The sequence below is a fragment of the Megascapheus bottae genome, chromosome Y (genome assembly GCF_031878675.1).
Source record: "Megascapheus bottae isolate mThoBot1 chromosome Y, mThoBot2.hap1, whole genome shotgun sequence".
In the NCBI taxonomy this organism is placed as follows: domain Eukaryota; kingdom Metazoa; phylum Chordata; class Mammalia; order Rodentia; family Geomyidae; genus Megascapheus; species Megascapheus bottae.
Window position 1 is genome coordinate 10,969,235 of NC_143548.1, and position 72,089 is coordinate 11,041,323.

The window sequence follows — 72,089 nt, forward strand, 5'->3', positions numbered from 1 at the left end:
AGAAGCCTCTGATCTCCTTATCACAAGCTGGGGCATCCTTGGTGAGTTCTGGGAGGGGCTTGGCAGACAAGTTAGCAAATCAATAAGAACAGAGATTGCTCCAGGGCTCACAGATTTGTAGGACTTCAGAGGCATAATTGTTTGGTGCTATTATCCCCATTTTTTTTAAAGGAAGTCAATCATCTCATCTAAGTTATCAAATAATAATTGTCCGAACAACTACTGCTTTTGTTTCCCTCCCTACCTCCCCCACCCTCTTTTGGGTTTTGGGGCCTGCACCCAGGGTCTGAACACTGTCACCGAGCTTCTTTTGCTCAAGGCTAGCACATTCTACCACTTGAGCCACAGCTCCACTTCTGGCTGGCTTCAGATCACCATCCTTAGATCTCAGTTACTTGGGTAGCTGAAATCACAGGCTCATTCCCTTCTTTAAAGAAACATTATTTGTAGTACTGGGGATGGAACTGAAAGCCTGCCACACGCAAAGACTCAGCCACTGAGCCACACCTGTTTTTCATCTTTGGAGTACATTTAGGAATGTCATCTCTGCCTTTTCATTCTGCATGGCCTCATTCCTGAGACCCTCCTCCCTTGTGAGTTCCAGTTCAGAAGAGGTTTGGGTATTTTTGTTTTAGAGTGTTGGGTATTGAGCTAAAGGTCTGTTACTTGCTAGGCAAACTCAACCACACCCCTATGCCTCCCCTCACGGTAAAATCTATGAGGATCCTTGCAAGCAGCTCTGTAAGTGGAAGAAGACTTTCTTTTAAAAAAAAATCTGTGGACTTGGATACTTTTTATTTGTGCAGAATCAGTGGTTGCTAATTCTGCAAAGACATTGTTAGCAGAAGCACTTGTTTATGCAAGCAGCCTGGCGTTGGATGCCCTGCTCCCCACAGCCCTCCAGGGGGCGCAGGAGTTAAACCTTCTGCAGAATCAGTCGGGAGGGGGTGGGGGCGGGGAGTGGGATGGGCGCTGCCTCTCTGAGGGCTCAGGGTGCCTCAGTGGTGAGAGACAGAGATCACCAGAGGCCCCGTGGAATCCAAGCCCGCCGGGGAACCCCACCTCCACTTCCTCTTGGGTATTTGGGTGGGGTGAGTCCTGCATGCCTGTGGGATCCCCACAATTGTCCAGGCCTCCTTTGTCACTGCTGCTTGGTCCCCTGTGTCCCCCCAGGCCCACCCAGCCAGCCCTTGCCCAAACTTGAGCAAAAAATAAAATAAAATAAAAAGTAGGAGGAACGCCATCAGGTGGCTAGAACACCTTGACTCAATAGCTGCCTCTTGTGGCAAGGTGAGTTGGCCGCCGCAGCCGAGCGCCGGGCAACCACGGCTCTGTGGATTTCACCCGGGGGGCTGGTCAGCCCTGCTGAGGACATACTCTTGTGTAGACATTTCGTCCCCAGGGGAGGCAGGAGCTAGAAGAGTGGAAGGTTTCATCAGACTGTGGTGTGCAGAGAGAGCATGGGGGTCGCTTGGGATGTGATGAGCGCCAGGGGGGGGGGGGTCGCCTCATTACTGAATCGAGGTGGCTTTCTAAGGAAAGGGCGACAGATCGGAAGACACATGCCTTCCCTCCCCGCCATGAACCCCCTAACCCCGACCGCAATGTGCACTTCTGAGCATCCAGAACCGTGAGCTAAATAAACCTACTTTCCTTCCAAAGGGCCCAAGCCACCGGCATGTCATTTTATTAACGTAAAAGGAAATGGCAGCATCCAGTGGGGAGTCATGGTGCCTCCTCTACCCTCCTAAGCTCCGGAGCTTTTGGTATGAAGGTCTAGCTGCATTTCGCTGCTAGCTTCAGTGTGAAAAATGGTTTGCTGCTGCTGGGACCGATCTCTACCTTTGAAAAAAAATTAATATATGTATATACATATGCATACGCCACCAAAATGGAGGCTAGTATTTGACTCTCAGGGATCCAAGACTAAAGACAGACTCAAGTTCTGCTCACGTGGCCTCTCTGATCAGCTCTGAGCCCTGTGGGCCAGCCAAGCAATTTCTCGGGGGACAATGATCTAGTTTCTACTTGTGGATCCAATCAGCCCCTTTTGCTCTGGCCAGTCTCCTGGCCATTACGGACAGTGACAGTGCCCCAGAGTGGGAGGCACCTGCCATGCTGGTCCTGGGTGTCTTGGTACTGCAAGGGTGTTTTGGGGGGCCCGGCCATAGTTTGCAGCGAGCTTTCAGCCTGGCACCGATGTAAAGCCAGTTGGTGTGTGTTTGGCTCTTTCTAGAGTTCATGGTGGGTGCCACCACTCATCATTTCTTTTTGTGGCCAGGGAAAGACTAAAGGGCTGGAGCCACCACATGGGTGAACCTTCACCTTACAGTGCTTGTCAACCACAAGCCAGACACAGAAAGCCAGCGTGTGTATGCCTTTCTTGATGAAATATCTAGAAAAAGCCACCCAGGTGAGAGGGAACTGGAGGGCTCCAGGTGGGAGGGGGAGAGACAAATAGTACAGTAGGGCCTAGAGTCTGGGGTCAGGGTGATGAAACTTCCTGCAACCAGACAGCAATCATCAACGAGTATAGTTTTATGGATAATCACCCCATGTCATTTTTAAGCCAATTAGATTGCACATAACACCCCCCCCCCATTTTGAGTTTGTTTTTGGTGGTTCTAGGGTTTGAACACAGGACCTTGTGCTTATCAGGTGCACTTACTGCTGAGCCAGACCTACAGCTTGTTTTCGTTTTTGTTTTACACTGGTTATTTTTGAGATAGAGTCTTCCTTGCTTATATTCCTGAATACACCTCTGGATTGTGGCTGGTCTCTTTGATGGCTTTCTACTGTAGCCAAGATGATAGGCGTGAACCAGCACATCCAGCCATGGGTTTGAGAAGGGAGTCGGGGAGGAGGGATGGGTCTCGTGGACTTTTCCGCCCAGGCTGGCCTCAAATCTTGATCCTCCTGCTCTTGACTTCCCAAGCAGCTATGATTACAAGTGTAATCCTCTCGAAATGTAAATTATAAAACTAACCAACAAATGTGGCCCAACATTTCTATAGAATGGGTCTCTAAATACAAAGTACCGACAAACAGCACTTGTGATATTAAAATCAACTTGACATTGGAATCCCCTCGGAGGGATGATTCTGGAGACTTAATCCTTCTATTTCCTTGCTCTTTTTGGGGGTGGGTGGTGGTAGTACTGGGGGGGGGTTGTATTTTGCGAGGTTGGTGTGATACTGTTGTGCCATGCCGCCAGCCCTGTTTTTCACTGGTTATTTATAGGATAGGAGCTTGCTTCCCACCTGCTTGGGGGCCTACCTGAGCCCACCTCCCATCCTTGCCAGGCTCACAGATGCACATCTCCCCCAGCCAGCCTCCCTTCCATGGAGATGGGGGTCTTTCAGACTTTTCTTCCAGGGCCGGCCTGGCATTGCTACCATCCTCCTGATTAACCTCCCTTGTATTCTGGGATGACAGGTGTGTGTCACTGTGCCCAGCTATGGGTTGAGAAGGTTGAGTGGGGGGAGTTATATTTTCTGCCCGGGCTGGAATTGAGCCAGCATCTGCCTGGTCTCAGCCTCTCAAGTAGCTGGGATTACAGGCGTGCACCACTGTCTCTACTCTCTCATCTTGCTGCAGGCAACATGTTTCCTTCACTGAGGGTCAATCCATGTGCAACCTTCACACATCTATGGTCCTTCCTTCCTTCCTTCCTTCCACCCTCCCTCTTTCCCTCCCTCCCTCCCCTGGTACTGGGGCTTGAACACAGGACTCTAGGCACTGTCCCTTAGTTTTTTTGCTCAAGGCTGGTCCTCTACTACTTGAGACATAGCTCCACTTCTAGCTCTTTGGTGGTTAATTGGAATAAGGAGACTCAAAGTCTTTTCTACTCAGGCTGGCTTTGAACTGTGATCCTTAGATCTCAGCCTACTGAACAGATAATAACAGGCATGAGCTGCTAGGGCTCAGCTCCCCCCGCTTTTTTTTTTGCATATTCTTGTAGTAAAGTCTGAGGAATGGATGGAGGAAGGGGGGTGGGGGCGGAGAGACAAACTCTCAACAGCTTTCTAACTCAAAGCAGTCATCTTTTATTTTCAGGTCAAGCCTCTCCTAATCACTAGTGCACTTGGGGGAGCCTCTGGGGTGCAAGAAGGACTCCAAGTGTTTCAGATATCCAAAAGCCTGGGCTTTGGAGCATGGTTCAGATGGGAGAGCGTCCCCTAACAAGTGCCCTGGGTTCAAGCCCTAGTACAAAGGAGGTGAGCATTGCCACTGAGACCAATTGTAAACGGGACAGTTGCTTGATTTAAATGAGGTAATGCAGTCTACAGGCAAAGGACAAATCGGGACTCCTCTCTCACACCCAGTACTGAAGTGCACCTCCAAACATCAAAGCAGTTCCCAGGGGACAGGGAGGTAGCTAGCCAGGCTGCCCACTGCCTTTCTGTTGCTCCAGGGGGCAGGTGGTCTCTGAAAAGCTGGAACTGCAGGCGGGAACTCCTGTGCCCACCCTGCATCACTAGAACCACCCATGTCTGCCTTCCAGAGCCTGCGGGGAGCTGCAGCTGCTGCTTTGTTTTTTGTTTTTGTTTTCAGGTAGAAAAGAGTTTACTGGGGTCCTCCCACAAGATGGAGGCGTGCGGAAACAGAGGGGAAGGAAAAAGAGAATAAGAGCCTGTAGTTGCCCTTGTACAACATTTCCATCCTGATCTCACCCTTCCTGCCCATGAGTCTGAGCAGCCTAATGCTGGCCTCTGAGATGGGCACATGGTGCTGTCCGAGGTGCTGAATGCCCCGAGAGCCCGTTGCCTTCAAGGGGCTTGGGGACGCTCTGTGTAAATGCTCCCCTTCACCCACGCCAGGGCTTTGAAGACATTTGGTGGCTGGTGGCCACTGCCACAGGTTCAAGCCTTGGGGTCAACCCTACACTGGTCTCAGGCTGCTGGGTACTTGTGTAGAATGGGCCAGCTTTCCCTGCCTGGCGGCGATGAGCTGTGGTCATGTTCTGGATGGAAAGTGGCTTTGAGGATGCAGCCCTAGATGGACCAATACACCCTCACCCCAGCCTGCGGACGTGATGTCTGCATGCTCCTTTCCTTGTACCGTCACACAGGAGTCTTCAGCTCCCTAGAGTCCACAGGGCCAAGACCAGGCCCTGCCCTGGACTGAGGTCCAGGGATGGGAAAGTAGGAGAGTCTTCCTGAACACAAAGGCTTCTATGTTCCATGATGCAAAGATATCACTAGAGCTGGTAGTGTTACATTTTGAGATAAAGACAGCATCAAGCCTAGAGGAAAAAACGACTCCAATAAGCTTCACCTACAGTTATTTGGTGGCAGTGGTGGTTTCCAGAGAGGAAACTCGGAAGGTGACAAGTCAGGTGTGGCTGGAGCTTCAGATTTTCTTTTCTTTTCTTTCTGTATTGGGGGCTTGAACTTAGGAGAAGCCTCAGCATCGCTCCTTTTCTGCTCAAGACTGGCACTCTACCACCTTGTGCCACACGCTCCAATTCTAGCTTTCTGCTGGTTAATTGGGGTATCATGGACTATCCTGTCCCGTGCTGGTCTCCAACTGTGATCCTCGGGTCTCATCATCCTGAGTAATTAGGCCAAAAGGCATGAGCCAAAGCCCCTGGCAGAGCTTGATTTTTCCACATGGGACTGGTTCGCAGACTTTCTGGCTCAGGGCACAGGAGCTGAGGAGTTCCAGCAATCTCTGTCTAGAGTCTATAGACAGAGGCGATCGAATGCAAGGCAGGGCACAGAATTAGTTCTCTGGGATAAGGAAAACTGGAGCCCCTGAGCCTGAACTCCCAAACCAGAGTCCTCACTCCTTCTCCCGAACCTTCCTGTGCCATGATGGTGATAGGAAAATGATGCATGGGAAGAGATGTCTGGCCCCAATCCGGACTTAACACTTGATTTTGTTGCAATCTGTAATACAAAAGGTGATGAGGGGTCCTTGCCTCACGTCCAGTCCCGTCGACTAATCTCAGCTCCACAGCACTGACCACCCCCTTTCACCATGTGGTCAGGTGACCACCACCAACGACCAGTGGGCAGCTTAACTGCCAACCTGCTGAGCCTCCGGACATTCTAAACCAACTGCCCGAGTGACAGTTGCATAGCTAATGAGCTGGGTTTGGCTTGGGCTGCAGGGAGGAGGAGCAGATAGAAGATGAGGGAGCAGGGAAAAGGGGTCGGCGGGGCTGGGGCTCCCGGCCTGGGTCAGATTTACTGACTGAGCAGCTGAGAAGCGCCTGGCAGAGAACAGACCGAGGCTGCGTGGCTCTAAGTGTGTACCTACCAGCCCGTGTCCTTCCTCCCCCAGATGCGGCTCAGCTGTGCCAGCTGCAGTCATCCTGGGGCTGGGCATGGATGGGGGGCCGGGGGGTCCTCTGCTCAGAGCCTGTGGTGAAGTTATTGAAGGCAGCTTCTTTCAGCTGTCTCTGGGGTGTCTGGCCCAGACGCACCATTTCGATGTCTCAGAGTTTGAGCTGGACACAGGCCCTGGGCTGCCTTCACCCCAGGTTTCCTGCTGGTGGACCTAGCTTGTCATGTTTGAGGGGCTTGCTTATGAAACAAGGACAACTGTTGAGTCATGGGTGGCTGAGGTCCAGACTCCATTTCTGCTCTCTAATTCCCTGGCTGCCTTGGGGGCTGTGGGATCACTGGGCTTAGGAAGTGGGGGTGTCTTTGGCATTGTGGTGCAAACTCAAAGCCTTCAAGAAGCTGCCTGGAGGGGCACACGGCCCCTCCTGGGGGAGGTGGCAGTGCAGTGGCTGAGCCCAGGGTGGCACCTGGTGGCTTGGCTGGGTGGCACTCAGATGGCACAGGGCCCTGGGGAAGGGGCTGCATCCTGGGCCCTCATTCTCTCTCACTGCGATACAGAACTGTTCCTAGGGTCTTAGGTTGGGAAGCTTAATATAGTAAGGCAGGTAGAGTCTGGGGACAAGGACTGGGCCTTGCTAAGGGCACACCAGGACCCAGGCCTGCAGAAGTGAGCCAGGCTGGGCGGTGGGTGGGGAGGAGGAACCTGGGTGGTTACAAGTCATGGAAGAGGAAAGGTGACTCTTCCAGGCTTCACAGTTCTGTAAGAGGAGTAGCTGCATGGTCTCCCCCTGTAGTTCCTGGCTTTTGTGCCAGGACATTGCCCAGTGACCCAGCATGGCATGGAGGCAGGTGACCCAGAGTCACACTGCTAAAGGGACAGTGGGGTCTGCTTTTGTTGTTAGTGCCACGTTTCCCTCAGTGTGTTTGCTGTGAGGTGAAAGACATTCAGGACATCCAATGTTCAGGTCTCCAGACCTGTGACTAGACGCTTGCTCTCAGCCTCAACTACTCAGGAAACTCCAGTTGTCTGAGCCCTGCAACCTGAGGCCACAGTCGCCCCATCCCCACAGCTGTCTCTCCGGCAGCTGCTTTTTATAATCCATGCAGTTCTGCCTCTGTTTATGGGTTTTTCTCATGATATATCTTAACCCCTTACCCCAAAGAAAAGGTTTTCACAGTTATCCACAGCGAGTGAGTGCTATTTAATATAAGATATGTAAGAACATATGGACATACTCATAACCTTACCTATAGAACAAACCTGTACAAAACAAACTCAGTGGACGCAACTGGAGGCTGGAAGTCTTTTACAAGGCCTGGGGCGCAAACATCAGGTAGCTCTGAGCTCAAGAACCACAGAGCTCACCGTCCCCACAGGTGACCATACAGGAATCTGCAGCACAAGACACAGGCGTGGGGCAGTGGGGAAGACACAGGGATTGAGGAGGACGCGGGGCTGGCTGATGAGGCTCTGGAAGGTGACCTTGGGCCCTGACCTTCACTTGAGCTCTGGCTTGGGGGTGTCCGAGGCCTGCTTGTGCCCTCTGCTGTCAGTGGACAGAATGCCACAGTGTCCCCCGGGGGGGGGGGAGTGGGGAGATGAAAGGGGGCCGGGGAGGGGGGATTTCAGAGACCCCTGCAGCAGGAGGCTGATGATGGGGGTATGGATCTGTGCCCCGTCCCCCCTGCCCCCCACTTTCTAGGAGCATCCCACCCGAGTGCACGGGTTAAGTGTGGCCACGCCTGGAGGCCATGTTTCTGTCCCTGAGGGATTCTCCTTCCACCCTTCCCACTCCACCGGCCTGGCTTTTCAACTAGACGGCAGTGGGAGGATTTGTGCAGCGTCCTTCATGCTGTGCCCCCCACGACCCCCGTGCCCTCTGCGGGGGGGGGGTCGTGGCTGCCAGCGCTCCTTCCTGCCCGTGGGCTGGTTTCGGAGGAGGGCAGGGGTGGGGAGCACACAGCCTCCCGCCCCACCCCAGCCCATTTCCTCCTCTTGTTCTTCTTCATCTCTTCTTACTTCATCGATCCCTGCTCCTGGGTTGAGGACGAGTTTTGAGAAATAGAAGTTTCTTGGGACTGTGCTCACAAGTGCCAGGCAGAGAGCAATTGTGCATAAGCAGAGAGTAAGCATGCACGTCCAGAGGATCCCCCCACCCCAGTTCCCAAGAGCCCTTGAGTGTGGGGGGCCCCCCGCAGTAGGGCAGGGCCCAGCAGTTGGGATTCCCAGCCCAGCTCCCTGCCTGGTACAGCAAGGGATTTGAGCAGGGTTCAGCTGGGTAAGCTGGGGTTAGAGAGCGGGAGAGGCTGAAAAAGCAGGGGATGGGGGAGTGGGGAGACATGTGGATAGGCGTGCCACCAATGGCCTCTGCTACCTGGATAAGTGGGCTGGCAGCCAGAAATGTGGGAAGCGGGGATGGGGAATTGGTGCAAGCCAGCTTAGAAATATGAACCAAGGACTAAGAGCAAATGGCAGGGGGGTAACATAGAAGATTGCTGCTTTGTCTCTGAGGGGAGCCCTTCAGTGCCCAGGAGCCTTCATGACGATGGGGTGCCTGTGGGAAAGGCAGGGCAGAGTCAGGGTGGATGGGGGAGAGCTTGGGCTCTGGCTTCTCCTGACCTCAGGACTCTAACGTGTCCTCACCTCCTCCCCTGGGGCCACTGTCTCTTCACCTCTACAGCCAGGGAGGTGTGCGGAGGGGGGGTGTCTCTGAACCCTGCCTTTTCCCCAGTGCCCCAGCTTCACAACTGTGGCCTGGAAGGGGGTGCCCTTGACTTCTGGCTTACTCCCAGAGGCCATCACTGTCTCCATGGCGACATATACACACACCACCGCCCCACCCTCCCATCTTCAGTGTTCAGGAATTCCAGGGCAGAGATCCCTCTCCCCCAGATCCCTGACTGCTATACTTGTCTCAGCAAGCTTATCAGACATCTCCCTGGTTGGACCTGGAGAGCCCTGGGTTCAAACGGGATCCAGTGGGCCTCCATCTCAGGGAGTCAGGGCACGGTGGGTCTTCCCTGGTGGCTGCTGGGGGGGGGGAGGGAGGGTGGGCTGGCCTGAGTGAGGACAGGCACTGTACAGGGGACAGGGCCAACTGTCCTGGGGCAAAAGGGACCTCAGAACAGAGCCAGAGGCCAGAGGTCCGCACTCAAGACAGTGAGGACTTGAGTCCCACTTCCCTTGTTTATGTTAACATTTAATTTAGGAAGTCAAATCGCAGTCTTCCATGCAAATACACACACCTCATTTCAAGTGGGCGCCAATGGCTTCCTCTCTTCCCCTCATCGGCGACTGGCAGAAAGATGAGGCCACACCCTTCTGGTTCCAGGGTAACTATTTTTTATTTTCGTCTTGGATTAGCATAAATCAGTTGTACAAAGGGGTGGAGCCCCATCTGCTGGGGCTGGGAACGTCCTGGGTGTGTGTGTGGGGGGGGGGGGTTCTCCTTTTGAAAATTCTCTTTTGTTGGTTTCTTCTCTCCCACTTTCCATTTCCTCATGGTAATTAGTACGACCTGAGGAGAGGTGGAGCTGCTGCCCGCTGGCTCTGATCCAATGCTGTACACTCAAAAAATCTTCATGGACAGGCGCACAGCGCTGGAATGCCACAACAACTCCCTGAGGCCAGTCCTCGGGCCTCCTTGGAGACACCTGGGGTGTGTGTGGGGGTCCCTAGCATGAGTCTGTCAAGTTGGCGGAGATATTTGATTCAATCTGAGTCGGACAGGAACTTGTCCCCTCACTCCCTCCCCCAATGTACCCCAGTGCCTTTTCAGTGAGGTGTCACAAGACACCTGGAAGTCTAGGAGACTTTGCAAAGGGCTCTGATGGCTTCTTAAGCTTCTGGTGGCTGCGCAGGATGGTGCCAGGATCTGCCTGGCCCTGGGCAGGCCTTCTGACAACATCCCAACCACGCAAACTTTCTCCCCTCTAGAGTTGCTTCCAGAGGCAAGGTGGTGTGCAGGAGGGGAGAGGGGGGAGTCTGAAAGAAGTGGGGAGCATGGAGCCAACCCAAACTCCTGAGCCATGGGCTCTGCCATTTTCCCGAGAAGGGACTCTGCACTGAAGGCCCAGGAGAATCCATCCCTCTGCCCCCTCCATCAGCACCTTTCCATTTTGAATGTTCTAGGTGTGATTTTCCTGACTCCAGGGATTTCCCAGCCTCCCCAAGGGGCCAGTGGTACAGTGGCTTGGAAGGCATACCTTTTCCAGAACAAGCACACACACAACACTGCTATAATAAATCTGCGTGAGTCCAATGAGGAAACTCTAGATGAACCATTAGGGCCGGTTAATGGGGAGTCGTGGCCTCCTGGTGTGCCAACACCACAGCACGTGCAGCTCTGTGCTGACTCCCAATCTGAGTGGCCACCTGGGCAGGTAGAGGAAGCCCTGCGATGCGATAGGCAGAACGTGCTGCCCCTCCCTGCTGGCCTCCTCCCTGGGCCTCACTCAGTCCCTGGACCCTGCAGGGCCAGGGGGAAGGGGAAGGGTCTCATGACTCTTTGAGGACCATCCAGGATCTGCTGTCTGTCTCCAAACACCGGCTCCATGGACTGTTTTGGGCGACTGTAACAGACTACCTGAATCTTGACACTCCACACACCGGGGTGGATTTAGCCAGCGCTCACTCTTGAGCCTCAGTGTGGTGGCCATAGCATCTACTTGGATTTGGCTGCACCACCACCTGGGTAGCCTGGGGGTATCACCTCGGATAGGGCTCCCCACAAGGGAAAGATCACAGGGAAGATTCGGGGCCCAGGCTTGCTAAAGCAGTCCTCTCTCAGGGGAACTTAACTGGGGGCTCTCAGAAAACCACATTTACCCACTGGGAAAACCCAGCAAACCCAGTAACCTAACTGCTTTCCACCTCTTAAAGGGACCACTACCTCTCCCGATCCACACTGGAGACCAAGTTTCCAATGGACGTGTAGTTGATACCTTGTACCCTACACAAATAGGAAGAAGCTATGTGCACCTTGGCTCTTTATAAAACACATCTAGGGGAATGCCCAACTCAAGACAGGTGTGTGAGGGTCTCTAGGGAGATGGAGACCAAAGAGGAGGAGCAGGCTGGGGAGAGGGTGCAGAGCCAGAAGGACCCTCCTCCCGGGGAAGGCTTGGCCTTTTCTGCAGAGGAGGGTGACATCTGTGGGCAGAGAGTGGGTGTGTAAGTCTCCTCCAGGAATGAACTCCCCTGGACCCCCACACTGGGCCAGCCTTTGGAGGGAGCAGGGAGGGTAGAGGACTACAGGAACATGGATGCAAAAGCCCCAGCCCCTCAGCCTGGCCCCATCCTGAGGGGTGGGAAGAGGTGTGGATGGGTCTGGAGCCCCGTCCCTTGCCCCACCCCAGCCCCAGCTCCCTTTCCACATCCCACTGGAGCAGGGGAAGTTAAAAAGAAGGCTCTCAGGGGCGCTTCACATTTTCTTCTGCAATGAATGACTCATCCTCTCTATCCTGACAAAATCTGGCTTGGCTTATGCCTTTTCGACAAAGAATAAAAAGCATTCATCTGGGGCAAAAGCTAAAACTCTGTGCGGCTTACTAGACTCCAGTTGTGACTATACAGAAAAGAATGCAGCTAAATGACAGGGTGGCCAATGAAGTTTCGTTCATTGGTTTGCCAACACCGGAAATAACACAGATAAGGCCTGCGAGCCAACCCCTTGGCACGAGCGGGGGTGGCCGCTGTGTCCCGCTCTCTTGGTGTGCTCTCTCAGATTTTTTACATAGAGGAAAGTGTTTTAGATAACAGTGCCAAGAAGCCAGCCAGGTCCCCTCAGGGCTCAACCCAGAGAAATCTCGGTCATTCTCAGATGGTGCCCCGTCCACTGTGCCCTCTGCCTGCCAAGGGGGGCCTGCCCTCCCACACACTTACCAGAACTGACCCCCCAGAAGGTGATCAAGGCCCCCCCCACCTTGTCCATCACACTCAGGGCCAAATCTCCTGTGCAGTTCAAAATGTCCTAGTGTCCCACACAGCATCTCTGCCACACCTGAGGTCGCGCACACAGTGGTCCCATGAGCCCACGGCCCCGTCTGCCAAGTGAGGCTTTAGAGCTCCTAGGAATGGAGTCTGTCCCAGACTGTGTCCTCGGGGTACACTTCCCTGTGTGGAGATCACCTCCCTGTCACCTTCTCATCCGCACTGTGCTCACAGACACCCCAGTTTTGCTGAGTTTGGGGATACACCAAGAAGAAAGAGAAGCAGTGGAGAGAATGTGCAGCCACTGTGAGCCCCTTCCTCCCCTACCCTCCTCACTTTTCCTCCCACCCCTCCTATCTGTGAAAGCCTCTGCCCTGGACTCTAGGAGGAGAGTTTGGAATGTGTTCAGTGCCCCCCCACCATTTCTAGGGACACCTTGCCCAGAGAGAAGCTATACGTTTCTGGGGCTCAGCACAGTGGAACCCAGCTCAGCTTCCTGCCTGGCCCAACCCCATTCTGGACTTCAGCCTTGGTCCGAAGCCAGGGTAGGCCCATAAAGGAGGAAGATGGGGAGGGAGAGTTTTACAGAACATGAAGGTCCAGGGATTGTCAGGGGTCCACAGGAGTCAAGACACTTCAGGATGACAATCAGAAATTTGGGGAAAAGGGAAGGGGGGGTGGGGAAGAAGAGCTACCCATGGGAACAAATATCTAAACTGGATTGCATATCTTAATATAAAGATAGACAGAGCAAGTGAAGATGTTCTACATCCTCTTACATGCAGATTGTTGCTTTCTCTCTGAGTCTGCGCTGTAGGCTGTAATCTTTTGGTGTTTCAGAGCAGTGACTGAGGGCTCTGGCCCTGGGAAAGGAAGGGCAGAGTTAAGAGTTAGAGGTGAACTGGGTGTGTATGTGTGTGCGCGCGCATGCGCGCATGTGCACAAACCTTCCAAATTCATTGTGACGCAGAAGGAATTCCTATGACTTCCTGTCTCCCCACCCACACACTCCAAGGCTGTTCTGTGTGTGTGGCACTGACTTCCTTCCTTTCACCGCTTGTCTCTTTTCCCAGAAACCACAGCCATGTCTCCCTTGTCAGCCTCTCCCCACAGCCTCCTCTCACCACAGTGCTCTCCAATAGAGGGACACAGGCCGAGACACACTACACATGCTGATGGCTCTAAGCGATGGTTGGGTCCCTTCTGATGCCAGGGGCCCTTGTCCTGGGCCCAGGGTTGGGCTAGGTCTGGTAGAAGGGACCGAGTTAAGTACTGACGCTTCAAATGTCCCTGGGTACTTAGTAAATATTGCATCCACATCCCAACCCCACACTTTTCCTGAACCATTACAGATGTTTAGAGGTGACATGATGTGTCCATGATGCCCTCTATCAGAACTTTGATCCACATAATTAAATGTGACTGGCCAGGGGCCACTCAGAGCCCTTGATAGGCTGGGAGCAGGGGCAGTGTGTAGCATGTTCAGAATACCTGGTCGTTCTGAAGACAGGGGTCAGAGGATGTGGAGGTACAATGTGGGGGCACTGGACAGCTTGTCTGTGGTGGTCTGTCCTGTGGCTTGGTGAGGGGGCAGTGTGAACCCCACCCCGCATGCTCTGGGATTCCTGCCAGGGAGACAAGTGGACACAGGTGTCCCCAGTAGAAGCAGGCTCACCTGTAAGACCTGGGCACACCCACGGTAACCCGCCTGGGCACAGCCCTGTACTCAGGAACTTTGCAGGATGGAAGATGAGGTGCCTAGGGCAAATCCTGGAGGTTGATGGGGAGGTGCAAGGAGCGAGAGGCACAGAGAGGGGATTGGCAAGAGGCGCTGCAGGCTAGAATAATGTCTTCTGGCTCAAGGTTGTGTCAGGCAGATTCTTTGCATTGTGAGTCAATGCCCCACACCCAAGTCCAAATTCTCTCACATTCCCTTTAACATTCCCTGTGACAAAGGACTAGATCTTAGGCAAGCTCCTCTCTAAATACCAGAGCAAAAGAAACGCAGCCAGACTTAGACTCAGAGCCCAGGACCCAGAAGACCTTACAAGGAGGTCATTGACACGTGATAAGAGCAAAGTAGGCCACTGCACACATTTCTGTTCCCTTCCCATTCCACACCTCTCCTCTTCATCTCCACAGCAACAGGGATCCCCCCCCACCCCAAGCCATTACTGCTAGAATCAATCACACCTCTTCTCAACAATTCAACCTTGGGGGCTGCAAATCTGACGTCAGGGGAACCGAGATTGACTTGAGACAGTGGCTCCTGCTCTGGCTGAGGTCCTGGTGAATTTTGCACAGCCCTCCAGTCTTTCCCGTGCGTGCTCAGAGCCTCCCCACCTTGGTGCAGGCTGAGGTCTTCAACTCAACATAAGCTCATCTTTGATCTTAAACGTTCCCAGTGGAACTGGAGGTGATAGATTTAGCTGGGTGCATAAGGAAAACATAAATGAACACACACACACACACGGCAGTTTACCATCCCTTGGTTATCACATCTCTACTAGGTAAAATACAAATTATAAGTGGCAGAAGGAGGTTCTGATCTTGATGCCACCACAAGCTCAGACTTTGGTCCATCTAAGCAATCACCACTAGCATTTAAGTTGTCCCCCAAAGGAGAGGCAAATGCCTGTCCGGGATCTGAGGATGCAGCCTTGCAAGAAGCAGTCCCTGGGACAACTGAGGATGTCTGGTCAGGGACACTGGCCTTGGGTCTGAAGAGGTGGCGAGTGGGCAGAGCTGCCTAGCTAGTTGAGGCTTACCGCCCCGTGGGGGTGCGGGCCTAACCCAAGCAGCTTTCCAACGATGGTCTGAAAAGGCTTACTTGGATTATCCTTTCTCAGTTTCTCATTATTACTCTTCAATGAGACTAAGAAAAAAAATAATTAAAAAAAGCAAACATGTTAAGAAGAAAGCATGGGGAGGAAGAGCCTAGGGCCCCATCCCCAGAGAACACACATCTTCATGACTTTTAAGGAATAGGAATGGGGGGTCAATGACAGTTTGGGCTGAAAAACTGATCTCAGTAGGGCCAGGAGGGCCCCAATAGATCTGCCATGTAGCACCCCCCAAAAAATACACACTTCACATGGCCCCAGATAAATCTGTCTGCTCATTTCTCCCTAAGGTTGGCAGAATTTTTAAAGCCAAAAGGGAAATACTATGTAGTAAGAAACTCAAGCTGGAATCCCTTTGTGGTGAGGTGCTGGCCTGGAGGCATGGGGGACCCCAGTCACACAGAATAGCAAAATAAAAATAACACAGGGCCAGCGTGTGTCCTGGCCCCCCTTATATTTGTGTCAGTAAGTAGAATGGCCCAGGAGCCAGAGACATGTCTCAGATGCCCTGACCAGGGAACCCCACAGGTTTGTAGAAGCCACTGCAGTTGGTGAGGGCCTGGAAAAAGGGGGTGCAAGGTCAGGTGACCAAACCAAGCGAAGGCAGAAATGTGAGGTAGATGTGATGAAGATGGAACATTTGGGGGGAAAAAAGATGGGCTGTGAGCAGGATTTAGGTGAAGTGGATATATGGCTTCCCTCTAGAGATGTCACAGGGTAGGGTTTCGTCTTTAATGGGAGAATGCAGCCCTGTCCACCAGCCCACAGAGCCTGGGCTAATGGAGAATTTTGGGGGTGATATCTGTCTGGTTACCCCATAGGTGACATGGCAGGCTCTGATTGGCTCAACAAAGAGCTGCTGGCGGCCTAGTGACTCCCCCCTTCTTGTTAACCTGGAAAACCATTTTCTTTCATCGCATCCCTAGTCCTCAGTCCAATGAGAAATAGCATCAGGGTGTCTCTCTGTCCTGAAGCTAGCAAAGAGGGTGTAGACTCTCTTATCAAGCTGTCTTTTGTCCACAGCTGGGGCCCATCCAGCACGGATGGTTTCTTGTTCTTCGAGCCCCTGCCATTACAGCAAACACCGGGTGCCATGGCATAGGCTGTGCACAGGACCCCGGGGTTGGGTTCTCTTGTTGGCTTTATAAAACAAGAGGAGTAAGTGGGGATGAGTGGGGGAGCCAGGGGAGGCTAAAAGCCGTGGAGCCGCCCCTCCGCCAGGCAGGAGGCTTGCTGGTGTGCAGCCGCAGGCTTCACAGTCCGCAGGGGAAAGGTCTCCGCGGAGCTCTCCCGCAGGGGCGGCCGGAATCGGCCTCAGTGGAGCGCCCACGACACCAGCTGCCCACGCTGCCCACGATCAAGATTTCACCAAGAAGCGAGCGCTCCTCCGCAGGCACTCCGCGCAGAAGGAAGGCCTCTCCGGTGGGTCGTGGCCGTGGGGAGCCCCGGGGTGGAGCGTTTCTGGGGCTCCAGTGGCCAGGCTGTCCGCCCCATGGCCTCTGCCCTCAGTGTTGATCAGCTTGGGGTCAGTCAGCTGAGGAATCAGCTCAGCGGGGACAGGCGAGCAGGGGGAGCAGAGGGGCAGGGGGCAGGGCAGGGGGCACTGTCCTGCGCCCTGGGGCTGCAGGGGTCTGTGAGCCCCTCAGGCCCCCCCTCACCCCCCCTGTTTCTTTGGGCCTGGCTAAGATGGGAAGGATGGAAAGCACCTGTTCGGGTGAGGCCTGGAGCACCCAGCCCTTCTCCATGGCTGACGTCTGCGCTGGGTGCGATGGAGTCCCTTACCTTCTAGCCGAACAGAAGTGTCCCCACATCCCAGTGACCCCCGGCCGCCCGGGGACACGAATCAGAAACGCAGGCAAGTGTCGCCAGCTCGCACAGCTGTCACTGGTGGTGGAGGCACACCCTTATTTCCAGGCCTGTCTCCTGGGGGGGAAGCAGGGAAAGCAGCAGCTCAGCTGGAGCTCCTGTTCCTGAGCTTGGATGCCAGCTTCCACTGCAGCAGAGGAGGGCAGATGTCATTTCTGCAAAAGATCATGGGGCCAGAACAGGTGCCATACAACTCCATGCAACTAAGCATGTGCCAGCAACACAGGCCCATGGGTTGCAAGCTTTGCTGGACATATGTTGCATCTGCTTGCTTCTAGAAAGGGTTCAGCCATATGCACTGGGGCCAAAGTGTCCAGGGGCAGGAATTGCACACACACACACACACACACACACACACACACACACACACACACACACAGTTCTGCCACCCAGGGAAGGTCAAGGATAGGAAGAAGCCTGACAGGACAGGAGGTCCTGGGCACGGGGCTGGAACGCCTTTGAGGCTTACTTTTGCAGTTTGTGAGAACCCACGGATTCCTTCTGTCCAGGCGTGGCTGACATTTCAGGTGAAATAAAGAAAGAAGAAGAAAACATGTTTGAAACCCGCTGTGTAAAGCTCAGCCCCGGAGCTTGGCTGCAGACAAGGGCAGCGGATGGCTTCTCAAACCTCACACCTCACAATGAAAGCCACGTGCGGCTGTGACCTTGCCACATCGGAGTGGTGACCTTCACAGCACCAAATTCCCCCAGATCGCCACAGAAGAGGCCTAACAGGCTCAGCTCCCACCACCCTCAGGACCCCCAGGAACCCCCACCCCCAGGTCATGAAGGGAAGAAGTCCTGGGAAAGTTTTTAAAATCCACACTGCTCTTTATTTCTTTGTGAACGCTTCTCATCTATCTACCAGACTTGGAGCGTCAGTTATTTCATCCACAGGCGCTGAGCGTATTGAATGCATCCTGCACTTTTGGGGGACCCTCTATGTACAGAAAGTGAGGAGTAAACAGTGGGTGAGGAACTGGCTCTGGTCGCCCACCCCACCCTCCATTTCCACTTTTCCTAAACGAGAAGATGTGGGGCTGATGTAAAATACATGCTGGTGGGCCAGTCTTGATTGGGCACGCTTACAAATTCCAGCACTCAGGAGAAGGAGGCTGGAGGACAATGAGTTCAAGGCCAGTCTGGGCTACATAGCGAGACCCTGTCTCAAAAACAAACAAACAAACAAATAATACTGATAAGTATGACTACGTATATTAGGCGCTATGAGTTACTTAATTTTGTGTAATGTCCAAAGCAACTCACTGCTTGATTTTTGTCTTCATCAAATAGAAGATGCACGCTTTCACAAAATGTGTGTATTTGCAATTTCACCCTACTTTATGAAACCACAGAAAGAAGTGTACATTCCAGAGTTCGAGGAAGATGGAGCCACTGGCTTTCCAAAGCCTTGAAAATTTTGCTGTGTCCCTGGTTTAAATGTGCTTTCCAAGTGCTCATAGTTGTCTGCATCATTGAGGCTTTAACTCATTTAATGATCTTCACATAAAATTTTACTGACTGCATAATGGGAAACATGGTGTGAGGGTGGTGTATTAACCCAGATGTGGAATTAGAACGAGCAGAGAGGTCAAGGGTAGGTGAGGCCCTGGTGTCCAATCTCCAGTGCCACAAAGAAGAAAGAACCCAGCCTACATGAAGACCAGTGGACTCAACTAAACGAGTCAGAGCAGAGGAAGAAGGGAAGACTGGGCCCGGAGCCTGCCACATCGACTCCACTCAGGGAAGAAGGGGTTGAAGGAATGAGGCCCAGAAGCCTTCTCCACTTGACTTGGGGGGAGAGGGAGGCCTGCCTGCAGGAACCACAGCTTTTCTTCTGACTAGAGGGACAGGAAACCTCAGCTTTGGGGGGATGAGAGAAACATGGAAGGCAAATACAGCTGCATCCACTCACAGATGGGGCTCCCCCGCCAGCCCGGGGAGAGCAGGAGAGGCTAATGTCAGCTGACCGAGGAAGACCTAGGAAGATAGATCTGCACAGCCCCCCTTAAGCAAATTCTATTCACAGCCGCCACATGTCAGTCAGCTTTCTATTGCTGTGACAAAGTGCCTGAGGAAACAGACTTAACAGATGGCCCGGAGAGAGGGCAAGGAGGGAGGGAAAGAAGGAAGTGTGGGGCACGGAAGAAGGGGGAGAGGGCTCCAATATCTCCATCAAGGGCACATGTCCCCATTCACTTTCCTCTAAGTCATGCAAAATGCTGGACCAGGCCTTTCAGCATTTGAGTTTCTGAGGACATTTCAGATTAAAACTACAGCCAGATAAAGCTTGCCCACTCTGGGAGAGACCCAGAGGTAATTAAGGACAGGGAGGGGAGAATGCTCTGAGCTGATAATTGGAGGCAGCAAACATTGGCACACGAGCCAGGGAGTGGGCACTGTTGGCTTCTTGATGGGAAGCCCACCCTGAGAGGGACGGCGGGAAGGCCCAGCAAGGCCAGCCTTTCCCGGCTGGTGTGGAGTGAGGCACCACGCTGGGTATTCTCCACTTCAAGTTAATTTAATGTGCATTTTGATGGATTCAACAGGGAGTTTTAAGAACAAACATGGGACAAACCCTAGCAGACATTCCTGAACGCTGGTTCAGACAAACATTCAATACCTCACAGGTTGTTCCAAAGAACAGGATTCCGATTCTCAATCCAACACAGCAGGCTGTGTGACCTCAGACAAACCCCTTCCCCACTCTGGGCCTCCTCTTGCAAGTGCCTCACCTGGGGATAGATCATAAGAGCACAGACCAGTGGGTTGTCATGGGCGGTGGGGAGCAGTCCCCAGTAGTTCAGCCCCCTGCCATGAGAGAGCTGCTGTGATTTGCAGGACTGCCGGAAGTGTCCTCCCCCCTCGTCCCCTGGGCTCCTCCCCTTAGTGCCCAGCACACAGTAGGGCGGATGGAAGCTGCACGTCCACAGCTGAGGCTGCAGGCTGAGAGCCAGAATGTCTCCCACCCTGGTGTTTTCCCACTTTTTCTGTAGTGACAGAGACAGCACCTGCCCCACCGTGTCTTGTGCTGCGAGGAAGGAGGTAGGAGGGCAGAAGGGGGAGTAGAAGCCCGCCAGCACCTCTTCCAGCTGTGTGAGCCTGAAGCGGTCGCTCCACCTCTCTGAGCAATGTCTCCTCAACAGTGAGGCTGGGGGATCCACAGAGTTGCTGGAAAGAGGGAAGTCTGGAGCATAAAGTACATGCTCCATAAATGCTTGGGGAATTACAGCCCCTCCAAAGAGTGGCAGCGGAGCATCTGCCTTCCACTCTTGGGAGACTGAGGCCCAGAGGGGCAACAACGTCTCCAAGGTCTCAGAGCCCCTGTCTGACTGGCTCCAGCTGTGGCCTGCGCCATTCTCCCTGCCCAGCTCCAAATCACTGGGCAGCACGGCGGCTCTGCTGTTGCTTAATCCATCTATAGTGTCTGTCTTGTAATGGATGTTTTACAGTCATCCTAAAGGTTTTCATAAAATCTCAGTGCACATGGGAATGACAATGACAGCCGGCTGGCTCAGCACACAGAAAGGCCATGTGGAGGCTTCACTGGAGGAAACCAGATTTTTGGCTTTTTTTTTTGCTGGAATTGGTGTCTCAGCTCAGGGCCTCACACGTGCTCAGCTTGCTGGCTTGGCTAGTGTTTTACCACTTGAGCCATGCCTCTAGCTTTTTGTTTGTTTGTTGGTTCCTTTGGCGATAGAATCTCACAAACTTCTCCTTGGGCTGGCTTCTTGATTTTTATGGGGCAGAGCCTTCCGAGTAGCCAGAATGACAGGGCAGACTGCAGAACCTGACTGGAAAGGCCTTTGAATACCTTGTGCATCCCCATTTCACATCCAAGAAAAAGCTGACCTTAGGTCTTAGAAAACACAAAAGGGGGTGAGGAGTCGGGGGAGGGTGTCAAGAAGAGAGGACGGACGGAATGAGCTGGAAAGCCACAGTAGACACATGGTCTGATGATCTGAGACCTTACCATGAATGTCTCCATCAGAAACAAAGTGATTGCTGACGGAGCTGAACTGACTTGGCCACTGGAAACTCTTTTTCTATTCACGGATCTCATTCTTCTGCTCCTTGAATCTATCCCAGTTGTATGTGATTACATGTTCTCTCTCTCTTCTCCCTCCCAACACTGGGGATTGAACGAACTCAGGGCCTCACGCAGTGTCAATAAGCACTCCACTAACAGAGTGCATCTCTCTTTGTTCTGTCACACATGTGGGGCCTGAACAAAACTTCACAATGTACATTTGCAAGTTGAAGTATTCAGCAAACTTCCATGTTACCTTGTCCCCTGCTTCTGAAACTGCTATTATTTATTTCAGCAGTGTATGAGCCAATATCACCCAATGCTATATATATATATATATATAGAGAGAGAGAGAGAGAGAGAGAGAGAGATAGATGGATAGATAGATATAGATGAAAAGTGAAAGAAATATGTGTGATTTCCTCGTGAATATTCCACATGTTTCCCAATCATGTCATCAAGACTTCTCTCTCAATATTGTTTAGTATTTTCTTTCAAGGCAGCTGTGCTGGCAACAAGAAATCCATTTTTGGGGGGGAGAGGGGAGGTGTCAATTCTTAAGAAGTGTTCCTTTATTTTTGTACCTTGGAAGGATAATTTCAGTGGACCCAGAACTGTGTGGGAGAGGAGCAAGGGGATAGGAAGGTGGGGTCAGATGCTTTGTTTTTCTTGAAATACAGATCTTTCCTTCCTTGCTCCCGACTTGTACGGTTTCTGGAGAGATACCCAGTGGAATTCCATTGTAGTTCTTGTACAATTAAGACAACTTCCCCCTTTTGGCTTCTTTTCAAAGGGGTTTTTCTCTTTTTCTTGGATTGTTTTTCAGAAGTTTGAATATGATCTACTGAGCCTTGCCTTGTTATTTACCCTGCTTGGCATGCTCTGAGATGCCTCAGAGTCTGGCGTGTGAACACCCGGGAATTGTGCTTTAGTACTCCTGGTATCTTTAGTCTTGACCCAGAGGAGGTGCCTCCTATAATGGGCTTATTTTTTTCTTGCATATTTTGTTTTCTCCATTCTGCTTTTAGTTTGGCATGTTTCTACTGATCTACGGTCAAATCTCAAGGGGGGGATTCTTCTCAGCTCCCCCGCCCTCCCTCCCACCCACGGTGTCCAGTCTGTTCATTTGTTACGCATAGTCTTTTCTTTCCATTCCCTCTCCCCAAGTTTCCGGCTCTCCCTCCAGTTCTTGTAAGCGTTTACCCTTTCCTGTTACATGTATGTCAGCATTGATTCTCATTGTTTCCATTCCCCGGGATTAAAATTCCAACTTCTCTGCCATAACATAGGCAAATCTGATTCTCCAGCTTGCTCTGTCTTCAAACCACACTTCTGGCCTTTCAGAATGACTGGTGATTTTGTTTTGTGGCTGTTGAAAGCCTTTCATGATGTAGTGGGTATAAACAATGGAAAGAAATAGGCCTTGCATATGCGGATCTGGCTAGAAGCTGGGCTGAACTGGATGGTGGTCTGCTAGCTTTAGGTGTCAGAGGCTCTGGCCCACATCTTTCTGTGGACCTCAGCTTTGAGTTTCAGAAATGTTTCTCAGGAAACATTTTTATACCTTAGACAAACAAAGAATACCAGAGGAGGCTTGAGTTGGCTATTGGGCTCTCCCTCAGCACACCCCCCCACCCCGGAAAAATACCACTTGCCCAACCCAAAATGGGCAGTTCTGGTAGTCCTGTACCCTCTAAGGCGGCCTGGGGGGTCTCTGGGGAAGAACAAGATGTGTGTGTAGTGGGGGAAAGGGGTCTCTTTCAAAAATGGTTCTTTCCCCCTCTTTTCTAGGGAGGAACAAGGGAAATGCTACTATTCAGCCCCAGGATGTGGCACAGTTGTCAGAGGTAAAATTACCTCCATGCATCTGCAACCCCCAGAGTTTTTAAAACTTTTAAGCCTGGTTATTCTAAATCTCCAGAAACCCCACCCAGTTATCCTACTTAGTTATCGGCTTTGGGAGAAGTTTCTACTCAGCTAAGCTGTAATTGTGGGCATGGGTCCAGGTTCCCAGGGGATTTCTTCCCTTTGCTCTCCACCCTCCAGTGGATCTAGAATGGGATCGAATGGCCTCCCGTGTTCCAGATAGGCTTCAATGAGAATTGGAAGCCTGTTGGCCCTTTATCTTTTGGCCTTGAAACAGAAAGCAAAGCTCTTGGGGCTGGCTTCAAAGCTTTTAAAGTGAGTTGTCACAAAAATCTCTGTAGGTGGTAAAACCCTAGGATTAATGTGTGGTGCTGTTGGAAATGAAAGTGAGGTTTTCTCACTCTCCCCTCGCTCTCTGGGGCTCTGTGGAGGGGACTGCACATACGTTTGAGGCTGTAAGGGGCTTTGCTGCAAGCTGTTGCACGCATAAGCAATAGAGAGGTGGTTTTGCTTGTAATATGTGCGCACACAAAAGCCTTTGGTTCAATCAATAGCCACACACACACACACACACACACACAAATGACAGGAGAGGGTATGGGGAGAGGAGGGTGAATGGGGGAGGGTGAGGGAGGACCTACATCCTTCATATACACGTGTGAAAACAGAAGACTAAGAGCTATTTGAGGAGATGAGGAGCCATGTCAGAGCAGGGTGGGAGAGGGAGGGAGGCATCGCCCATCCAGCGCCTACACCTAAAGAGAGGCCCAGCAATATTCCTCTGGTACAACTAATTTATGCTAGTGAAAAAACTCATTAAAAAACAAAGACGAGGCCTAGACAAGGTGGACACCCAGTGGCCCTGAGGCCTGGCCAGTGACGAGTCCTACCTGCACCCTTCTCCTGCTCATTTGATCTGCGTGCCATCCTTTAAACTCACAAAAATGCACTTTACATGCAGGCGTTGATCTTTGCAGCTACGGAGCTGTCGGACGGGCTGCCTTGTCTGCTGGGCCAGGAAACCCTTTGGCCAGGGCGTCTGGCCGGCCCCACACCTGCCGCTCAGTACTTGCGCACCCTGGTTCTGCAGAGCACAGACACTTTAGGACAATGTGAAAGACCAGGAGAAGACCTGGCCGCAAGTGAGACAGAGGGCTTCCGGGATGGGTGCCGACTCCAGGGGCTACAGACATCTCAAGCGTTCCAGAACTAGGGGAGATGGGTCGTTTTTCATGAGGTCATGTCTCCTGGACATGTAAGTGATGGAAGTCTCTCCAATGACCCGACGTGGGGCACAGCGGCAGCGGCAAGGCCAGGGACCAGCCAGCCCTCGGCACCAGGATGGGCCTGGCTGCCTTTCCAATGTTTTCCTCTCGGGCCAACATTCACTTCTTGGACTTCAAGGGAATGGTTCTCCCAACCCAGTAGAGGAGGAGGACACGGTGGACAGCCCAGCAAATTATCAGTTCCATAGAGCTCAGGGTTGGACTGTCTTGGTTATGTTCATTCTGAAAGCGGGACTTTCGGGGTTGAGGTCACATGGAGGTGAACCTGCGGGAGCCTTGCCAGCAGAGATGGGGGGCCTGGAGAAGCCATTCTTGGGTGGCCCTCGGGGGTGGGCCTAAAGGCAGCAGTGTCTCCCAACCCAGGGTTATGACTTAGTGCTGTGTCCCATGATCAACACTGGGAAGGGCTGGGGAATTCTCTCCAGCACCCTTGGTGACACCCCGGCCACCAGCTTTGAGGGCCTGGCCTTGTGCGGATCACATTGACGGTTACTGCCCACCGTTGAGCTGAGAATGCTCGGGGCACTGGGTGTGGACTCCGGTGATAGGAAAGGCTGGCTGGGTTTGTCCCAGTGCTGGCTGCCTGGCGCCGAGGTTGGGACCTGGGCTGGTGCTCTTAGGTTTCTAAGCTGGAGAGTGCAGTGGAAGGTCGGGGCTTCAACACTGGGCTCATGTGTTGGGATGGGTGCAGGGTGGGCGGGGGGGAGCATGGCACAGGTGGTGCTGACACTGGAGGTGCCTGAGAGATTGAACAGAGGAGAAGAAGCTCTCAGTGTGCCCAGTGGGAGCCCAGGGGGATGAGAGGGTGGGCCAAAGGAACGGCGTCCATGGGGGTAGCCAAGGTCAGAGCGTGAAGCCATTCATGCTGAGGGCCAGGGCAGAGGGTGGCTGGGGTGAAGCTGCAGCCCCTGCATCTGGGAGGGGCCGCAGACCCATCCCCACACATGGGGTGGGGGATTCCACGCGGGGGGGACTGAGGTGAGGCAAGGCAGCACTGGTCGCTGCTGTGCTGTGGCTGAGGCCCTGGGAGGCAGAGGCCGGCCTGGGTCACCCTGTCTGTCCCCGCCTCAGCAGAGGCCCCAGTGGGGTCGATCAGACCCCAGGGAGGGGCCACCCACCCATCCTGCTTTCCCTGCCTAAAGTAGAACCAGAAAGGTGACTGGGCTGAGGACGGGAAGGAGGAGGAGGGCTTAGAAGGGGGGCTCTGTGTTAGGGAAGGGGGCCAGCATGGAGGCAGCTGTTTCTAGCCCCTCCTCTGCTGGGCCTTGTGCTAGGCGCTGGTGGATGTTGGGGGCAGACAGCGGGGAAGGAAACCCAGAAGGAAGGTGTGGGGCTAGAAGGGAAGACAGGAAAGCTGGGAGAGCTGGGCCCCCAGAGGCTGTTCTGGTTTGAATGGGTCTCCCAAAATTCCACATGTTGCCAAGGGAAGCGCCGAATCCCACAGAGCTGAGCACTGGTTTGTCTCAGTGGCGTCTGCTTGGGGGAGCTCCTGGGCCATGGAGGGGTCAGTGCTGTCCCTGTGGGAGCAGGCTGCCTAACCATGAAAGGCACTGTGTCAGATGAGTCCCACGCTTCCGCCCCCCTGCCTCATGTCACAAAGTGCCAGGCAGATGCCAACAGCTTGATACTGGGCACCCAGCTTCTCCATCTGTGAAACAACTTTCTCTTTATGTATCACCTGGCCTCTGGTATTCTGTTACAGTAGCACAAAACACAGTAAGACAAACAAAACCCCTACCCAGGCAAAAGACAATTCCAAAGCTCTTCTGCCAACAACAACAAAAAAGGCAAGGGGAAAGTGCAGTGTGCAAGCACTTAGTTATGAACCCTTTAAAACATTTGTTTTAGAGGAAATGCTTTCTTTCCCCCCCCCCCCACACACACACGGGGTGTAACGCTGGGCATAGGCCTGCCAAGACTGTGTATCCACATAGTCTCGGCCCAGCTCTCCCCAGCTTCTTCAGGGCTTCTGTCATGAAAGCGCTGCTGAATCTGCTCAGATACTCTTCCTCCCTCGCGATGACTTTATGATTTTGACTATGCGGTGTAAGACATTGATCACGACAGCCCATGAAAGCCGCCTTCTGCTGCCACTCTTATTATGGTGTCTGAAATCTTGGCGGGAGCCCCAAAGTGAAAAGAAAAGAATCAAAGGATTACAAATAAGAAAGGAAGTCAAATGACCCCTGTGGATCCCAGAAGACTGTTGTATCTTTGTATCTGATTAAACAGGATCAGCAAAGTAGCAGGATACAAAATCAGCATACAAAAAAAAAAGCAAACAAAAAGCACACACAGGGGAAATCCAATTCGACATAAGAAAGTGGCAAGACATTCCATGTGCCCAGACTGGCAGGATGAATATTTTGAAGATGGCCACATCCACTAAAGCCATGCAAATCCCAGGGCATTCTTCACACTGAAGAACAGAAGACCCTGGCTAAGTGGTAAAAGCAAACTGGATCAAAAACAGCAATGTTGGAAGTATCATACAGTACCCCAACATGAAAGTATCTTGTAGAGACACAGAGCAACCAAAACAGTGAGGTCCTGCCACAACAAACAGAGGCCAATAGGATAGAATAGAGGACCTAGAAATAGACATAGAAACAGGACTACCATATGGTCTGGTTACATGGCCCCTGGGCACATCTCTGAAGGAATGTGAGTTCGAGTACACTAGAGGAAGCTGCGTAGCCACAGGCTCTCTACAGAGCAATAATCAAGCTTTAGAATCAGCACTGTTGGTACCCATCAACTGGTGACCAGAGGAGAAGAAAAGGGGGCATATGTACGCATATATATACATGCATAAGTAAACATATATGCATAATCGTACACAATAGAATGTGTTTGGCCATTAAGAACAAAATTATGTGGTTTGCAAAAAGATGAATGAGATGGGAGTGCATCATTTTGAAAAACAAGTATCATTTCCTTTTTTTCCCATTCACGTGTAAAATGTAAATGAAAAACATGCCACGTAGTCTGTTAGGGGACAGGAGGGGGACACAGAGGGAGGTTAGGTACATAAAATCCAAGTGCCTCTACTATGGATAAACACTTAACAATAAAGCCCATTTTTTTGTACAACCAATACGCTCTACAAAAAGGTAAAACTTGACATTCATTTTCAATTAGAAAAATGTTATTTAGGCAGCAAAATGCCAGGGATTCTCTAAGGGACTGCCATGTCGGTGGCATCTGGGGGGGCATATCCTTTATAGAATACAAAAATGACCCTTTATCAATTGAGCCTGACAAATCATAAGATTTCTCTGGCCTTCACGTGAACTGATATCATTATGGAACTGTATTGTTGTTGGTTTTTTTTTTTTATTAAGTTTATATTGAAGTGGACTCAGAAGGCAGCAGCAATCTCTCCTGACAAAAGTAGGGGTGTGGGGGGGACACCAGGTCACCCGATCATCCAAGTCTTTAAGGAGTGTCGTGGTTTCAGACACGTGTCTTCACGGCTCAAGGCATTTCACAGACTGGAATCGCAGGTTACTTAGAAATATTATTCTCTTTAGGCAGGAGTGGGGTTTGAACTTAGGGCCTAGTGCCTGCTAAAGGCTGGAGCCACCCTGCAGGGCCTGCCTCCAGCCCTGGTTTTCACTGGTTATTTTTAGGATAAGGGTCTTGCCTCCCACCCCAAGGCGTGGGCTTGAGTCACAACCCGACCCCTTTTCTTGTTGTCCACTGCCACACCCAGCTTCCCTTCCACAGAGTCAGTGTCCCACAGGAATTGTCTGCTCCAGCTGTGCCACGAGCCTCCCGGTCCCAGACTCCCACACCACTCAGGACCACAACACTGTGGCCAGCTCTGGGTTGAGAAAGGATCTTGCCAACTTCTCTGTCTTGGCTGGCCTCAAACCATGATCCTTCTGTCCCCACACTCCCAAGCCGCTGGGGCTACATGCTCGAGCCACTGGCATAGACATTTTATTCTACCTATAGCTCATGATTCTTGTGGAGCTATTTTGTTTTCCCCCGAAATGATTGAACTCTGCAGACAAATCATTTTCCGTTTTGACTGGGGGTAAGCCTGGCCAAACGACTATCATGTATGTTAAGGTGCGCACTGTGATGTTTTGATGAACATACTGTGAACTAACAGTCGTATGAAACCAATTAACACATCCACTAGCTGACATACTTTCTGTGTTTGCTCTGAGGATCCCCTGGTTGGCAAAATTCCAGAACACAAGAGTTACCACCTACGGCAGCACCTTGACGAATAGGCCTCAAGAACTGATTCATCTCATATCCTCGAATCTTCTCACCATCAGGGGCCTGCGCCATGCACCCTCTCCTACAAGTTCCAGTGCTTTGGGCCCCACATCTAACACCATTTCTTTGTGAGTTGGCTGCTTTCCCTTGGGTGCCAGTGTCTCTGGGCTCAGAAACATGGTTGCCTATGAAAGGATTTGTTCTTCTGGAAAGCTTACTGGCCAACATGTTATTGTATATGTGGACGTGACTTCCAGAATGGGGCAAGATTAAAAGTGGTTGTTGTTCTTTTTTCCTTCGCTGAGCTTATTTGCAATATAGCGTCCATTGGGAGTCTGTACCCCAAACTCCAAACCCTGGGGCTTTTTCACACAATTTAGAACCCTGTTCTTAATGGATGCCAGGAAATGCTGTGAATTTTGTTCCAGGAGGAAAAAGAGGGCTGTGGAGAGGGTTGCCGGTAACTAGCAAAGCAAGACAGTTTGCTCCATGCCACTATGAACAGAACACACATTGCCTGTTCCTTTCTATTCTCTACGTATCAGCTGCCAAACAGGTGGACACTCACACCTTTTCCCCAGGAGACCTCTTGCTCCCTGGGGTATACCCTGGGCCTTGCCTCAGGGGTCTCCTACCTGCAGAGTCTTCATTCTCGCTACTGGAATCCCCTGGGTGCTCACACAAACTTCAGAGGAAGGCTATTGGAAGAGACCCAACTCCAGTACACCCAGAGGGATATTCTGGAACTCACTGCACCCTGGCAGGGACCTTTCCACCCAGGATGGATAAGTGGCGCCACAAAGCCCTAACAGTTCCAAGCAGGAGGTCTGGCTTCTCCTCCACCTCCTGGTGCAGCTGAGAGGAATGCCTGGGTCCAGGTTCCCTGTGAGGTAGCACTTGAGAGCCAGGCCTGTTCTCCAAGAGTCTGTCCACAGTGGGCCAGCATCCAAGGGCCCAGTACAAATGTCTGGTATACAAGCTGAGATGTGTGCCCAAGGCAGAAGCAGGACACACAGGGTGTGTGGACCATTGTAGCAAAGCACATGAGACTGGATGCTCGAGGCCTGCCATCCTCCTCCACTTCTTCCCAGGCTGCTGAAGTAGGAAGAGAGTGCGTGCTCCTTGTTCTTTGTATTCTGTGCTCCCTGCCTCCTTCTCCGGAGCAAAAGTGCAACCTGTTCCCCCGGCCCAGGAGCCCTTTCTGTGGAGGCCTGGCCCAAGGGGTTTCAATCTGGCAATCCTTCCCATGGGGCTCGGGGGTCTCCCTACTTGCACAATCTTCGTCTTCGTTACTGGAATCATATCGGTGTTCGTATTCCAGCCTTTGGAGACATAGACATTGGGAATAAATCTATTGGAGAGAGTGCATCCTTCAGTCTCTCAGGTGGCTGGGGCTATGGTGGGTGCTTTGTATGGTTCAGATGTTTGACTGCAAAAGTCGGTGTGCTGGAGGTTTGGTCCTGAGTATGACAATGCTGAGAGATGGTGCAGATGTTCAGAGGTGGGGCCTCTAGAAAGTAATTGGTCATTTGGAGAAATCACTCTAAAGAAGAGAATAATGTCATGTTGCTAACCACAACCAGATGAGGGGGATACCGGAGCTGAAGAAATGAGAAAAGACAGAGAATAGAAAAGCAGGGAACCTGGGGGTCCAGCAGTCACTGACTTCTGAGCCCTGAGCTCCCGTTAGCAAGCTTATTTATCTAGTTCAGTGCAGGGAAGGTGACTACAGATATGTGCATGTACCTTATGGTCACAACCATTAGCATGAGGTATAGTTTGTACCGATAGTGACATTTGACTCCTTTATCAATAGGGAGCAGAAGGGAGCAGTAACCATTGAACTGTAACACCGACATTCATCTTATTTCTAAGGCCTCAAGCTTTTAGTGTTCAAACAGCTCTAATCTAAACACACTTAGGGTAGTAACTTATACATTTATCCTGCCTTGTCTGTTTGACCTTTCCAGGGTCCAGTTCTTAGCCTTCTAACCTCTTAACCTTTTTCTGGTCTCACATCTCAGCTTCAGGGTTCCCTACAATGTCATGGTTGCAGGCCTGCTTAGCTCCTCTGGAGGTTTTGTTCTAAATACAAAGCAGGCCTCCAAATCCCTCCAGCTCCTCCTTAGTCGGAAGTCACTCTCACATACCCACACAATTACTTTGGTAGGCAGCTGAAGCGGAGGCCCTGGAAGGGTGGAGGCTTTCAGGCATGCACAGGCTGCAGATTATCAACAGGAGTGAGGGGATGGATGGAGTACCCTTAGTGGGCTTGAGGGACTGACTGACTCTCTGAAAGCTGATATTATAGAAAGTACAAAGAGAGGAAGGGGAAAGAGAGAGGAGAGAGGGAGAAACTCAGTGTCCCCTATAAAGACGAGAATCCTCTGAAGAACATTGCTCCTGGTCAGGGAACCATCTATCAGGAAACTGAGTCATGAGTGTTAGGACAGATCAAGCAGATGAAAGGAGAGAAAAAAAGGCAGAGACCTCAGCAGGCTAGGAGTCTTTAACCGTGGCTGCAAGGTCAGAGAAACAAAGAACAGAGTGTGCGTGTGTGGTGGGGGGAGGTTGTTTTTAATCTTCTTCAGAACTTCTTTTTGTCCTGTCCTGTTGGGGATTTATTGTCTGAACTGTCCTTTTGGGATTTATGGTGCCAACAGTCTTGTTTGGGGTTTTATGACAGGAGGTATCCTCTGTTCCATGTCAGATCAGGTCAGGGACAGAATCTTCCCAAGAACCAGAAGGGCCCCTCAGGGGCGGGTGGTCAGTAGGTCATGTCCTGGGAGCAGCATGGAGTTATGAGAACAAGATAGATTCCCATCATTTGAGACCTTGAAGGGGTATAAAAAGTTGAGGGATGCAGGGTCTTTCCTGGCTACTTCCTGCTGACATAGGGGCACTAAGGAGCCAATAGGGCTGGGATCTTCAGGGTCTGGTTCTGTGCTGGACAGGGCCCGGGAAGTGTAAGCAGGCAACTCCAGTTGCCTGCAGTCATAGAATGGCCTTGACTTGTTCCCAGGTGGTGTCCTGAGCGAGGGGTGTTATTCTATTAAAGAGAAACATTTGAAAATGGTGGAGAAAAGAAAGAGGGTCCAAGAAGGAGGAGTACCAGGATGACTGCTAAAGGTCCTAATTGAAGGGCCAGCCAGGGGACCCTATGAGAGGGAATCCCAGCAGGATGTCCACTGGAGGAAATTCCATCTGTTGAGATGTTCCTGCAATTGAGTTGAAATCGGGCAAAAGGCTGACGAGGTGGCAGAACTGGTTGATAGGAATGACACAGGAGAGCAAACCCTGGTCACAAGCCAGGAAAGTTCCACTTGGAGCATAAACCCAGTTGTGGCCCATTACAAGGAAGGGGGAATTTCCATATAACAGGGATTAGGGCAGGAAGGGGGAGGGTCAAGGTTTCTGACAACTGGTTGGGGAGAGCATGGTAGACTGCAAGGGCTGGATTGGAGTGGTTAAGGACATGGTGGGAGGCCTTGATCGTTTCCTGTAACTGGACTATAAATGCTTGAATCATAGATGTCTAGACTACAGAGTATGAATGAGAGACCCAGGAAAGTTCCTGAGCTCAAACCTTACTACAAACAGAAATAGCTGGTAATAAAGGCAAAAATGTAAGTTGCTTTCAGTTAGAAGGTAGACAGGTATGGACATTAGATAGGTATGCTTATGAACTGCAGTGATCACTCACCTATCACGGGAGGTGGATTCCAGAGACTTGTGCAATAGGTGAAAATCTCCCAATAGCCGTGTTGTATTTATTTTTATTATATAAGTATATATCTATGCTTTATAAACCCTACTCTCCCAGAAACCTTTCCCATTCTTATTCCAACACTCACATAAACACTTCATATGCTTTTAAAACACTTTCTATACTCTTAAACCTACATAACTTTTAACAACATACAGTTTTTGTTTTTGTTTTTTTTTGTTGTTGTTGTTGTTTTGCCAGTCCTGTGCTTGAGCTCAGGACCTGAGCACTGCCCTTGGACTTTCTCAAGGCTAGAGCTCTACCACTTGAGCCTCAGCACCACTTCTGGCTTTTTTCTATGTATGTGGTACCAAGGAATCGAACCCGAGTCTTCATGCATGCTAGGCAAGCATTTTAACCACTAGGCCAAACTCGCGGCCCACATAGAGTTTTATATGGATACTCACTGGTGAAGTGGACTACAACATGAAGGCAGCTGTGCCGTGCTGATGGTGATGAAAGCGATGACGATGGTATGAATGGAGCATGCAGCCAAGCAGAGCAGCACAGCTCTTCTGAAGGCATCACTTCATCAGGGGCTGCATCAGGAGCTGCAGTATCCTTACCCTGGGCCATAACTTCTACTTCTGCTAAAGGTGTAGGTGCAACTGATCACTTTGTCCGATGGGTGAACACATTTAGGGGAGTGCTTTTTCTTCTGAATGAGGTTTTCTATAAACTGACGTCACTTTTGATTGAATTTATGAAGTGCAACAAACAAAGCTCCAGGGGTCCCATTCTTCACTCGTCAAAGTTCACTGGCCGTTCTGACCATGGTTGCGAGACGACTGAGCGCTGGACCAACATCCTCCTCTTCACCAACCTGTAGTTGGTCTCTGACTTTGTCATCTCCATCAGGTCTCTGTCAATGGTTGTGAGGACATTGGTTGGCTCATTTATCAGGAGTTATGGCATTGAAGCCATCTCCTCCCAGAAGTTTTTGCAGCTTCATGGCTTTAGCTATTGCAGTGATGGACTCTGTTAGGAGAGAATCCCTTGTAATCGTGGATTACTTCTGGCCACAAATTTTTCCAGCTGGCATTCACTGTTTCACTTTTCATCTCCTTATGGTCTTCTGAATATTTAGGAGACTCAATACAATATTGTCATCATGCCAGTATGCCTTTAGTGAGAAGTTTTTATCCATACTTGAGTCCATAGCCTCAACCAGGTTTTGCAGGGCATTTTGCACATACAGGACCTTGAAAGTGTGAAACGCCTTGATTCTTGGGCTGAATGAGCGATGTGGTATTGGGTGGTGAGTACTTTATCTGGACTCCATTGTAGGACAGATCGGCAGCCTGGCCTCCAGCACTGTCCATATCAAGAGCACTTTGAACCTCCGGGACAAAGCATTGGTGGAACCAAGATCCATGAGGAGATTTGTAGCCCAGCCTTGGGGTTGTGCATGCAGTACACAAGGCAAATATATTCGTATTTTTGTTTCTTAGGGCCCTTGGGGTTTTTGACTCATGAATAAGCCCTGGCTTTATCATAAAGCCTTCTCACACATCACCAGTTACTTGATCCTTTTGGGTGTTAAAACCAGGGACTTGGGCTTTGTCCTTTATAATAACAGTGCGTTTCTAACATAAGCTGTCTCATCCATGTTAAAAACTTGTTCAGGCTCAGGGCCCTCTTTCTGGAAGATGGACTTGTACATGTCATTCAAATATTCCTTAGCCCCCGCTTTTATCTGCAGAGGCAGCTTCTCCCTGCAGAGAATGCACCAGTGTCTTTGAAATGTGTCAAACCAGCCCTGGCTGCCCTGAATGGGGATTGGTCTGTTGGGAGAAGCACTCTACAGTCCTGCTTCTATGTTGTCGTCCTCGCCTTCATCCTCGTCACCATTGTGAACATCCGTGCTGTCCACAAAACCATCATACTGTTTCCTGGCCTTCGTCCAGATAGTGTTGGTATCCAGTGAGATATTCTTCTGGCATTGGTTTATCCACAGGGCCAATGCAGACTCCATCCTTACAACGGCCTAAGTGCAGGAAGTAACCACCCTCTTTGCAGTCTTGTTAAAAGTCATCATTGCCATAGACCTAATATTCTTCTTGTCTTTCTTTATGTAGCAAACACTACATTTGTTGATCTCGTAATGGCAGCCTACAGCCACGTATTTCTTGCCTTTAACATGTCGAGAAATTTCACCTTTTCTTTGATGGTAAGCAACTTCTTGTAGTGCTTAGCTTCACTGCCAGAAGCCTTCAGAGAAGGCTTTGGACATTTGGAGGGCTTCATAGGGCTTTAAAGATAAACTTTTACAAACATTTCACAATTCACACAACCACAGAGTTGCACTATGCGTAGCAATCAGACATCAATGTAGAGTGGATACGGAGAGATGCTGAACCACAGTGTGGAAGAGCAAACAGACAGATGCTATGGCCATTGAGTCAATCAGCATCCAGGATACAGAACACAATGCTGTGGTTGGTCACCTTCCATCCCATCAGTGAAATAGCATGCTGTGTACAATCCAATGTTGGCAGACTTGCACAAGTGGTAGTGGTGTATTTCTATCATGTATAGTACAGCATTCATCCACTGATGGAATATATATATATATTATATACCATATTCTGATTTAATATTCTTTTGATATGTTTGAACTAATACTTTTTAAAAGGCAAAATAACTGAAATTATAAATATTATATAAATACCTATGTACTGAAAAATCCTGCAAAATAGCAAAAACTCTGCACTACAGATTTAGATATGTATTTTTAATCCCACAATACAGTGAAGTGGCAATAAGTAAACGGAGATATAGGGAGGGATGACTGTATTTTCTGTTGATCTCTCAGCTTTTGATGACTTTTGAAGGGAAAAGCACAAGTGACTGTTCAGGATTTGACACCTTTCCCTCTTATCCGAGCAGTTCTTCCCATCTGCCTCTGGGTGGTCGTTGGTTGGCAGGACTGTTGGGGTGGGTCTCAGAGGTCTCTTCTCCTCGCTGGCACAACGTCCCATTTGGCATTACTTGTTGCTGGGATGACATATCCCAGTTGGCTGAATCCCACACTGGAGGTGAGTGACAAAGAGCAGGGAGTATGGAGTTATAGGTTTTTTGGGTTTTTTTTTGGTGTGGGGGGGAGGCAGTCCTGGGGCTTGAACTCAGGGCCTGGGCACTGTTCTTGAGTTTTCTTGAGCCTAATGCTCTACTCTTAACACTTGAGCCACAGTGCCACTTTGGTTGTTTTCTGTGTATGTGGTACCAAGGAATCAAACCCAGGGCTTTGGTGTCTGCTAAGGGAGCAAGCACTCTACCACTAGGGACACTCCTAGTCCCAGTTGTAGGCTTTTACACATATTAGGGCGAGACTCTTCTTCATAATTTTTTTTTGTCCTGTCCTATTGGAGATTTATTGTCTGAACTGTCCTTTTGAGATTTACAGCGCAAACAGTCCTGTTTGGGGTTTTATAGTAGCGGTATTTTCTGATAAGGCTGGTCCTATACTTCAGATAAGGTCAGGGATTCAGAAGGGGCTCCCAGGGGAGGATGGTCACTGGGTCACGGGAGCAACATGGAGTTATGAGAACAAAGCAGATTCCCATTGGTGCTCCATGAAACAAACCTGGCTATATACTGAAAATGACAGAAACCATACAAAACATACAGAACACCTCCATGGAATTACACTAAACCAAAGAAACTGGAGAATCGAAAAATCCCACAAATGTTGTGGAGATTAAACTACACCAATGGGTCAAACAGGAAGTCTTCATTATAACTAAGCTATTGTGAAAATAGGCCTTGTAAAATCCAAAAGATAACCTGAAAGCAATGCCTAGGAAGAATTCTGTTTGCACCATCTCACACAACACTGTCAAAGACCGAAAGATCTAAATGTGATCGTTTACCAGGTGAATGCGCCCATCACTTCAGTACCTCTCCCAGGGGCCCAGTACTCATGTTGAGAGTCACTGAACAATCAGGCCACAGAAAAATACAATTATTTGGCTAAGCAAAGTAAATTAGAAGGAAAAATCTGAGTGGACTGTAATTCTAAGTTTGAAATGCTGGGATCTGACAAAAATAGAGATAAAGTTTTGCTGGTCGCCACAGCTTCTGGAAACAAGAGAGAAGGGTTAACTGATGAAGCAGAGGGAAACTCTTTTGCAATGGTGACTGATGACACTAGTGAGGTGCCTGTCAAATCCCACAGGAATGGCAACACCCAGGGATCCTTAATGCAATTCTGGACTGGAGTTGAGAATGATGCAGAGCATATTGGTCAGTCTGGTAACAAGTACCACAATGAAGATGCTGCTTTAAAACAGGACTTGGGATAGAGTTGTGGAAGAACTTTCCCATGCTACCCTTTCACTTGAGGTGCAGCTCAAATTGTTCAAGTGTTCTGCTGCACACTGTTAACACAAAGACACTGATACCTGAACACAGATATATAGATATAGATATAGATATCTGAACACTGTGGTTAACACTGATGTCTGAACACAGGGCCCAGGATTATGATGCTTCCTTCCCCACCCAGTTCAAACAGTTGCTATCAGTGGCTAAAATTAGAAAGATTTTCCTAGGGGTGGGTCAGGGACAAACACTGACACCCACAAGTATTACTGGGTGCCAATGTTTCACTGGAAACCTGACAGGGTGGAACAAGAGCACGGCACTGGTGCTGCACAGTCTGGATTCAAATCCTAATCAGAAGCTACACACAGCCGGAAAAGCGAAATAGACTTCCATGTGCCTCACTTGTACCTAGAAAGGACAAAATGCAAGCGAAGTCCTTACAAGACTGGGACTCCGTGGACTCCTCGGGTTTCCTGTGACTTAAGTCTGCCAGAATCAGCTAGACCTTGGCTGTGTTTGGAAGGGAGGTGGCTGCGGGGCAGCAAAGTCCATTCTTTATCCTTCGATGGGTGGCATTGACCTCATGGAGAAAATCTGTTCTTTCCTGTCACTCTTCCTCTCAGCAGCTGCCCAAAGCCTGGGCACAGCAGGGATGGGGATAACCTGCTCATGTTTTGATCAGGGAAATGAAATTTAGAGTCCTTAAGAGACTTGGCCAGAGCCATAACACAAATGAGTGGTGGAACTGAAACCCATCACCTGAGTACCTGAGAGCTCTAGTTGGTGTTGTAGAATTTGAACCAGTTCTTCTCCCTGTCTTCCTCAAATCCTCCTATACCCAGATCTCCTCAGGGAGTCTGATGCTCTGGAAGACATGCCTGAGCCACAGAAGGGCTCCCATCCTCACAACCCTCCTGCCCCTCCACTGTTGAAATGTGCTACTTTCCTTCATGTGAAGCCCTGGGAAGGACAGTGAGGAGTCCACAATGTGGCTGTGTTCCCCCCGCCTCTCCACACTGCCCACTGCTTTTCAGGGTGCCTTTGTGATAAGCAGGTGGCTGTCCTTGTGTGACCTGCAGTCTGCCTGGACCCTAAACGGTCTCAAAGTCCAGAACATTTCTATTACCTATTCATGGCTGCCCCAAGTATGACCTTTTCTTCTCCTGACCAAGATTGGATGGACAGTTATTGACACAATAAGGCCATGTGCTCCCACTCCCACCAAGCCTGCTGCTTTCAGGGTCTGGGTGGAAGAAGGCGATGTGTGCCCAAGTCAATTGATGATGGATGCGCGTTCAGATGTTGAGTATCTGTTGTGAGCAGCACCTTCCGGCTTCCCTATCCCCAAATTTCTCCTTGATCCAGAACCAGGCCTAACCACAGTAGGTGACCTCAGACAAGGGGTCACAGTGACCCCTTCCATGAAGGCCACCCAGGACCAAATGTCTACTCCACTAACTCGATGATGTCCTTGCCAACATCCACTTAACAGCCTTCTCACGACTCTCAATGACGCAAGCTGAATCGTAGGTCTTCCCTAACAACGTTGGTTGTGGATTTTGACACTGACATTCAGAAGACTCTGAGTTGTACCCACCTTCCCTTTGGGGAGTATCTGTGTATCACATTCTTCTGATCTTATGGACACGGCAATGGATTGCCACTGTGTCCCCTCTCAGCCAGCATTGGAAAATGAACCTATTTCTAAACATCTCAAGCAGGGCCACAGGAGGTGAGTAGGAAATGCATTCCAAGACCCACAGAGATGCTAAAGTGGGGGGAATCATGTGAGGGTGACATGTGAGAGTGGGGAGTAAACCAGAACTGGGCCATGTGTGGAAGACAGGCACAAAACACTTCCACAGGAGCAATTCAGGTTTCCCACATCAAAGAACTCCAGGCGCCCACCAGGCTCACGGAGGGAGATTCAGATTGCAAGACAAGATGAGCATCTGTGCATTAGCATAGTGACAAGACCCCCTAGAGGGTTCACAGCAAGTATCAGTCACAAGTATACTTTCCATGCACAGGCAAATCACAAACGGCCCATGTTTTGCTTCACAATGTGGATCCCAGATCTGTACATTATTATTGTGCCTCTGTAAAATATTTGAGAAAAAATAATGATTTGCACTCCCCCATTGCCTGGATTATAAAAATTTGGAGTGAATAAGGGACCCATGCATGCTGACAATATAGAGAGGCCCATCCCCGATGCAGAGTGCTGGTGCTAACCATTTCCATGGTTTCTGAGTCATCACACAGAATGACTGTGTGTGTGTGTGTGTGTGTGTGTGTGTGTAAATGGACAATTCCTGCCCCTGGACACTTTGGCCCCAGTGCATATGGCTGAACCCTTCCTAGAAGCAAGCAGATGCAACATTTGCCCAGCAAAGCTTGCAACCCATGGGCTTGTGTTGCTGGCACATGCTTAGTTGCATGGAGTTGTATGGCACTGTTCTGGCCCCGGGGTCTTTTGCAGAAAGGACATCTGGCCTCCTCTGTTGCCATGGAAGCTCGTATCCAAGCTCAGGAACAGGAGCCCCAGTTGAGTGCAGCTCTACACAAATGGGAAGGTAAGGTGTCCATACACTCATCCTTCTGTTTACAGGACTAGGGTCAGAACCAGGAAAAATCACCTGAACAATTAACTCCTTCTATATGAGACTCATGGACACCTGGCACCTGAAGTAGTGACCTTGTGATATTTCTCTGTCACTGGTACTTCTCAGCTCTGACTGCACATGAAGGCCCCTAGTAGTCTTGAACGAAACACACTGCTCTCTTTTTCCCATGGCTCAGGCAACACTGCCTGGGGTTCTTGGAAGAGTGTGGCTGCTGATCTGGAACATGGGGACTGCCACTGCTGCTGCCTTGGGATCACATGCAGAGAAGAAAATCTTGGATCTACTGCCCCCGAGCCTGTGTGTGACAGAGATGGCTGGAGCTGAAGGGCAAGAGTCCCCAGGTAATCCTCTCATACACAATATGTCACTCCAGGACTGGTGAGTCTGGGGTGAGGCCATGGCAGTTGTTACCTTGTGTGACAGAGGACTTGCCAACGCTGGACTTGATGTCTGTGCATCTGTGAACTTATGCTAGCCCTGGCTACAGAAAATACTGGGAGACAAAGAACAGTTGAAGGATGAGATTATGACAGACCAATAGGTCTAAGAGATTATGACAGACAGCCATAACCCATGCCGCAGTCTCGTGATGGCCTCACATGGCTGGGTTGGTCTCCACCCAGTGCCTACCCTGATTTGCACTCACCTGCCCACCAGTATCTGCGCCCCTGCATGTAGTGTGGTGCACGCTTCCCTCTGACTTCCTGGTCACCCATGGAAGTCTCCTGTCCCTTCCTTGTCCATGTCTCCTCCTTTTATCTTTTGAGATATGGTCTCACGGAGAGGAGTGAGAGCTCTTGTAAGAAATAAGAGAGAGGGATTGGAGATGTAGCCCAGTTGGCAGATAATGAGCTCTGGTGTCAGGTACCGAGAGGGGAGGGGGAGGGAGGGGGAGGAGGGAGGGGGAGGGAAGGGGGAGAGAAGGAAAGGGGGGGTGGAGGAGAGATGGGGGTGGGAGAGGAGAGCGCGGCGGGCGCTGGTACTCACACGTGTCCTCCCAGCTCCAGCAGAAGAAGAAAAGGCCGCCAGACTTGAGCAAAACAGGCGAGTGCACCCGGAGGCCTTGGATTCAAGCCCCGCTGCCGGTACGAAGAGACAGAAGGAGAAAGCGAAGCGCGGGGGGGGGGGGGGCGGGGGGCGTGTGAAGGGGAGGCGGGACCGGACCCGCGCTGGCTGGAGCGCGGGGAGCGCAGCCTCCGGCCAAGTCTAGGACGTTCTCTCTGGCTGTGGCTACAAACCACGAGAAAGATTACCCCCACCCCCACCCCCACCCCCACATCGTTTCCCGCGTGCGCGCCAACGCCGGGGAACAGAGCCTCGCCTCGCCCAGCCCGCCCGTGGCTCGAGCACGGCCGGAGGCGCGGCGCTCGCGCATGCGCGCATATGGGCACGCAGGCAGGCACGCACGCAGGCGCACCAGCCGCCGCCGCTGCCGCCACGGTGCCGGAGCATGCGCAGTCCCGGAGCAAGGCGGGGCGTTCTCTAGCCAGCACGGACCGACAGGTGGCCTGACAGACGGGCCTCCTTGGTGTGGCTGGCGCCCCTGCACCCGCAGGAAGGAGGGCCGGCCCCCGGCCAGGTGCGTCCACCAGGGTGACGTGAGGCACCGGGCCTGGACAGGGGCCGCTGCTCCCCAGGGCCTCGAGGCGCGTGCGGTCCACACCCAGCCCCAGCGCGGGGAGGAGGGATGGAGACAGTGGAGTGAGCGCAGTCGAGTCGGGCTGTGGAAGCAGCGGCAGGCCAGCCCGGCTCCGGTGCGAGGGGCTGGAGACCGCAGGGCCTTGAGATGCTTATCCCCGAGGAAGCGCCAGAGAGCTAGAGGCAGAGGCGGGCAGGGGCAGCGCCCCGGCCCCGGAGGAGCAGTGTTGCAGAAGTGTCAACAGTCTGCTGAGCAACAATTCAGGTTTCACAGGTGTGAAGGAGACAGGCCAGGGGCCGTGCCACCCAGACACCTCCGCGCATGGAGGGGCAATTGGAACAGAAAGGTATCCTGCGCTTGTACATGTGACCATGGCAATGGCCGTCATGGGGGGGCTGCTCTGCTGCTGCAGGGGTGTCCTTTAGAGGTCCATGATAGCTTTCAAGCCCACACCCACTCATCATTCTCCCTTTAGTCAGATGAGCATCCCATTAAATGGTTTCCTTATCAATGGCGATGCCAAGGTGGCACAAGGGCTCACAGGCTGAAGATGGAAAGGAGTCCCATTCCTGCCTTTAAATGCCCCCATACCTATCTCTGCTGTTTCTGTGTCACCACACACAGTGGCGATACACATGGAAAAGCCTGCCAGTTGTCACAACAGTCACTCATGTAATTCCTTCCCAGGTGCATTTGCATGAGACAGTGGCCACGATGGGACTCTGCTGTGGGACAGGCGCATGGTTCTGTGTCCAGCCAGTCCCCAAACCAGTGCATCCAGACTGGGGCTGCACATCAGTCTTCCATCGAGCCACGTGTGGTCACTTTTGCCCCATGGGCTCTTGGGAGATGGCCATCAGGCCGCATAGGCAGCTGGGCCAGCGGCCCCCAAGGTCAGGAGCAGAAGCCCCAGCCAAGAAACCCGCTTCAGGATGAACCCAAGGATTCGTGAGCTCTGAGGCACAGTGCCTGCACACACCGCTGATTTCTCTCTGAGGGACTGGGAAGAGTCACTTGGTCAGCTGGCTCCTATCCCGGGTGGGGAATTGCTGATGCCTGCTGCCTCTCCTGCGCCAATGGTGCTCAGCCCTAAGAAGGTGGAAATCACTTTGGGTTGTCTGTAGTAAAGAAGACTGACATCCCTGTTACTGGGTTAGACAGAATTCTCAAAACTTGGCCACCCCCCTATGAAAATCAGAATGGCGGTTCCTCTGAAATACATCGATGTACTGTGAAATCTCTCCCACTTCTGGGTATATAGCCAGAGATGCAAGTGAGCATACAGTGGAGGGGTGTGTGCATCTTGTGTTTTGCAGTACTATTCACAATCAGTGAACCTTGGGGTCAGCCTGGGTATCCAGCAATCCATAAACAGATAAGGAAAATTCGACATATATACAAAACAGAGTATAACCCAGCTGTAGAATAATGAAACCATGTGTTGTACAGGAAAGTGGATGGAAGTAGATTCTGAAAGAATCTAAATCTTTAAAAAAAATGACATCAATTTAAAGGAAAGCCTGTTTGGGAGGGGGAATAGGAGGAGAGTGTGAGAAGATAGTACATTACGTGCATGTATGAAACAGGACAATGCAAGCCTGGTGCCAGTGATGCTGGCATTGTCATTCTTTGTACCTGGGAGATTGAGGGTAATTACCTTATAACCTGTGGGATCCTTATCTATAAGCACCCAAAAGCCGAAAGTGGACATATGGTTCAAATGGTAGAGCTCCAACCTTGAACAAAAGCCCTAAAGTACAGCTCCTAGGCCTTGAATTTAATCCCTGATACCGACACCTCCCCCAAACTACACAACAATGAAACCCATTAAATTATGCTAGAAAGGGAGAGAGGGTATAAAAAAGCAATAGAGGGGGCCAGGAGTTTGGCCTAGTGGTAGAGTGCCTGCCTCGCATGCACAAAGACTCAGGTTCAATTCCTCGGTACCACATACATAGAAAAAAAGCTGAAAGTGGTGTGGTGGCTCAGGATAGAGCTCTAGCTTTGCAAAAAATCCAAGGACAGTGCTTAGGCCCTGAGTTCAAGCCCCACAACTGGCAAAAAAAGACAAAACCATAATTTAAAGAAAAAAATAACTTGCTGAGCTGATACTGCCTGGGGCCTGGAGCTCTTGGTAGGATGTAGATTTTGACCCGGGAGATTGGAATGTCCACTACTGCTGCCTTGGGGAACCAAACTCACAGAAGCAATACTGAGAACCACTCAGCCTGAACTTGAGTGGACGAGATTCCTGGAGTCTCATATTAACATCTTCCGGACAATTCTAATGTGTGGTCCATGCCACACAGTTTTGCCCTAGGACCAGCGAGCTTGGGGTATAGGGGCCTGGGTATCGGGAATTGGTGACTTTTATGTCTGTGTGCCCGCAGTGGCTCTGCCCACAGAAAGGACTGGAAACCTTGAATTCTGAAAGGAGGAGAGGCATGAGTGAGGAGATTACGATAGGCAGTGACAGTGCATGCACGTGAATGCCCCCAGCTGCTGCTGTCCCTCTGGGGGTTCCTGGGTCTCACGTCTTCCCACGCAGGGAAAGGCAGTACTGCCTCCAAGGTGGCAAAGCCTGTTTCTTGCCAGTTCTGGCTGTATCATAGTCTCCCTGCTCCCTGCCCAAACTCCAAACATCCAGCCAGGCTGTTGGGTCTTTTGTTGTTTAGTCCATTCTGGGAGTCTGTCTATGTAAAGGGATTATCAGAAGAAGAAAGCCCAGTTCTTGCAATAGGCTCCTCTTGTCAAAGTTGAGAGCCCCCATTGTTAGCTGCAATCTGCACACATTGTCTTGACCACAGACCATGGGCTCAGAAGAGAAAGGTGTATAATAGCCCCCACTTTGGAGCATTCTGGGAAGAGCAGAATAAAATGCGAAACATTTCCAGCACACCGTCTGGCTCTACCTCCCTTGGCCTCTGCCTCACCTGTGATGCCCGGTCACTTTCCCTCTACTCCACTAGATGGCACTGGGTACCCACCATGGAACCACTGTTCTCCACGCCTCACTGATGGATGTGGGGAGAGGTGGCCCAGAGAGCCAGTCAGTTCTGCCCCCGGGGATGGACTGCAGTCAAGATGGGGCCAGAGCTCTGACCTAATAGTTGTTCATCAACTCCATGGCGAGAACCTGCTAGAACAACCCCTGAGTGGGTGCCAGGTCTTTTCTTAACTCCTGTATAGGGCTATGACGTACATTTCCCATCTCACATGTAGGACAAGAGAGACTCAGAGAGGCAGTGTGACCTGACTTGGGTCACACAGCACATACATAGAAGGCAATTTGACAACATTTATTTTCTAAGTCCAAACAGTTGGGGTATAGAGAGGAGGGCCGATGAGCAGAGACCCGGAGATAAGCACATGGGCTTCAGAGCATCTACAGCTTGGCAGATAGCTCTTCAGACATCTTTTTTATAAAAACATAAAACCACAAAAACAATGTCCAGTGTAAAAGTGAAGCTGACATCTGAGAAGTATCGCTTCAATTGGAAAATAGCATTTGTATTATATTTTCTTCCTGGTATTTTTTGTACCTGCAGAGTCTGATTACTTGGTAATATTTTATATTGAAAGAGTAAATGTCTTTTGTGGTTTTTCTTTCCTCGTGGAGGATAGAAATCTGTTCTCTCTCGCTATAGTTTAGTAAAAAAAATTATTTTCGGGGGGGCAGGAGTATTTGCCTAGCATGCACAAAGACCCTGGTTAGATTCCTTGGTACCACGTACTTAGAAAAAGCTGGAAGTGGTGCTGTGGCTCAAGTGGTAGAGCACTAGCCTTGGGATAGCCCAAGGACAGTGCCCAGGCTCAGAGTTCCAGTCCCAGGACTGGAAAAACAAAACAAAAATCATTGCAGGGGAGTTGCTGTCAAATTTGGACAAGTGTTTGTTAGGACTCTTACATATGTGAATGACCAGACTTTTGTGGATTTCATGTCATGCATGTGTGTACATCTATATTTGTATATGTGTCTACATAAGTGCAAACTGGTTAAACATAGATATTCTTAGAAGTATGGATCCTCATTAAACAGCCTCTCTTTAATATAAAAATTTTCTATTTTCTTTAAATACATTTTTTTTGTCACTCATGGGGCTTGAACTCAGGGCCTGGGCTCTGTCCCTAAGCTTAGACGCTCAAGGCTAGCAGTCTACCACTTTAAGGCACAGCTCGACTTCATTTTCTGGTGGGTATTTGGAAATAAGAGTTTCATGGACCTTCCTGTCTAGGCTGGCTTTGAACCATGATCCTCAGATCTCAGCCTCCTGTGTTGCTAGGATTACAGGTCTGAGCTGCTGGTTCCTGGCTTAAAAGGTTTTTTAAAATTAAGTAGTTGTACAAAGGAATTTCGATTCACATCAGCTTACAAGTACAGTGCTTCTTAATCAGTGTTAATCTCTTCCATCGCTCTCTCTTCCAATCTCACCTATCCTCTCAGGTTGCTTGGATCCCTTTTCATATGTGTACATTGACTGCGTTATGAATACAACATTATAACTGTGATAAAACATTGGCTCTCCCTCTCCATTCTACTAGGTCCTCTTTGACTTGCTTCCCTCCCCACAATGCAGGCTTCACATTTCTGATATTCATTTTGTTAAACTATGAGTTCCTTGTTGGAAGGAGTCAACATCACAGTCTCACACATTTCAAAAGAGATTCTTGTTATCTTCATTTTATGTTAACTCACTCAAACCTTCATTTAAGCCTACAGTATATTGATAAAAACTTGTTTCTCTTCATTAATTTCATTTCCAAACTATTAAGAAGAACTTATTGTTTGATTCCTTTTGAAATCTGTTTATCCTTCTTCATGGATTCCTGCTTCTGGCACGCTAAAAGACATATTGTTATAATCCACACTGTTTGGTGCACTGATAATTGTGTGTACTGCTTTGTCCAATGTTTTCCAGTAGAGAGAGCATCCATTTTGATTTGTCATCAACAGGATTGAAAATGGATGCTTTTAATTTTATACCTATTAGGATGGAAACAAAAATTGAGCCTGTGGTGCTATTTACTGCCACGCTCAGCCCTCTTCCACACCATACACCACAGCTGGTGTTTGTGGCCTGAAGCCACATCAGGTCCTGGGCCTCTGTATCAGGACATGGGGAGTCAGCTTGGTGATCAGAAATAACTCATCCGGTGAGATAAGGAGCCATAGCCTAAATACCCAGATGTAACTATTATCCTCATGAATATGACCCAGAGACCTCAACATAAATAGCTCCCTAACTCAGCTTCCTTTTAGCCCCAGGAGATGGTTGGAGATAGCAGCGCCACCTAGTGGCACTGCCCGGCCAAGCCCAGGACCCTAAGGAGGCACCCTAGTGGGAAAGGTTGTCTAAAGGCCAAGGAGTTCAAGAAACACTGAAGGCTCAGCCTGTCCATCCCTGACAGTAACATTTGATTGGGAAGAAGCCTCTGTCAGGAAGTGAAATTTCCCTCTGGGCCTCCCCACATGGCTGATAGCAGGGGGCCCTGGGCACTGCCAGCCTCAGCCCTGTGCCTCTGGCTTTCCTTTGAGAAAGGTCTGGAGCATGGAAATAAGAAAACGAATGGAATGTGTGTGACAGCCATTGGCCAGGGACCCACGCAGGCCTGGGCTCTCTCAAGGATGGGTTTCTGCACCGATGGAGCCATTCACCTTGGAAATAGCCTCTCCCTCCTCACCACACAGTTCCAGAAGAGTCTCTGGGTCCTGTCTTGCATGGGAGCCATCCATCTCTACCACCTTCTCCCCAGAGCAGGGAGAATGGGCAGGGCTTTTCCTGGCCTGCGAGCCAGGGAGGGAGCTTTGGTGAGAGCCAAGGGTGGCTGGCTATGGGCTGGGGGAGATGCGGACTTGCTTGTCTTAGGTTGGGTGGATCGCTGACTGCGGCGCCCGACACCCCTGACCGGCAGGGAAGAACGGACACCACCCGAGGATCCTTCTCGTATCACGCTTTATTGAAGAGCCACTTGATTGAAGGGAGAGCTGAAGCAGAGGGGCCCTGGGCAGGGAAATGCAGCTGCTTATATAAGCCCAAGGAACAAGGGGCTCTCTACCATTGGCTGCTCTGTTGCTAAGGCCGTTTTGAGACTCGGGATTGGTCACGCCCTTTTTCGTCATGCGCAGACTGAAGAGCAACTTGATACTTAGTAACGAGTAAAGGCCTCGCACTCACATACCAAATAAGTTACAAGGAGCGAGGCAGGAAACAGGTGCCATCCGGCTCCCCACATCTCCCCCCTTTCGTTTTATAGCAGCAAGCCAACATGCCTGTTGTGAAGAGAGTAGAGGTGCTGTCCTCCAAAGTAAAATTCGAGGTCTAGAGGAGTGACCCAGGAGGCCAACCCTGGATCCCTCCCCTCCAGGTTCTCTATCCCCTTTGTGGAGATGGGCTAGGGGCGCGAGCCCATATGCTGACGCACATGCTCTCCCTGACCTGTTAGGGTCAGGAGTGGTACTTTGTCCATCATTTCACAACTCTTGGCTGTCCATACTCCTATTCCTCGTGCAATAGACCGAGGTCTCGAGGGTGCAAAGGCAGTACAGGGCACTTTTAGTTGGCCTTTAAAACCGCAAGCCAAATCTGGGGGGAGTGTCCCTGCTCCAAGGCAGTGAGTGCATGAACAAGCATTGCTCTCTCTCTCTTATTGCGAGACCTCATTCGGCAGAGCAACCAAAGGCTAAAGACACAAAACCCCAAACAAACTGCAACAAACATTCACAGGAACTGGAACAAATGTAGGCAACGGCTCCAGCATTGACTCAATTTACACTCTATGGCAGAACAATTTAAAATACTATCATTACTTGAAGCTTTAAAGAGTAAAAACATAAACAGGAAGGTCCGCCTCTGGAACAAGTGCAGAAAACCCCACAACCCTTCCCTTGCCAGAACTATACATTAATCAGAGCGACCCAATTTTTGAGAAACCAGCCTAACACAGAAGGACAGATTTTTTGACAGGGTAAGGCATAGGGAACCTTGCAGTTACCCTTTTCCTCAGAATACGGTACATAGGGAAGTTGCACAAAGGGGAAAACGGAAGATGCATTAGTCACAGGCATTGGTAATGGAAAGGTCTTCATCACTGCCCACATTGGTTTTTTCTTCTGGTCCTTCTTCTGGTCCATTGTCCAACATTGTGGCAGCAGAAGAAATGTCAGAAGGGTTCTCCCCAGGATTTTGCTTAGCCTCATCCTCTTTGGGTTTCTGGCTTTCTTCCAATATTCTCACGAGGCGCTGCGGTACCCAATGGGGGGATTCCTGTCCCTGTGGAAAAACACAAACAGCTCCCCTGGATCTCTGTATTACAGGATCCGGTCCATACCATTTATTATCAATAACATTTTTCCACATTACTTTTTGTGTGAGTGGTATCGCCATTTTACTGGCATGTCGATCAGCAGCTGATTGTCCGTTGTCATCCACTGTTACATAATTTAAGGTAAACAGTGCAATGGCCAGCCTTAGCGGGCCCTTCCGCCCGTTTTTTGGCTCCAAGGCCTGAGGTTGTTGAATAGGCTGTCCATTTACATCTTTAACTGATGTGCACTCATTTGCCCAATGTTTTCCCTTTTTGCATCGTGGACAAAGTCCCGGTTCGCGGGGGGGGGGGTCTCTGCTTTGAATATTTTAAATTGGGACACTGCTTTTTAAAATGTCCTGGCTTTTGACAGTTGAAACATAATCCTGAATTTCTAGTGGTCGCAGCTACCGCGGCGACAATTTTATCCAAGCTCACAGGGGCTCCCACCTCCCGGCAGGCCCTAATCCAATCTTGTAAGGGCTTATCTTTTACAGGAATTATAGCCTTTTGGCATTCAGGGAGGCTTTGTTCAAAAATAATTTGTTGAATTAAGAGCATGTGATCCTCTGGGTCCCCGAACAATTTATCTGCAGTTTCTAGGACTCGCCCAACAAAATCTGTAAAGGGCTCGGTAGGTCCTTGAACAACTTTGGTAAGGTTACCACGGCGTTCCCCCCGACTGGCAAGAGATTTCCAAGCCGTGTAAAAAATATTATTAATCTGTTGATAAACCTCATTGGGATATCCAGTCTGGTCTGCTGCATAGGGGCCTTTTCCTAATAACATTTCGGTTGACCAATTGGGGTGGCCTGCCAGTGTATTTTCCCTATGTCGGGTAGCGGCCAAATCTGCTGCAGAAGCACAATAATCAAGGTACTGGCCGTGCGTCAGGCAAGCACGTCCAACTTCATACCAGTCCGTTGGAGTCATGCTGGTGGTCTGCAATCCACGAACCAAAGCAATGGTGTAATTTGCAGAATGGCCATAATTTTGTACAGCGGCCATGAGATCCTTTAAAGCTTTGTAAGAAACTGGCTCAAAAACTCTCTGTCCAGTAATGGGATTTTCAAAAACAGGAAAAGCAGAGGCCAACCGAGACCAGGTGCGGGCCTTGATAAAGGAACTTCCCTTTTTCGGGGCGTAGGGAGGCGGGGCAGAGGGGGCAGGGCGGGAAATGTCCTGACCACTTCCTGCGCCTAATTCCCCCCAGGGGTCATATCTGTCTGCCTCATCTTCCTCTTCATCTGAGCTTAGTTCCTCCGGGGATCCTTCCTCCTCATTTCCTATCCTTCGGTCTGCCTCCTCTGCATCCTGTACATGCAAGGTCAGGGCTGAGTTTCTCTTTCCTCTTCCTTCCTCCTGCACCATACTTTGTGAGGGCTGCAGTCCCTCAATTTTTTTCCTTTTCCTTTCGGGTTTCTTTTGTTTACTTTCCTTTTCATTTTTTACTTTACCTTGGGGCCCTACTACCTCTCCCTCCTTATATGAAGATTCTGAAGGACTATCCTGATGCTTAATTAATGCCTTCCCCCCTTCAAACACAAACCACAGGAGAAGAACAATGGGAAGCACCCAGATAGGGTCTTGCCAGAACCACATACCTCGGAGAGAGTCCTCTTCACGTGTCAAGTTCTGAATCCTCTATCGGCCCCTCCGCAGGTCCCGGGTTTCCGGCACCAGTTGCGGCGCCCGACACCCCTGACCAGCAGGGAAGAACGGACACCACCCGAGGATCCTTCTCGTATCACGCTTTATTGAAGAGCCACTTGATTGAAGGGAGAGCTGAAGCGGAGGGGCCCTGGGCCGGGAAATGCAGCTGCTTATATAAGCCCAAGGAACAAGGGGCTCTCTACCATTGGCTGCTCTGTTGCTAAGGCCGTTTTGAGACTCGGGATTGGTCACGCCCTTTTTCGTCATGTGCAGACTGAAGAGCAACTTGATACTTAGTAACGAGTAAAGGCCTCGCACTCACATACCAAATAAGTTACAAGGAGCGAGGCAGGAAACAGGTGCCATCCGGCTCCCCACAGCTGACTCTGCCTTACCCGTCATGGGGAACTTCTTCAGATCAAGCTGAAGGCCCTGTCTTAGATTGGTCAGAGAGCGTCCCCTCTTATCCCATCCTTGACTGCGATTCCTCTCGGGGGGGAATTCATCCATCTGGGGCTTAGATCTGCGGAGTTGTTCGATTGGTGACTGTTGCAGATGTGACCATTGGACGGGTACTGGCCATAGGTGTTGATTTATTCCCAGCCATAGCTTCAGTTGTCATTTTACTTGGAGTAGAAACAACAGGAGTTGGCTTGATATTGGCTGTTGGTGGATCTGAAGTGCTGGCAATTCCTCGTTCTTCAGAAGCTGCAGTAGTTTTCAACGTGATCTGTCTCTGCTGTTCTGGGACCTTACTAGTAGGTTCTTGAGGCTCTTTTCTCTGCTCTAAGTGCCTCCCTTGATGCTCTCGGAGTTCTCTCTCCAATCTACTGATTCGACCTTCTTAATGGGACTTAAGAGCTGTCATACGAACATCAAGTTCATTTTTTTTTGCTGATCTAATGTTCCATTCTCCCCCCTCTTTAAAACAATGCAATAATTCAAACCTAAATGATTTTCTTGATTAAACCTTGAACATGTTCACTCACTCATTCACACACATTCATACTCAAAGATTTTAAAGTGCACAAAATTAATATTGGCCATTCATTTTCCGGAAGTTTGTGTCAAGAGAGCTTTGCCAATTTTACTCTTGCAGGTGAGAACCAGGTTCAAAACAAAACTTTAAAAAAAACCATAAGGATCCATATTTAAAACTGGTACCAATTTCAAAGACAAAACTGGACAAGAAAAAATATGTAACACGAACAAGACAAAGAAACAGAGACTTTTACGCTTAACACAAAAACATGAATTCAGGTCTTTTCCCCATTACTGGATGCATTTCTGGAGGGTTGGGGGTGAAGGTCCAGTGAGTCGCTGCTTGGATGACCACTGTCACTCTCCACAATCCGAACATAGCGTTTGGGCAGCCAGCGGGCATCATTTTCTTCCTGTGAGAAAACACATACATGCCCTCTACCCCAGGTTAGAACAGGATCTGGTCCGTGCCAAGCACCAGTTAGGGGATCCTTCCATTTTACTAAGGCAAAAGCACGCTGCTCTCTTTTTTTTCCCAGAAATGCTGAGCAGCAGATAAATTATTTGAATCCAGATTCAAAAAATTTAAAACAAATAAAGCATGATTAAGTATATTCACAGGGGTAGTGGGATATGACTCTCCTTTCTGTATTTTAGCAATCTGATGTTTCAATAATCCATTAGCTCTCTCCATGATGCCTTGACCTTGAGAATTGTAAGGAATGCCTGTAATATGAGTGATATTATAGGAATGGCAGAAGGATTGAAATGCTCGGCCTGCATAGCCAGGGACATTATCTGTTTTTATTTGCGAGGGAATCCCCATCACAGCAAAACATCGAATGCAGTGAGAAATACAATGTTTAGTAGCTTCCCCATCAAGGGGGGTGGCCAGGATAAAATTAGAATAAGTATCTACAGTAACATGAACATATTTTAATCGGTCGAATGATGGAACATGTGTGACATCCATCTGCCAAATGTGATTAGAAAGCAGTCCTCGTGGATTTATACCTAAATGAGGAGCTGGTGAGAAGGGCACACAGTTGGAGCAAGTTTTAACTATTTGACGTGCCGCTTCTCTAGATAATTTAAACTCTCGGCGCAAGGCTCGGCTGTTTTGATGATGGATGGCATGTGACTGCTTATCAAGTTCAACTTGAGTTAAATAAACTCTGGTGGCAGAATCAGTAACTGCGATACCCTCACTTAAAGGGCCAGGAAGATTAGTGTGAGCTCGAACGAAGCCAAAAAAACAGGGGTGGTTGCGAGAACAAAGCAAAGTTTGTACTTGGCGAAATTGGGTCTGGATATTGGAGTTAGTAGTTCCAATAAAGGGAACAGTTTCTATGACTTGAAGAGCACGAATTACATATTGACTGTCTGAGTATAAGTTAAAGGGCTCGTCTTGTAACAGGACGAGTGCTTGTAAAACAGCCTCTAATTCTACCATAGTGGCCTGAGGGTCATATTTCCTTCTTACTTCTGGGGGGGCTCTCTGCTCTATTTCCATTTTAGATAGTAGATGTAGGATTTCTTCTAACCTCTTTTCTATTGTAGCTATCCGGTCCTCCATCGGCTCATCATAACTTTCCTCCCTGATATTCAAATTTGAATTCTGATACTCAATATCTACTGGTTGTTGTTCCCTTTTCAAGATCTCACTTAGACTCTCTTGGGCTGCGGCATGTGGCTCAGCCTCAGGTTTTTCAGAAGGGTCCTTTAATTCATAAAGTTCCCTTAATTCAAGATTAAGTTCAGCATTCTCATGTTGAGGATCTATGCATTCACTTACTAAATTCCATACAGTAATAGCCTCTACTGGGGTCTTTTCGGGGCCATATACATTATAATAATCTTGAATTCTTTTTCCTATCCGCTGCCAGGTTTTTTGGAATTCCTCCTCTATAGACCTCGGGCATGCCTCCTGGACAAACTGTAGGAAGCTCTGAAGCACCCCTTTTTCCACCCACGTTCCGTGGGCTTCAAGTAGGCCTGTTAAGATTGGTAGATATGACGTATGGCTATTAACTTGACCCATAATTTTTACTCTGGACAATACAGCCTTCCGGTCTCTCACGCTCTTAAAATCCTCTTTTAATAGTCCTACGATGTGTTACTCACCACAGCGGGGTCCTCCGTCTTCGTCCCAGATTTTCAGGGTCCCTGTTCGGGTGCCAGTTGCCGGGGCCAGCCGGCAGCAAACCAGGGTTCATGGATTGGGATTCCTGAAATAGGGGCAAGGACTAGGAAAACAATAGAAGAGAGACAAACAGATGGAGTTCGGGAGGACTACAGCCCAAGTCAGCAGTCCAAGAAGGCTGTGAGCTCCAGACTGCCGCCTAAGTCTCTTTGTTTATTTTAAGTTCTGACCTTAAATACTCTTCTTAAAACTAGGGAACTGCCAGAGGCTACATTCATACAAAATAGTAAACAAGTCACATATAGGATAAATGAGAAAGGATTAACATTGCTTAAAGTCATCCTGATAAGAACTGATTGACATTGCTTAAAGTTATCCTGATAAGAGTTAATTCCTTGTGTATACAGTTGTGTAGGTCCAAGGTCAGGTCCAAGGTCATTGACCCCACAGTCGGTCCCCAACACTACTTGAGGAAAAAAAGATCTCCAGAATGTGGAAACAAGAGCTTTATATTATGTGATTGTTGTTCTTAATGTACTATGTTTTTTATCTTCTCATTTATTGCCCTTTGGTTAATCTCATCTTGTTACTGTATCTGACTTTGTTACCTGGTATGTTGTCTATACAATTATTTGTTTTTTTGAAATAGGGAAGGGAAGGGGAAAAACAAGATGATTGAGAGGGGTCAGGGAAGGGAAAGGAGAAAGTAAACAGGGAAAAAAAAACATGAGTGGATGTGCTTGTGTGAGAAGTGATGTACCCTCAGTCTGGTGAATGTAACTGGAACTCCTCTATGCAAACAATTAAAAAAAATGTTCTTTCCTGTTACAGGCCATGTAATGTTAACTAGACTTATTATTATAATTCTACTAACTTTTTTCTGAAGTCTACAAATATAAATCTTATAACATACCTAAGCATTAATATAAGCACAAAGGTTGAATTTTAATATTTCATGTCTTTCTGATAATTTTTAAGTTTGCATATGTGTTTCCATGTAGAGAAGTTATAAAAATGCAATATATAGATATCAACATGCTGCTGCATGCAAAATTAAGCATATTTAATTTTTATATTACTTTATCATGTTAAAAACTCAAAAACTCAAATAATTATATTCTACTTATCTTGAAGATATTAGACCATGTCTAATTGGTATTTTAAAGTCAAATGGATACCTTTATCTCCTACTCAGAAGGCTCAGATAAGAGGGTCATGGTCCAAAGTTACTCTGGAAAGAAAATAGGTTTAGCAAACAAAAAACTAGAAGTGGTTCTGGGACTCAAGCCAAGGAAGAGCACTAGACATGAATTTTTAAAATCTCAAGATTAACATCTAGGCTTTGAGTTGAAGTCCCAGAGAAAATATATCTTTTTTTTTGCCTTAGGGGAGTAAAGTTAGTTTTGCTAATTCAGGTAGGTTCATCCCATAGGACTGTCCACAGAAGCATATTACTTCTACCACTCTATGCTGGAAATGTTTGTTGAGCAGTTTAAAAGGAATACAATATGGCCAATTATTTTCATCTAGGACCACAGGTAGAATAGTATATGAGATCTACTGTCCTGTAGTAAGTTTTAAGGGTGGATAAATTATGAAGTTCAGCTTAGGTAACATGGAAAGGGAAACCTCATTCTGCTGTTTCCTTCTTCTCTACACTTACACAGGATCCTCAATTTCCACATCTGTTGTGTGTTTTTGAGAATCAAATGAGACAAAGAAAACAGAAAAGCATTCTAAGAGTGAAGTCATAAAATAGATGTATTATTATACATCCCTCTAATATATAGTAGGTTAAGATATTGGGAAGTATTTGATATTGGACATGTCATGTCAGCCAAATTGTTGATACTGTGGTATACTTAATAATCTTTTGTACAGGGGGTAACATAATAACTGACAATCTATCTCTGGTCTCAAACTCTGACTATCTCACTTATAGCCTCTTTCTTCCATTTTATAATATTGGAAAAATTGTTTACTTTGATGCCTTGTTAGAAATAAAATTACAAAGCTAATATGCTTACCTTCCAAGACTATTGTGAAGAGGAATTAAGGTAAAACTATTTATTATAGTGTATAAAATAAATAACAAGGTTATTATTATTATTATAATACACACATTATTTTGATGTATTCTGGTCAATAAAAGGTCATAAATTCTTGTTTCTATAGTAAGACACTTTCACTTGATTGGGAGGCTGCAGAGAGAACTATGGGAGTCCAGAAAAGAAGCAATCTGCCCTAGATTCAGGCTTGCACAGAGTGAAAGGGCAGAACTTCCCTGTGGTTTGGTATTTTAAAAATGACAAGGAAATATACCTACACAAAGAAGGTACAAGACCAAAAGTGTTGCAAGTGAAAACGCAGTAGATATATCAATCATGAGCAGAAACAAAAACTGGGAAATTTGTAACACAAAAATCATATGGTAGCGTATGTAACAAATATCTAACATACACACATAATATACAGCTTGACAGAGAAAGAGTCTTAAAAGCTCTGGAAACTAAGCATACCAGGAAAAAATGTTTTCATACTGAAAGAAAATTTAGGAAGAGATGACTTTCATGCATTAAAATTACAACAGATTATGTAGAAAAATATAACAGAGGGGAGGGTATGGTGGGAGGAAATGGGGAAAAAATAAGAAGGAATAGCAATGTTTGTGAAATAATGCACTTTCTTTTTTTGTCATTTCCACAGATTATGTATTATTTATTTTGCTTTTTCATATATTTTTATTTTAATTAATAGAAGGGTTACATTATATTTGCCAGATAGAAGGTGCATTAATTCACATACATTGATACCCTTTCTCATGTCTTGGTCCCCATTTCCCTCCCCACCACGCCCACCCCTCATCTTGTTTTCCCCCTTCCCTATCCAATTTCAAATAACCAAATACATATATATCCAATATATCAGATAACAAAGTAACAATATAAGATATAATGTAACCCTGCAATAAATTACAATAAAAGTATATTTAAAAAAAAGAAAAAGAAAACAGGAATAGAGAACAACATTTAGTTGTAATACATCCAGCAATAAATATATAATAAATGATGCAAATACATCAGAACCATAGGAAAAATATATTCTATAAGTATAATGACCTCACAAATATGAAAAATAAAGTAATAAGAGATATGAATAATAAGCTACCAGGCTTGACATAAAATTTTTAAAAAATGTATACACTCTTTTAAAAGAAGCACATCAGCATGATATGCAACACAATACATAGGATAAAAATTTTAAAGAACTTCAAAGGACTTAACCCAGACATTCATAGCCCAAAAAGTTAAATGAAAAAAAAATGATATAATGTTAAGTAATATGAATTTTAAAAGGCAGGATAACTTTTTAAATTATTTCTTGTCCATTCTCTGACTTTCTCTTGCTTTATCTGCATTATCATATTCATCCTATTTCCTGAACATCAATAATTAAATTTAGGACAGCTTTACCTGTTTGTAAATTGTTCTTAAATTGAATAAAAGAAGCTGAATATTGCTGTGCAAAAGCAAAAAAAATAGTCAAATTTTGGTCAGTTTTCTAAAGACAAACATTTCTTTCAACCACTTCAAATTCATGTGTCTAGAAGATATTTTCAATATTAATCTATTGTATGTTTATAATTTTTGCCTACTCAGAGAAATGTCTCTTTATTTAAGGAAATGACAAAAGGAAATTTATTAGTTATTTTTCTAGATTAGCAAGTCATGGTGCTAATTTTTTGGATTAAAGTATGCATTTTATAACTTAGTTATGATAAATAATTATGAAAATGCCTCTTTTTTGTGAGTCATGGGGCTTGAGCTCAGCCTGAGCCCTGCTCCTGAGCTCTTCAGCTCCAGGCTATGTCCCTACCTTGGAGTTACAGCCCCACTTCCCATTTTCTAATGATTAATTGGCGATAACAGTCTCATGTCTTTTAGTGCCTGGCTTTGAACATGATCCTCAGATCTCATCCTCTTGAGTATCAAGGGTTACAAGCGAGAACCATTGCACCAAGCAGAAAATGCCTCATTTTAAAGGAATTATGGCTGTAATTAAAAAGAAAAGAAAATGAAACAACTCATGATTACTATTTGCTCAGAAGCAGTGAATGTGCATAAAGATTCTAAAATTTAAACTTAATGTGAGCATAAAAAAGTGTCATTATGGAGGACCAAAATATCTCATATGTGTGGGGGGACGTTATGACTCATGGAATTAATTATATGCTGCTAATCGTCCATAGTACAGCACTGATTTGCATTTTTAAATTTCCTGTACAGTCCTAGTTAAACACAGAGAACTTAATCAATGCATTTATTTTTAGCTTGCACCTATTTTCTGAGAACCACTGCTAGACACTGGTAGAGATAAAATGTGAAATGAATCTTGTGGCTTCTATCTGAGTTCCATTCACTCTCATTCAGGGTGACATTTTACAGCTCCTCTGTAAGCAGTTGTAACCACAGTCTGACAAATAATAAATGAGGAAGATAAATGAAATCATCTTGAGACAAAAAAATGAACAGTTCAGTTATAATTCACAATGGAAAAGAAATCCTCACAAAAAGGAAGGAGTGCTAGTGGGAGCTATGGAGTCAAATCAACAGCCAGAAGTAAAAATCAGAAAACTTCTAGACTTAAAGGAGCATGACAATCAAATTGAGATAGATGTTTGATTCTTGGTGAACTTCCAAATGTATCTGAGAAAATAAGGTTTTAATAACTAAGAAGCTAGGATAACATATAGCAAAAGGTTGCTTTTATAGAATAGTATTTTACTCAGAATTTAATTCTTTTCATTTTGTCTAGCCCTAACTTACATCATCCATATGCATATTCCATACATTAGAGCTGGATCTATTTAACACTCCATGTGTTACAGAGAGGTATCTAATGTTTCATAGACCACTTTGTTTCTCAATTAACTCCATGGTGATTAGTGCAGTAGTCTGTCATGAAAAATATTACATTTTAACTTGGAGCTACTGATGTGTTATTTGGTTATTTCCAATAGACTTAGTATGCCCTGTTTTCAGTTTTAACTGCATCCAGTAGTTCCCTTTATTTGCCGTTTGTCAAAAATCTATTCTCTTTCTGGTAATATTTTTCTAAGTGCACATAGCACATTTAATTCTAAATTTCCCCCTATTGTATGATATAGATACATTACAACATTTTACATTGTGTTTCATATCAATATCCTTGCTGTTCCAATGAATTCTGAGATGGTGTTCATTAGCATAATGAAAGCTCAGAGTTTCTTAAGATCATACATCACAGAGCTTCCATTGCCCAGTGACAGAATTATAAAGCTTCAGTATCACTCTTTGGAATCTTTCAAGGTAAAGGATTTCTCTGACTTAACAGATAATCAATCCTTCTTTTGACCGATTAATTAAAAAAATAAAGTATCTTAACACTACTTTTACATAAAAGGCAATGCAATCTAGAAGGACTTATTATTATTAAGTTAGCCAAGATTTATAGAGATAACACCATATGCACAATACCATTTATGACAGTAAGACATATATTTTTTTCTTGTAGAAAAAGCACAATGATGATCATAAATCACACTGTGTCAGATACTGTGGCAGACATTTTACATACAAAGTTCAATTAACTCCTGGAACAAATTTAAGGCTTAGAGTCATTATATATATATATATATAATATTTTACATATTATATATTACCAATAAGGAACCTGAGGAAAGAAAGTTATATTACAGAGCTGATAAATTGCCAAGTCTATTTATCTCTTATTTAAAGCAAAGAGTAGGGAAAGCTTCTCTGTCTGTCTGTCTGTCTCTCTCTCTCTCTCACACACACACATACACACAGATACACACACAAACGCACACTTCAGCAACTGAAGCGGCATCATATGAAGTTGAAATAAAAACTTGACAAAGCAGAAAACACATAAAATGTGGCATAATACAGGATGAGGCATACATATAAGGCACGCTTTTTGCTGTACATTATCCTAGTGATTCAATCCTCAAATGAATTGTGTAACCACACAGATGTCAGTGTGTACCTGACACATAGCTACAAATTTTTAATTGGATACATTTTGTTTTGAGTGTGTGTAGGTATGAGGATTTCAGTAGATGGCACCACCAAACATTTTCTAATAAGAGACCCTAGGTGCCACCGTTGAATTTGAGGGCCACTTCAATCGCATAGAAGGGCCAGGTTCTAATTAGCAGTACAGATTCCTGGTTCCTATTCCTGGAGCAGAAAGACCATGGTGAGTCCAACCTAGATGACAGTCTGATTTTTCATTTTTATGTCTCTTCTAACTCACACTAATCAGCTCATAAATAGCATTTACAACATAATACTGAACTTATTTACTTGTGCAACTGTTTATTCCCCACTAGAATGCAAACTTCTACACATGAGTGCTTCACAGTACCTACATAGATTCTGATACTAGTAGACACTGACAACATGATAGTTGACCAGTAAAGAAGTGATCCCACTGCTGATAGCAAAAATTATCCTGAAGTAAAATGATAGCCTATTAACCCATCTCAGAACATCAAATCACTCTCTCATTCTAGGGGACCTGATCATATTTCCATAGTGATTCAAACCAGAATGTGGAAATAGATGCCAGAAAAGCCAGTGTACCCACTTTCCTTAGGCTTTTTAGGCCATATGGCTCTCTCCAGTCCTATAACAAGAGTTTAAGTTTAAGATTCCTAGGTCCATCCTTTCCAGAATACATAGCCCAGACATGAAGCCCAGGCTAATTTTTCCTGGGCTGATTTGGCTCTGGATCATGGTGTGAAGAATTTATTATGTACAGCAGCAGGCATGGTGCCTTTTAAAAAGCATAATGGCAGAAACAGAAGCCCATTAATAAAAGTCTAAATTTTTCCAATTTTCTCCAAATACAATCAGAGTAAATTATCATCAAATAGAAGTCATTCTCCCTATAAATAACAGCATGAAGCATATCTACTGCATTTTCTACTCTTCAAAAATAAAAAAAAGAACCTGAGAGAACTGATCTAAGTATCTTGCCTACATATAACAACATATGAATGTTGGAGGATGGCATATTGAACAATTAAAGCTTCTGTGGAGTGAGTTAAAAACTGTGGCATTGGGACTGGGAGTTTGGCCTAGTAGTAGAGTGCTTGCCTAGCATGCACGAAGACCCGGGTTCGATTCCTCGGTATCCCACATACATAGCAAAAAGCCGGAAGTGGTGCTGAGGCTCAAGTGGTAGAGCAGCCTTGAGAAAGTCCAAGGACAGTGCTCAAGCCCTGAGCTCAAGCCCAGAACTGGCAAAAACAAAACAAAACAAAACAAAACAACTATGGCATGAAAAAAATCTGGTCTTCTTCTTGTATTTTGAAGCTCATATAGCATTGCAAAGGATAACTGCCACTGCTTTGTGAGGTTAAGACAAGTGTCTAGAATAAGGGAACTTCGCCCTCAAGATGGGGCCTGAATTCAGCTTGGGTGCTGTCCCTGAGCTCTTCAGCTCAAGGCTAATACCCTACCATTGAGCCAAACCCCACGTCCCATTTTTCTAGAGGTTAATTGGAGAAAAGAGTATCAGGTTCTTATGTGCCCAGGCTGGTTTTGATCCTTGATCCTCAGATCTCAGCCTCCTGAGTAGCTAGGATTCAGGAATGAGCTCCTGTATCTGAAAGCCCTCAAGATTTTGTCCCAGCCTGCGGGGATCAGTCAACTGAGACCCAAGAGGGAACCATACCTAAATGAGTGGGACAGACAAATGCAAAGAATGAGACCAAGACAGTGTTCTGATCAAGGTCTGTTTATTGTCTGTGGGAACAGGACATAGGCAATTTGGTCGCTAAAATAATGGATCTATGAGAAAGATAATGGGTCTGTGAGAAAGATAACAGGTCTGTGAGAACAGGACATGGGGCAATTTGGTGTTAAGATAAAGGTCCAGGTGTCTCTTAACACAGAGCAAAGTGACTTATAAGTTAAGATAGCAGTCTGGATGTCTCCTGGGACAGAGTAAAGCAGCTAAAAACTATTTACTAAACTCATCATATTAGAAGTCCTAAGCAACAAGTTAAGAGACCCTGAGGCAGTCTCCAACAAGATTTTGTTTTAAAAAATGCATTAAAGCGGCCAGGAGTTTGGCCTAATGGTAGAGTACTTGCACGAAGACCTGGGTTCGATTCCTCGGTACCACATACGTAACAAAAAGCCAGAAGTGGTGCTGTGGCTCAAGTGGTAGAGCCCTAGCCTTGAGAAAATCCAGGGACAGTGCTCAGGCCCTGAGCCCAAGCCCAGGACTGGCAAAAAATGCATTAAAAACACAAGAGACCTTAATTTCCAGTGAATTTGAACCTTTGATGCTGCAGAAATATCTCTACCTTTTATGACAACCATTAAGTTTAATTATACTAGCCTTTTGCAAGTTAGACATAAAACACTAATATTGAAAGTTCAAATTCAGTGACATTTCTTCAGTAAAAGGAGATATAGATAGTAAATGTGTACAATGCCATTAAACATGAAGTTTTGACATATAACACAAATGTAAAAAGCATTTTAACTAATTGTATATTTCATTTAAAAGATGCCATAAAATTTACACTATTGAAGCACTGACTCTGTGCTAATATTGACTAGGTTGGGACATTGAAAAATAAGTAATAGACCTTTAACATGAAAATCAAGGCATGTAATTTGATGTAATCAGTAATCAATGAAAACAAAACACAAAATCTTTATCCTTGAATTAAAATAAAACCTCTGAGAGTCAATGGATTCCTGTTGCTTAGTTTTTCCTCCCCTCAGTCATTTGCAGGAAATGGATAGAACTGGAAATTGTCATGTAAAATGAGTCCTGTCACATCAAATATTTGATTTTCCTCATATGTGGAATACAATGAGAAAGAGGACATAAACAAAAACAGGAGATGATTAGGGATATGGGAAAGGAAATAGAGAATAGAGAGGGGATAATGTAAGCAGCAAATAAGAAAACTACTCTTTCAAAGCTGAAAAAATATTTCACTGTATTCAGCCTGTATAAATTAGAGCCTCTTGCTCTAATTTTTTTAAAGAAATTTAATTTTAAATACTATTTTCTCATTTTTGAGAACATGGACAATCTTTAATCACTAAATTCAGAGAACCCAAGAATAGATTACATTTGCTCAAACATCCATCACTAAAGAAGGCTTATAAAATGCTAACTTATAACTTTAAAAAAAATCTCTGATTTGAATTGGCTGTAATTATTCAATGACTTTATATTGAGTCCTTGAACGTAGCAAGAGACAGTAGCAAGATTCAAAAAATTTAAAGATAATACTACTTCAAGGTGTCTCATAGAAAAACATCAAAGGAAAATATATCATAAGTTATCATGCAATACAAAAGTACCATAATGCCTTTATTAAGATAAAAAATGTATTGAAATCTCAAGTGAGAAAAATATATGAGTAAGCCAATCTAAAATGTCAATAGGTAGGATATGGAACTTCAATAATATTTTGGCAAGTAGTCTTGAAAAGGCAACTAATAATATGTAAGTAGCCTGATTGTGTACTATAATACATAATCATGAGTGTATATCATTATGAGTGATGACATAATAGATAAAGAAAGCAGTGTACCTGAGGGTCAAGTGTGCTGTGGGAAGAAATCTCAAAATTAGGTATTAAAAGTTGCTATTTATTTCTCTCAGCAAGGAAGTACTTCAAAAATCCCAAGATTCAAGTAGGCTAATTTGAGAAGAAACAAGTAGGGAAAGATCTCTCTAATTTTCCACTGAATTTAGGTCATAAAAGCTTCTTAAGCTTAAGAAGTGGAATATCTTTATCTCCAAAGACAGAGGGTAGCCAAGAAGAATCTGAACTAAATGGCTTATACATGGATTGTTATACTTAGCTTATTTTCTTTTCCTAATGTATTTTCTCACTACTTTCCATACTATATCATATAAAAATGTTCATACTTAATCATTTCTTGTGGACTTCATTTCCTTTTGAAGATTGCCATGTCATGTAATAATTATAACTGTCTTCCATTGTTCAAGTTACATGATTGCTGAAAACAAAGAAATGACTCAAATTAATACATATTATAATTAAATAATAAGAATATAAATGATTTTATTTGTGCTCTTTACACAAACAAATATGTATATATATACATTCTTATTCTTTAAAATACATTATATATATGTACACATACATACTTACTTTCCAGGTAATCGTAAAGCTGTTTTGTAATAATAAGCACATTATAAAAGTTTTATTATCCTTGTATGCCTGAAAATAAACACAGACAAGAGCTTTTTATGTACAAAATATTGCTCTGAAAATACGTTTATTTGGATATTTTCTTTTTTCTTTGTTTATTGTAATTAATAGAAGAGTTACGTTATATTCACCAGATAGAAGGTGCAGTACTTCACAGACATTGATACCCTTTCTCATAACATGGTCCCCATTTTCCTTCCCCCTCTTCCCACTCATCTTGATTTACCCCTTCCCTAATCCAATTTCAAATAACCAATTAAGCACATATAAATTATATCAGATAACGAGGTGAAATATTGTAACAATATAAGATAACCAAGGGATTGCAAAAGAGATGAGAGATAACATAGTACATTAAGGACAACAATCACTCATTATATGGCTTCTGTTTCCTTATCCTGGAGATCCTTACATTTAATGTCATATTATATGGCCTTATGTCTTTAGATTTTGTTCTATTGTAAATCTCTGCTTGAAGAGCCCAAGGTTTCTACTGATTATGACAAATGAGGGAGACTATTGGGTCTATGTTCCTTTGAGTCTGGATTACTTCACTTAATATGATTTTTTTCTGTCTTTCCATTTTATTTGGATATTTTCAAACCTTTCTGTATAATACAGATTAAAAGTTCCCTGTATTTCCCCACTATTTCAAAAACAACAAAAAAAGCAATTTGCCTTACCATTCCTCATGGGCAATGTGGACTTAAAGATGCAATACTGAGTTTTATTCATCAAAAGACATCACATCTGAGCTATAGAATACAGAGAAAAAATTGCCATATAATGAAAATTACTAATTTGTTATTAGGTAATAAAACTTGTGCCAAGTTGGATTAGTTAAAAGAGCCCATGGAAAGAACTTTGATTCACTTATACCCTTCAGTTCCAAAAGAATCAAGATACATCTAATAAGCTTCGATTACATGTCTGACATGGACACAGAAAAATATCACTTACTTGCCTAAAATTATTTTAAAAATAACCATGTTATAATTATAATTATGTAAATGCCACAGTGAGGGTTGAAGTCTGAGTGAACAATTGATGGAATTAAACATGAATAAGCAATATTTTGAATCCCTTTTACTCTGACAATGGAAAACTGTGGATTTCATCCTGCCTCTAGGGAAGTTTTCTGTCATACTTGAAAGGCCCAAAGCCTTATGCTTCTGCTGCATCTATCCAATCTTTTTTTTTTTTTTTAGAAAGGAGGTACAATTTTTTATTGTAATTAATAAGAGGGTTACATGATATTTGCCAGATAGAAGGTGCATTAATTCACATATATTGATACCCTTTCACATGTCTTGGTCCCCATTATCCTCCCCTCCACCCCCCATCTTAGTTTTCCCCCCTTCCCTATCCAATTTCAAATAACCGAAAACAAATAAATCCAATATATTAGATAACAAAATGAGATACTGTAACAATATGAGATAACCAAGAGACAGCAAAAGAGATGAGAGATAACATAGTATATTAAGGACAGCAATCATTCATTGTATGGCTTTTGTTTCAATATCCTGGAGGTCTTTTCAATTAGCTTCATACTATATGGCCTTATGTATGAAGGTTTTGCTCTATTGCAGATCTCTGCTAGTAGAGCCCAAGGTTTCTACTGATTATGACAAATGAGGGGAACCATTGAGCCTAAGTTCCTTTGAGTCTGGCTTACTTCACTTAATATGATTTTTTTTAAGACTTTCCATTTCCTATCAAATGGGGCGATGTCATTTTTTCTCACAGCAGCATAGAATTCCATTGTGTACAAATACCACAACTTGTTGATCCACTCATCAACTGAGGGACATCTAGGTTGGTTCCATATTTTTGCTATGGTAAATAATGCTGCAATGAACATTGTTGTGCTAGTGGATTTAGTTTCTGGATGGTTGGGTAAATGCCAACTAGTGGAACTGCTGGGTCATAGGGGAGTTCTATGGTTAGCCTTTTGAGGCACTGCCACACTGCTTTCCATAGTGGATGAACGAGTTTGCACTCCCACCAACAGTGTAGTAGGGATCCTTCCTGGCCACGTCCCCTCCAGCATCTGTTGTTATTTGTTTTCTTGATCCTGGCCATTCTAACTGGAGTGAGGTGGAATCTTAGAGTTGTTTTGATTTGCATTTCTTTTATGACCAGAGAAAAACTCAGCCTGGAGTCGTTACTAATCCAATTGTGTGTGTGACCTGGCTGGAAGGGACAGCATAATAGAGCTGTAGCTGTTTTGACCACTTCCTTTCTCTGGAAGATTCCAGTTCTGCAGGTCCAATGATGATTTAGATGCAGAATTCTCTATAATTTAGTAATCACTTGTTTGTTTTATGATGCCAGAGGATTAAAAGATTTCTTGTGATCCTTTTAAGCCTAGAGCTCAGCTTTGTATACCATTTATCACTCTCAGACACATAATGTTTCACTTTATCCAAGTCCTAACTAGGAATATTTTTTACAGAGAAATTTTAGTGTAAATAGACTCAGAGTGACCCTTAGCACAGAAAAAAATTTTTTAATTGTACTCTACTCAACCCTTGGAATAACTAAGGTACGAATCATTTTCTGTTCAATCAAATTCATGAGTCCAGCATAATGTGCTTTTGTTTTCTGACCCTTCTAATCAAATACCTTGTCATTGTTTACCTGCCATTTTATGCTCCAATAACATTCATCTTGAAAATTGTCACATTAACATTCTGACCTTCACATGGTTACCATCCTGTCTTCCTCTTGGTCTTTTGCTCCTTATGCCCTCCATACTGAATCCCAAGAATTTCTTGAATAAAAATCCTACTTAGCTACCCACACTGTTTGTGTTATAGAATAAATAGATGGCCTCATTCAAATGGAAAATTAGGGGAGATCTTGAGATTCCTAGTTGGTCAAATCTTGTATGCTAGCAACTAAATAATTAACATACTTGTCATCTAGGAATAACTCAAGATGTACCATATAATTACTGATAGACATTAAATTAATTTGTGTTAAAATTATAGAAGGCTTCACACACAAGTATTTCATTTTCAAGTTATGCTCTCACTCATTCCTGCCAGCCTCAGTCTTCCTATATGGCTTTAAATGACTTGAAAGCTACAATCCTTCTGCCTCAGTCCCTACTGTACTGGGATTATGATGTGAATCACTACCCTACTGGTAGAAAGAACTTTAGATCTTTTTATTTCTGGGTATAATTTTCCAGAGAAATCTAATATCATTGTCATTGGTCACTGCCCATAATGTTAATATGAAGTAGTCTATTAAAGACTCCTCAATTAAATATATATGATGGATGAAAAGTTGTGCATATTTAATATCTCAAGCAATTTTCTCAAGGACATATTGATAGGTGTTTAAGAAAATCTAAGAGCAGCAAAACACAATTGCACTTAACACATTACCTACTCAGTGTAAATAATAGATGCTCTTCTTCAGAATAATGCTCTTTCTCTAAGATCATAGTCTGAACAGGTCAACAATATTTTACCTACTAATAGCTTCAATACACAGAGAGAAGATTCCAGTAATGAACAACCAAGGGATTAAAGTTTTCTATTCTCCAGACAGTAATTGTCCATGGGAAGCAGCAAGGATATTGGAAACCTAATCACATGTACTCTACTTATTTCTAGATGGGCTAACAGAATTTCTTGATATTAAGTTTATGGCATGGTAATTGATCAATGATGATAATACATTATATTCTTGATACTAAGAGGTTAGTTCTTTACTACTATAAAAATATGTATGATGCCAAGTATTGTTGGCTCATGCCTGTAATCCTATCTACTTAGGAGCCTGAGCACTGAGGACTGCAGCTTGAAACCAGCCTGAGAAAGAAATTCTGTTCAACTTGTATCTCCAGTTAGCCACTAGAAAATCAGAAATGGCACTGTGGCCTGAAGTGAAAGAGTGCTAGCCTTGAGTGTGAGAAGGGGTATGATAATGCACCCACTACTTGACGAATGTAACTATAACCCCTCTATACATTACACCAACAATAAAAAACAATTTTTAAAAAATAGTTCAGAGACAGCTGCCTGAGTCTGTCCCGCAGTTGACCAAAAAAATTAATGTATAAGAAGTGAGAAATCAATTTATTTGTGCATGCTTTGGCAGCAAATATACTAGATACAGAGAAGATTAGCATGGCCTGCACAAAGGATGACAAGCAAATTCGTGAAGCATTCCATATTTTTACCGTGTTGTAACTATATCTGACTTTGTTACATGCTATATTATATAGATATATATTTATTTATTTATTTATTTGAAATAGGGAAGGAAAGGGGAGAAACAAGATGACTGGGAGTGGGTGGAGGAAAGGAAAGGGGGACAAAAACATGAGAAGTGTTATCAATGTGTGAGAAGTAATGCTACCTGACAAATGTAGCTGTAACCTCTTTATATATTATCCCTACAAAAAATAACCAAAAATCTATTAATTTATTTTTAATTCATTTGTTTAATAACAGATCAGTACATATGTATATACATAGCATGGTTTTATATAATTAATGTATAAATACATAAAATATTCAGTTGCCCATTATTCTTTAAGAAAGTTGGGGAATGTGGAAATAAACTAAATATGAACATAAACAATTATATCTGCTCAATGAAATACTACTCAGCAATAAAGAGAAGTGAGCTAGTGATGAAATCGAGCAATTTGGATGAGTCTTGAAAAATTATATTTAAGCTGAGAACTCACAGCAACTATATAGTGTGTGATTCTGTTTAATGAGGTAAAAAAATGATTGCAATTAATTTATATGACAAATTCAGAAATCTATTTTCCTCTAGTGGGGACAAAGAATTAAAATAGATGCTGGGCAATATTCATAGCAGATGGCAGCGCTCTGTATTTCAAATGATTTGTCTCTTGGATGAAATGAACCAAAATACAAAATTCTATACTTAATATTTGTGCACTTTATTACCTAATTATGTATTAATATTTAAATGAAAATTTAAACAAATCTATGACTGGAATGTAAAAAATGCAATAATATGAAATATTAATTGAAGTACTAATACAAGAAATACTAACACATACTGTATTAGTAGTGAAACCTGAAAGCATCATACTACATGAAACAAGCCAGTCACAAATGTGCACAGATTGCACAATTTAATTTACATGAAATGTAATAAGCAAATCTACCAAACACAAAGTTGTTTGTTTTATTTTGGCCATGGAGTTTGAACTCTGGGCCTGGGCCCCATCCCTGAGCTCATCAGCTCAAGGCTAGCACTCTACCACTGGAGCCACAGTACCACTTCTGGTTTTCTGATGTTTACATGGAGATATGAGTCTCACAGATTTCTATGCTCAGGCTAGCTTTGAACTGTGATCCTTAGATCTCAGCCTCCTGAGCAGCTAGGATTACCGGCATGAGCCAGTAGTGCCCAGCTTAAGTTGTTATGTATACGAGCTTGGTGTAACCTCTTTATATATTATCCCACACAAAGCAGGCCCCCGCTACACCCAAGTGGATATCCACTCGAAGCGTGGTGGTGGGGGGAGGTGAGTGGTTTCTGAAGCGTAGTGAATTTCTTTGTGTGGTATGGTAGTGTTTGGACAACAAGCATGCTGAACAGCCTAGATGTGAGAAGTGCTAAATGAGAATGAGGGCTATAGTCAGGTAAAGAAGAGAGAAAAAGTTTAGTAAATAAAACCTTTGGAAAGGAATTGAGAAAACAGAAGAATAGTTTATGGATAAGGGAGAGGATCTGGAAAGAACTGTCTTATGTTTGTTCTACAAAAAGGGAGAAAGACAAATCCTAGAGAATGTAGTAGATAGTGTGAGCATGTCTTGAGAATGGAGTTTACAAGTAAAATTGGCATGTAACTGAGCTAGCCATAATACAAACCAGGTTAGGATTCCTCTTTAAAACAATGCAGTAATCCTTTGAGACATTGGAAACATTCAAACCTAATACTTTTCTTGAAGTTTAAAATTAGGTTCACCCAATTGCCTTTGTGTTTCAAGTATAAATTAATCCATTGTTTTATACAGCATGCTCACAATTTAACCTTTTAAAGTGTGCAAAATTAATATTGGCCGTTCATTTTCTGGAAATTTTAGTATCATGAGGGTTTTTTGCCAATCTTATTCTTTGAGGTGACCACCAGGTTTTAAAACAAAGCTTTCTAACACGGCAATTTAGCTGAATTTTATTCTTCCAGAGCTTGTTTCTGATATCAGACATATTAATTTTTGCAGAGGAAAGTTGGGTGAGAGTCTTAAACCTAGGAGAACTAAGACTGAAGTCTGTGTCCTGCCACCAACTGTCTCCAGACTGTCACTTCAGCAGGTTGTTAGGAAAAAGGAAACTGGACTAAACCTGCAGCTGCTTTGTCATTGGGCCATACCAGGCCCTAGACCTACCCCCGGTGGGGCCAAAACTTTTACTTCCCACAAATATTCAAATAGGTAACAAAGTTGTGTGTGTGAGCACACACACACACAAAACCCACATATTTAGAACTGGTACCAATTTCAAGGACAAAACTGGACAAGGAAAAATACCCAAGGAAAAACAAGAACAAGACAGAGAAGCAGAGGCCTGTCCTTAAACTACCAGAGTGATGGAAAGACAGAAAGGCCCTGAACTCAGGTGATGCCTCCCCTATGGAGATTTCCATTCCCTGGTACCAGGCAGGCAGAGGCCATCCTAATCTACCTACAAAAGGCTCTTAAACAAAACCAGACATTGACTTATAACAAGAAAATTGGACTCAATCAGATACACTTAACACAAAAACAAGAACTCAGAAGAATGTTCTCATCAAACAGCTTATTTAGATTCAGACATGTCCTGCTGGTGGGACTCTCAGACAAGCCCTGTTAGCAACAAGAAACCCAGAAGGGGAGTCAAGGCATCCCTTGACCACCCAGGCCTTAGAGAGCTTGCTGTGTCCAGCTTTTTCCTCTCTGTTTTAGGCCCACAGTGCACTTTCTAAAAAGAAAAACATACAGACATACAGGTGGTTGGTCTATTTCTACTTACCTCCAGAGGCCTTTGCTTTTCACCTGGTCATCTTTGTCAAAAAAGTTTGTTAAGAGGAGGGGTGGTAAAGACAAACTACTGCTTATCCAGTGGGTGAAGAGGAATAGGAAAAAAGGAACAAAAAAAATTATCTCAATAACATACAAATTATCAGGAATTGATGAAAGACTTGGGAGCCCAGGTCGGGCTGCATAAACCTGTATTTTCCTGGCCCTTTTGGTAACAGAAATAGGGAATTTTGAAGCTGTGTCTGTACTAATTTTAATAGCTCCAATTGTTTTTCTGCCAAGAGGCCACTGCTCCATCCATACAGGGTCATATGATTTTCAACTGTGGCCCCTAGAATTGAAGGGCAGTTTCATGCCAATTTTTCTCTTGCAGGTGAGAACCCGGTTCAAAACAAAACTTTTTACAAGACAACTAAATTACATAAGTAATTTAACAAATGGAGGTTAGGGACAGAGGCAGAATCATAAAGGGCTTTGAGTTGGGCCCACAGACTCTTGTGTACGAGCTGTAGATAATCAAAAATTCAACATCATCCAGGTCAGTTTAGATGGGTCTGGTGACTGGGAACAATGGGTGTGGGGGGGGAGTGTCCATACATTATTTCAAAAGGAGTAAAGCCTAGCTGATAGAGAGAATTCCTTACTCTAAATAGAGCAAAAGGAAGAAGTGACACCCAGTCCGTGCCAGTCTCTAAGGCCAATTTGGTTAAAGTATTTTTCAGGGTCCGATTCATTCTTTCTACCTGTCCTGAACTCTGGGAGTCGGTAAGCACAATGCAATTTCCAATCTGTCCCCAGTGCATAGGCTATTCCCTGACTTATTTTGAGACAAAGGTTGTGAGTAGCGTAGAAAATGTTTGCACATGTATTTTTATAAATCTATGTTAACCATCATTTGTATTCTTGTATTATATTTTTTCCATATGAATTTTTTGTAATTGTATTTCTTTAACTTGCCTTTCTGCTTCTGTATATCTGCTTGCTAATACCTTGAGAAATGCAACTGCTGTCCTTGTGGCTAATCTACAACCATCCATTTGTCCTTGGTTCCCAGACTGAGCTACACTGTAGTAAGGAGTACACACATTCCAAGCCAGGAGCTAGAGATAGTAGCCATCTGGTACCAACAAGGTCGGACTTGCGAGGGCCAGCAAACTAGGGCAGATGTCAACCAATCACAAGCCCGTCACCATGGAGATCGCCCTAGACTCATATCTGGCCTAAAACCATGCTCCTAAAATGACAGCCAGCTAAACTGACCAATGATTAGCCACAACCCATTTCCTGCTTTGTGTTGCACCAATCATTTAGTGGAATTATAGTATAAAATCTCCCATGTGGTGTATTGATTTGTTGCTGGAACCTTCCCCCTACCAAAAAATGTATAAAAAGTGTTGTAATCTTGTGCTCGGGGCCTCTGGTCTGCACTCCACTATCAGTGCACAGAGACCCATGCTTGAGCTCGTCAATAAATGACTCATTGCAATCTGAATTGATCTTTGGTCTCTGGCTATCAGGGGGGGGCTTCAAGTTTCTGGGCATAATAGTTGAAAGTCCTTCCTTCTATTCTTGGGGCATTCTTTGGCCCAGTGCCCTTCTTTCTTGCCTGATTGCTACAATGGGATACATTGGTGGAAGAAAATCTCTTTCTCTTATTATATACTTTCTCTGCCACAGCTACTAGCTCTCTTAGTCATTTCTCACCTAGTCTTTCCAAGGACTGCAATTTCTTCCTGATGTCTGGTGCTGCCTGGTTGATGAAGGCTAAAATAACTGCTTGTCTGCTCTCTTCTAGCTCAGGATCATAAGGGGTGTACTGCTTGAAAACTACCCTGAGTCTCTCTAGATAAGCTGCTGGACTTTCAGTAGCACCCTGCTTAACATCATAAACTCTGGCTATATTAGTAGGCTTGCAAGTTGCTGCCTGGAGACCTGCCAATAGAGCCTGGCAATAGACCTGGAGCCGCTCCTTACCTCCTGCTTCATAATAGTCCCACTTGGG

At 46.3% G+C, this 72,089-nt stretch overlaps 3 long non-coding RNA genes and 1 pseudogene across 4 annotated transcripts; 3 read left to right on the forward strand and 1 right to left on the reverse strand.

Annotated features, from left to right (window-relative positions):
* Positions 1-12,585: 12,585 nt before the first annotated feature.
* Positions 12,586-28,377, forward strand: LOC150040346 (uncharacterized). Its single transcript, XR_016534019.1, has 3 exons — positions 12,586-12,767; positions 14,365-14,511; positions 28,292-28,377. It is a non-coding gene; the product is annotated as an uncharacterized LOC150040346 (long non-coding RNA).
* Positions 25,668-40,187, reverse strand: LOC150040347 (uncharacterized). The gene is made up of 3 exons (XR_016534016.1): positions 40,053-40,187; positions 39,712-39,861; positions 25,668-26,228 (listed from the first exon to the last, which is right to left on the reverse strand). It is a non-coding gene; the product is annotated as an uncharacterized LOC150040347 (long non-coding RNA).
* LOC150040348 (uncharacterized) lies at positions 37,632-41,713 on the forward strand. 2 transcript variants are annotated; one of them, XR_016534018.1, is made up of 5 exons: positions 37,632-38,170; positions 38,921-39,014; positions 39,241-39,406; positions 40,067-40,150; positions 41,392-41,713. It is a non-coding gene; the product is annotated as an uncharacterized LOC150040348 (long non-coding RNA). The 2 variants fall into 2 exon arrangements; XR_016534017.1 differs by lacking the exon at positions 41,392-41,713 and having other exon boundaries at positions 40,067-40,187.
* A 25,456-nt stretch (positions 41,714-67,169) lies between these two features.
* On the forward strand, positions 67,170-67,261 carry LOC150040349 (U6 spliceosomal RNA; annotated as a pseudogene).
* The last annotated feature ends 4,828 nt before the right edge of the window (positions 67,262-72,089 follow it).